The 68,986-nt window shown below is 42.6% G+C and overlaps 4 protein-coding genes across 6 annotated transcripts in view; 3 read left to right on the forward strand and 1 right to left on the reverse strand.

The window, feature by feature from the left end:
• Positions 1-25,500: 25,500 nt before the first annotated feature.
• On the forward strand, positions 25,501-27,113 carry CD3E (CD3 epsilon subunit of T-cell receptor complex; the record flags this gene model as incomplete). The annotated part of the gene is made up of 3 exons (XM_084251474.1): positions 25,501-25,673; positions 26,187-26,233; positions 27,057-27,113. Exons 1-3 carry the CDS (start codon positions 25,520-25,522, stop codon positions 27,111-27,113), a joined length of 258 nt encoding a protein of 85 aa, XP_084107600.1. The 5' UTR covers positions 25,501-25,519.
• A 7,801-nt stretch (positions 27,114-34,914) lies between these two features.
• Positions 34,915-38,148, reverse strand: CD3D (CD3 delta subunit of T-cell receptor complex; the record flags this gene model as incomplete). The annotated part of the gene is made up of 6 exons (XM_084249840.1): positions 34,915-34,980; positions 35,183-35,226; positions 35,547-35,678; positions 36,034-36,246; positions 36,639-36,736; positions 38,117-38,148. 6 exons carry the CDS (start codon positions 38,146-38,148, stop codon positions 34,915-34,917), a joined length of 585 nt encoding a protein of 194 aa, XP_084105966.1.
• Positions 38,149-38,763: 615 nt separating this feature from the next.
• On the forward strand, positions 38,764-45,123 carry CD3G (CD3 gamma subunit of T-cell receptor complex; the record flags this gene model as incomplete). The annotated part of the gene is made up of 6 exons (XM_084249841.1): positions 38,764-38,901; positions 42,892-42,915; positions 43,394-43,606; positions 44,129-44,260; positions 44,627-44,670; positions 45,058-45,123. Exons 1-6 carry the CDS (start codon positions 38,844-38,846, stop codon positions 45,121-45,123), a joined length of 537 nt encoding a protein of 178 aa, XP_084105967.1. The 5' UTR covers positions 38,764-38,843.
• Positions 45,124-55,510: 10,387 nt separating this feature from the next.
• The window catches only part of UBE4A (ubiquitination factor E4A), a gene marked incomplete at its 5' end in the record, with an annotated part of 26,210 nt that continues 12,734 nt past the window's right edge, over positions 55,511-68,986 (forward strand). For 2 of the 3 annotated variants that reach the window (XM_084251476.1, XM_084251477.1), the window contains 10 exons: positions 55,511-55,631; positions 59,884-60,057; positions 60,931-61,043; positions 62,665-62,817; positions 63,306-63,465; positions 63,710-63,912; positions 64,111-64,302; positions 65,232-65,565; positions 66,600-66,720; positions 68,766-68,986. The exon at positions 68,766-68,986 is cut by the window's right edge and continues 84 nt beyond it. In XM_084251476.1, coding sequence (XP_084107602.1) covers positions 55,511-55,631; positions 59,884-60,057; positions 60,931-61,043; positions 62,665-62,817; positions 63,306-63,465; positions 63,710-63,912; positions 64,111-64,302; positions 65,232-65,565; positions 66,600-66,720; positions 68,766-68,986 — 1,792 coding nt within the window. Of the gene's footprint in view, positions 55,632-59,883; positions 60,058-60,930; positions 61,044-62,664; positions 62,818-63,305; positions 63,487-63,709; positions 63,913-64,110; positions 64,303-65,231; positions 65,566-66,599; positions 66,721-68,765 lie in introns of all 3 variants that reach the window. The other variant, XM_084251475.1, reaches the window with a different exon arrangement.

The raw sequence follows: 68,986 nt of genomic DNA on the forward strand, positions 1-68,986 counted from the left end.
ACTCTGTCTCTGGTCTATTCTCTCGCCTTCCCGTGCCTCTGGCCTGCACCCCAGTGTTTGTATAAATAAATAAATCTTAAAAAAAAAATTCAGAGCATTCCTATCACCTCAAAGATCCTGCCACATTTTTTTTGAAAGAAACAAAACATGTGGATTTTTGGTAAAATAACCCTCTCTATAAATGTTGACAATGAACTTAAAACCCTATGAATAGGGCCTCCCTGGTGGTGCAAGGGGTTAAGCAATGCACTATGAAGCAATCCACAGCCTCTGCAGCACAAGTTCGATCCCTGGCCAGCCAGGGAGAAACCCACATGGTGAGGCAGACCTCTCCTGTCTCGCCTGCTGCTCCCCTCAGCAGTGTATTTCAGGCAGTCTGCCTGTTCTGTTCCCCACTCTGTCTCTGGTGGATCCTCTCACCCCCTGCATCTCTGGCCTGTACCCCAGCTCTTGTATGCATAAATAAATAAATCTTTAAAAAAAAAAAAACCTATGAATAGTCACTGTAAACTTTCATGTATATTGAGTTCAACAACTGGCAAAATTAATCTATGGTGGTAAAAAGTAGACCAGTGGTCACCTTTGGGGTGAGGACAGTGGCTAGAAGGGTACTTGAGGGGTGACTCCTAGGGTTCTTGAACTGCTGTTTCTCCTTTTTTCCTTTTTTTTTTTTTTTTGGCATGACAAGGAGTTTTTACTTCTAAATGATTGTGATTACACCAAGTAATAACATGTAACAAGTTCTTGAGTTCTATCTTCTAGTGATTTTTGATTAAGAGAAACCAGAAGCAGCCATAATAATTATACCAGTTTCATTTTTTTAAGGCTTAACCAGCAGAGGTTATTGTAAGGTTGACTGGTGCTTCACACAGGTTACAAATAACAATTCACTACTTTTTCAAAGATAAAGCTCCTGACCTTTAAGGAAACATTAGGGAAAATAATATTTAATCCCTTTCTTTCTTTAAAACAAAATTTGCCTAATCTAGTTTGTTTCTTTAGTATTTTTATAGGACTCATTTGTGATAATTTATTTGTAACAATTAAGGAGAATTTAATCATAGTACTAGTAATAAAAAAAAACCTCTAAATTCACCAAGATTTAAAATTTTGTTTATTACTCTAAATTTTGTTTATTACTATATTATCTTGAGAAGAAAAAACTCTAAAAGAAATGTAATTTAGCAATAGAACCTCGCTGAAAAAGGTCTCACAAACGAATTTCATTCTTATTTTCTACTCTCTGCCTCTACAGTTTCTTTCCTCTGACATTCCTTCCTCATGCTCTCCTCCTATTGATAATCTTTCTCTCCTCTTAAGGCAGGAAGTATGGGCCCATAGAGTTTATCTGCCAAACTGGAAAACTTTCAGTGACTGAAATAAAAGTTTCCGTGAGAATTTATTTGTTTGTTTGTGTAGAAGGACTGGGGTGTAGGCCAGAGATGCAGCGGGGTAAGAGGATTCACCAGAGACAGTGTGGGGAGCAGAACAGGCGGATCCACTGAAATACACTGCTGAGGGCAACAGCAGACAAGACAGGAGAGGTCTGCTATGCCCTATGTGGGTTAGCTCCCTGGCCGGGGATAGAAATCAGGCTGTAGAGGTGATAGTGCTGAGACTAGGCCACCAGGGAGGCCCTCAAAGTGAGAATTTGAACCTGGGAAATAGCTGGACAGATTTTTCTCTATGAGGACCACTTTGGCAATCACAAATTTGAGTTTAGTTTATATACCTAGTTACAGAGTCCTATACATGCAAAAGAAGAAATAAACTGTGAATTATTGGCATCAATAATGTAATTATTCTTGACAGGAGATTTCTTGTTCTTGTCTATAGGGTTAGATCTCTCGATTTCCTAAGTTATTGCCATCTAGAGAAAAGTCCATGCCTGGATATTTGGTGGTGGGCATGGTGAGATACATACAGTTGCTGAGATGAGAAGAGGTGAACCCCAGGCAGTGTTGTAAACCAATGTTACCTCATTAAAAAGAAATATCAGTGCTGTCTCTGTGCTGGGGCTTAATCACTTCCCTGACTGCTAAAGAAGGCATTTAGTACATGTTGTTTGAATCTAAACTGACTTGTAGTCATCAGAGGGTAAAAGGATGGCTTTTCCATAGGCACCAGATTTGTCACGGCTACTCTGACTTAAAGTCTATGCAGATGGCTTTGCCTTTTTGCCTGCTGGACAAAGGAGGGAGGTCTCCAAAATGTTCACACTTTTGAGAGTGTAAGTGTCATTATTGCTTCACACTGGAAAAACAATCCTAGAAGAGGGCCTCCCCGGTGGCGCAGCGGTTGAGCGCTGAGTTGCGAAGCTGCCCGCAGCCTCTGCGGCGCCGGTTCGATCCCCGGCTGCTCCCCAGCCACCGGAGGAGGGTCCCACATGGCGCGCAGACCTCTCCTGCCGCCCGCTGCTCCCCTCAGCAGTGTACTTCATCAGTCTGCCTGCTCTGCTCCCCGCTCTGGCTCTGGTGAATTCTCTCACCCTCCCGCGCTTCTGACTGTACCCAGTGCATGTATAAACACAAACAAACAAATAAATAAATAAACAAACATGCCTCTATTAAAAAAAAAAAAAAAAACAATCCTAGAAGAGAGCTGTCCTGAGGACGCTGAGCCCGTAGGATCACCCTGTTTTAACTCTTGGGCTCTCAGTTTCCACATTTATAAAATGAGGACTGGACCAACTGATTTTAAGGCTCCTTCCAGACTTTTATATTCTGAGTCAACTGCTTCATCCTTCAAATTCAACCTTCCTCAGAAACCCTCCAGATCCACAGGCCTCAGGACCACTATTTCCTGTCATAGGTCTGTTGAATGCCGAGAAGCAAAAATGCTGAGTTAGCTAAGGCAATTCAGCCTCTCTGCCTTTGCATCTGTTTCCCATTGAGGGCTGATGACTTCAAGGGAACAAGCAGGTTGAACTTGTCTGCTCAGAGCTTTTCTGGGTGGAAAGGGCAGCCAGCCACTTATCCGGGCAAACAGGATGTGTCTTCTCAGATGAGTCAGAGCAGGACAGGAAAAGTATTCCAGCCCATATCAGAGGGGGTCCATATCCAGCTTCAGAGTGGGGATACCTCAGAGAAAAGTCTCACAGCATTGCTGTCTCCTCCAGACTGTTTCAGGGCTGTAGATGCTCTCTGTGTTAATGTCCGCTGAGCAACACAAGCAATTACCAGGAGGACATGAGGTTTTTTTAAAGAAAGAGAAAAATCATCATTTAAAGTTGTCACCTTGAGGGCCTCCCTGGTGGCACAAGGGGTTAAGACTCAACTGCAGCCACTGCAGCACGAGTTCAATCCCCAGCCAGGGAGTTACCCACATGGCGCAGCAGACCTCTCCTGTCTCGCCTGTTACTCCCCTCAGCAGTGTACTTCAGTCAATCTGTTCTGTTCCCCACGCTGTCTCTGGTGAATCCTCTCATCCCCCACACCTCTAGCCTGTACCCCAGTTCTTGTATGCATAAATAAATAAATCTTTAAAAAAACACACAATAAAGTTGTCACTTTTATTTTAATGATATTGACCTTCTTGTAAACAATCTAAAATGACACTTGGAATTGAACCACAATTTATTTGCAGTGCTTAATGATGGCAAATCTTCATGCTTTTAGAGTGTTTGATTTTTGGATCATTAAAAAGTCACATACTGGCAGCTTTCCTGTCCACCTGTGTCTATGCAGTTGTCTCTTTTTCCTTTTTCTCTTTTCCTTAATAAACTTGCTGGTAACGATGACCAAAAAAAAAGATAAAATGAAAGTCACATGTATACCTGAAATTAATAGAATATTATATATCAATTATATCTCAAATAAATAAATATATACATACAAAAATAAATAAATGTCGCATAGATCAAGTCCGAAGTGAGAAAGTAAATGCTGAAACTAGTATAAAATCACAAGAACGATGGTTTTGTGGCATGTGTAAATGATTCCTAAGGATCCTTTAAAAAATACAAAACTTAAAACAACAAAAAAGTTATTTTGTGCATAACTATGTTTAGGGTAAAATTCTTCATAGAGTTTACTATAAGATCTCATAGAGTTGCTGAGTTGGGGTTACACATTAAGTGACTCTTCTTTCTTTATGGATTAAGACCTTCCATGATCTGACTCCTTTAACTATCCAGCCCCTGTGCCCCTTGTCCGGGCTCCTTGAATCTCACTCTTAGCCATGCCAAACTAATCGCATGCTTGTTCTTATATCCACACATGTATTTGTACAAACTATTCTATTTTGCCCACCTGATGAACCCGTAATTAAGCTCACATTCTATGTAGATTTCCCTGATCCCTGGAGCCAGAGTTAATAGTTCCCTCACACCTGTGACACCTTTATTATAGCCCTTGCTGCACTATGCCACATGTAATTATGATCCCTTGGCTGATTCCATGCGAGAGTGAGCCCCTAGAGGGCAGGGTCCAAGTCTCCTTCACCTCTGTACCTTCAGCACCTAAAACTGCTAGGTATATAGTAGAGGCTCAGTACACATTTGCTATATCAGTGAATGCATACTGATTTACTGAATTGGTATGAGGCGCCCTCTGGTGGAACCCAACGAAGCTCCAAGAATAAAGATCTGAAACTCAATCCCTGCTTTAATTTTGCTTGTTTATGTCTCAAAGAAGGTCACTCTGTGATGGAAATATGTACACTACACAAGAATTTCCCACCTTCTACTATTTTCAGCCTATGAGCAATCGTGAAATGAGGGGATTCTATTTAAGGCTATGAAATGTAATATATTAAATAAGAATTGTCATAACATGTCTCCTTTCATTCATTTATTGTGTGTTAATTATTGAATGATCAAGACCCCTAAAACTTAGGGATCTGGAACCTAGAATTTGAAATATACCCATTCACTCCTTCATTTAATAAATCATGATTAATCAAATAAGAAAGCTGAAGCTAAACATTTACCAAACACCTGTTAAATGCCCAATTCACGTTGAAAAATGTTAGAAAATACCATATTCTACTTCAAAGAACTCACAGTCAGTGTATGTTAAAATCTTTTCAAAGTACTTCAACACTCTGCGTCATTTAATTCTCACTACTCTACTTTACAGATGAAGAGAATGAGAATGATAGATATAAAGAAATTTACACACTTACTCAGTTTGTAACTGATGTTAAATGGTTAAATTGTTTTCAGACCTAGAGCATAAAAGAAAAAAACATTTATCTTTCTCTTTGAGATTTGTATTCACAGATGCATTCCATTTGCATATGACCCAGACTGAGTAAGCAGAAGTGACTAACCTTGAGCTGAACTCCAAGCTCCAAACTTGGTTGAAATTGGGAGATAAAATGCAGGGGAGGGGGCTACCCAGAGCTGAGGCACCTACCATCAGAAATTCAAAACTGCAGTTATCTGGGGGAAAAATATTTATCTTTCATGTATGAGCTGTCCTCTAACTAGCCAATGAACTTCAGCCAACTTCTTATTTTTTTGCTCCTTAGCCAAGAAAATTTAATAGCTTTGTTCTCATCCCTGGTGCCCAAAACCTATATAACCTCATTCTCTTTCTTAATCAGGGAGGCAGATTTAAGTTTGTCTCCTACCTCCTTACCAACCAATTTAAAATAAAGCTTCTTGGGCCTCTCTGGTGGCATAGGGGTTAAGTTTTCGCACTATCATGCAATGACCACTGTGGCCTGAGTTTGATCCCTGGACAGGGAGCTACCCACATGGTATAGCAGACCTCTCCTGTCTTGCCCGCTCCTCCGCTCAGCAGTGTATTTCAGTGGATCTGCCTGTTCTGCTCCCCACTCTGTCTCTGGGAAATCCTCTCAGCACCTCTGGCCTACACCCCAATTCTTCTATGCATAAGTAAATAAATCTTTAAAAAATAATAAAATAATAAAAATAATACAGCTTCTTGGTAGAGACTTAGTACTGGGCTTTGTAGATTTTTTTTCTCCTCTCTCCTGGCCCAAGGCCTCTCCCACAACCAGATCCTCTGTCCGATGTCCTAGCTTGATCCCACCACCACCACCTTTGTAGTCATCAGAGCTGGAGGAATTGGAGCAGCACTACATGTCATGTGTCACATTGTTACATCCAGATGTCAGTTGGGACAGAGAGAATAACCAGAACCCTGGGACAAACTGGGTTCCGATATTCAGTGCAATATTCAGTGAATGCAGATGACAGCAAAACAAAGAAGGGCCAGACTTCTAAGCAAAACAGTTCACTAGAGAGCTGCTTAAAATGAGGGTCTTCCAAAAGCCACCCACACAATTTTCCACTTAACCAGGAAATACTTCTCCTCTAGATGCACGAAATCATGTTGATATATGATGTTGGGGTTTACACTGAAATGTAAATAAATAAAGCTTCTTTCTTTGTTCCAAACCTGGTGCCCTGGTATATTGCCCCCAAATGCAGGCTAAGTACAGAGCCCATTGCTCAGTGACAAGCTTACTTCCACCACAAAATGATAGGCAGGACTCAATTCAGGGATTCTGTTTCTAAATCCAAAGCTCTTCCCATGGAAACCCCACAAAGTCAAAAGCAATTTTTTAGCTTTTTCCATGGAAAATTTCGAACATACATAAAATAGCACAATGAACTCTAGGCCATCGTCAATTTTTCCATTTATGCCTTAACCCACCACCTAATATTATTTTTAACAAATTCGGGTCCAAATAAGGTTCAAATTTTGCAACTGGTTCTGTTTCCTAGTCTCTCTTCATCTCTAAATTCCCCCTCATCTTTTTTCATTTTGTTGCAATTTACATTTGAAGAAACTGGGTCATTTGTCTGGTAGTTTGCCACAGCCTGGACTGTGTGCTCGTATCACCATCATGGTGTTTAATTTGTTTTTCCTTTAACTTCACGCTGTATTCAAGCAGTGGTCTCCATCTCTAGCGGGCATCAGAATCATCTATGTTCTCTCAGTCTAATTGTAACCCTTGGAAAGACTTTGCCCATGCATTTAAAGCCTTCACCCATGGGTTTTGATATCAAACACAGGGACTCCTATAACAAGGAGGCCTGGAAGCTTCTCCACCCCAAGACCATTGTACCCATTCTTGTGCTTTATAAATCTTCATTAGGTCCACAGCAAGGGCTTGATCCAAGGGACCAAGGACCATGGTCCTTTTGTCAATTTTATTTTTTTATTTTTGCATAGAAGAACTGGGGTGTAGGCCAGAGGTGGTGGAGATAGGGGGAGTGAGAGAATTCACCAGAAAAGAATGGTTTGCAGAACAGGCAGTTTCACTGAAATACACTGCTAAGGGGAGCAGCGGGCGAGACAGGAGAGGTCTGCTATGCCATGTGGGTTAGCTCCCTGGCTGGGAATCAAACTCAGGCCCCAGTGGTGATAGCACTGAGATAGCCAGAGAGGCCCCTTTTGTCAATTTTAATTCTGATGAATCTGCTTGACCATTACCCCAGGTGATTGTTGGTCAGTTCTTTCATAGCAGTTGCTACCTTTAAAAAAAAAAAAAAAAGATTTATTTATTTGTGCATACAAGAACTGGGACGTAGGTGGGGGAGAGGGGAGGATTCACCAGAGAGAATGCGGAGCAGAACAGGCAGATCTATTGAAATACACTGCTGAGGGGAGCAGCAGGAAGACAGGAAAGGTCTGCTGCGCCATATGGGTTGCTCCCTGTCCAGCTGGTGATAGCTTGATAGCGCTGTCTTTAACACCTGCGCCACCAGGGAGGCCCAATCTCTACCTTTTGACTTTTCAATTTCTCCAGATTTGGGTAAATAGAGCAGACTTGTTTGGGGTCCTTTAATGATGGGGAACCAGCAGAGGGCCCCTTTTGTCCACCCAAACTTTGATAGTACAGAATTATAACCTTTGTTTTAATCCCATCAGTGTCTGGGTTTTGGGTTGTTTTTTTTTTTTCTTCATTCCATTTCGTATAGCCTCTGAAAGATTTCCACCCTTCTGGAACCACCTTCTGGGACAAGTCCCTTGACTCACCCCTTTCTGATTCATCTCTGTGTTTGTTTCTATCATATTCATTTTATTCACCTTATATCTTTTTTTTTTTTTTTTTTTTTTTTTTTTTGGTGGGATCCTCGCCAGCGGCCAGGGAACGAACCGGCACTGCAGAGGCTGCAGGCAGCCTAGCAACCCTGCGCTCAACCGCTGCGCCACCAGGGGAGGCCCTTATTCACCTTATATCTTAATAGCCATCTAAAAATGTCCTTGTTGGGAAGTCTCCTGACTCTCCCCTCCTCAGCCTCTTCCCATTCTCTTCTTAATTGACCTACTGTGCTTCTTAGCATCTGCAAGACACAGGAAGGGAAGCTGAGACAGCAAATTCATAAGGCTTCCTGGACTGATTTTTGTTTGTTTTTATTTTTATTAATAAGAATATTCACAGTGACCAAGTGAAAGTGGTCCCTTTAATCCCAGCTCTTACTCTGACTTGAATAACAAGAATGTTCAGTGAGCGAATAGTTTGGTCACCATAAAGACAGCCCAGCATGGTTGCATCTGTAGCCTACCAGTTGCTTCATCTAGGCTGTTCCACTTGGCATTCACAGGGGATTACAACAGGCCTCATGTCAGAGAAAACAGACCTTACAGTGGATTTTATCAAGTTCACCTGGATGACAGTTCCCTCTGGAAAAATCTGCTTTGTGTCTTGATCATATATAGCCATCTGTGAGTGTTCAATAGCGAGCTGCGGGTTTTGTAGCAACCCAGTCACGCTCTTCCACTCTGCAGCATCCAAAACACAAAAACACAGCTCCTAAATTAGTTATACTCAATCCACTTAGTAAATATTACTTGGGAAGCTGATGATATTAGTCCACAAAATAAAATAACATGTTCACATTATACACCCTGGTCTCAATAGTTTCTTGGTTTTGTCCTCCCCTGACAACCTGCTTGGTGACAACCAGTCTTAGAGGTACTTTGTGTTTTTCCTGCACAGTTTTCCCTTTCCAGGCAGCTTTGAGGCTAGTGGCCAGAGTCCAGAGTCACTGAAAACTGTCTGGTTAGCATCAGTCTGCCCAACATTGACTTTTAGTTTAACTATTACAGATAATAACAAAGGATTCGATTTTTTCCATTCTTAGTAGGCTACATTTTCTTATGCATTGACCCAAATCCTCAAGAGGTGGATTCATCTCTAAATTATATTTAGTAAATGATTGCAGCACAGCTTCTGCTCAGTCCCCTGGGGAACCACGTGGCCACCCAGCAATCAAAGCTTCATCATCCCTCACCCTTTTGTCATTTCTCTTATCAAACCACATATTTCATAAACCAGAACCATTATAGCAAATTCCACTTCTCTGATGCGAATTGAGATTCTGATCGCCAAATTCCAACATGCGTATGGTTTCTGTGTCTGTGTCTATGTGGAGGGGAGGGAGAGGGTCTCACTACCAAGTAAATCTCTGACACCAGCTGAGTGTCCCACATTTCAACTCAATTCTGACACTTCCTGGAGATAATGTCAGATCTCACAGGCTAAGGGCTCAGTCCTAGAAGACTTTCCATGTCCATTCCCCACTTCAGACACTAATCGCAAGTCTATAACTGAATTCAGTGGGTCTGTTCTCTTGGTGGATGTCTGGGCTGAATAAAAGACACTGGCAGTAGGAGTGTACAAAGAACAAGTATTCATGTCCTGTGATAAGGAAAGGAAAGAGCAAAACTAACATTTTTGATGTAAAGGGGTCAGTGAGGTAGTTATATGTCATTGTTTAGTGTGGGAGGGGAACTTGAGGAATGTCTTCGTTCCCAGTGCTGATCACTCCTTTCAACTAACCTCCTTCTCAATCATTCCTTATTTTTAGTCAGAAGGCCTTCAGAAAAATATACCTTCAGGGAAATATGAAAGTTTGTCATGTACATTTTTTTTAAGATTTATTTATTTATGCAAGAACCGGGGTACAGGCCAGATGTGCGGGTGGGTGAGAGGATTCACCAGAGACAGAGTGGGGAACAGAACAGGCAGACTGACTGAAATACACTGCTGAGAGGAGCAGCGGGCGAGACAGGAGAGGTCTGCCACGCCATGTGGGATCCTTGCCGAGTGGCCGGGATCGAACCGGCGCTGCAGAGGTTGTGGACAACTTCACAGCATGGCATTCAACCGCCTGCGCCACCAGGGGAGGCCCTGTCATGTACATTTTTATCTCATCTAGGTTTTATTTATGGGCAGGAAGCTAGTGCACAAAGTGACTGATGCCTGGTGACCTCAGCCAACAGGGAAAATTCCTTAATTCTTACTAACCCTGTGCTCACAAAATCCTAAACGGAACAGCAAATTGAATCCAACTGAAACCTAGCAATGGCTGACTGCTTGACATGTGTAGAAAACAATCACCATGGTAACTTTTGAGGGGAGAAGGAGTTTATTTTATTGTGAGGCAAGACTCAAATCTGTTTCCCCGATATGGGGGCTAAGATTGGTTTTATATCAATACAGGATGAAGTGGGGGGAGAGGAGTTAGGGATGTAAAGAGCATGGGTTTGGCAAAGATTGGTTAGTTACAAATCCACCCACTTGTGGGAAGGGTTTCCAGATTCTTGGAATTTTTGTTGATGGACACTTCACTTCTAAATGTGGTCTGGGCGGCTGCTGATGGACCCCTCCCTTTTAACAGTATGATTTGTCCCTTCTTTCTCTTTTCTTGGTTTGGTGTCAGTTGTGTCTCAGTTCCGGCCAGTTTGGAATTTAGAATAAGGTCAATTGCTTCTGTGCCTGCTGAGGTTATATGACTCACAGAGAAGTGCCTCACTCTGTTGCTGCTGCAAAAGCAAACCCAAAAGGTAGTTAAATATATAGAATTTTTCCAGGGGATCAGTCATAAGTTCACAACCAGGAAAGAAAGGAAGGAAAGAGAGAGGAAGAAAGTACATCACTACCAAATAGGATTGATTCAATTATACAACAAAATAGAAATATACATATATTATACATATAGTTGAAATGGGGGACACTGAGCTGGTGTCAGAGATTTGCTTGGTAGTAAGACTCCCTCCCCTCCACATATATAATATATACATATATATAAAAATATATGAATATACATATATATTGGATATAGAAATATGCATATATTATATATTTATAAATATGTATATAAATATACATATATCATACATATATTAGAAAAGATCTTGTCATCTGCACATATGGATGGAGACCTTGGGGGCATTATGCTAAGTGAAATTAGGGCACAGCTGCCACAATTGGGGCTACCACTTAGTTAAGTTTGCAGAGGTGCGCTCTCATTCATGAGGATTCCTTGCTTTTTGCAACGGCTACACTAGAGAATTAAATGCGGATATGAAAGGACTGCCAGCTTGCATCCTTTAGTCTTTCAGTCACACTAATCTCTACCATTTCCTTTTTTAAAAAAGCTGAATAATACTTATTTTTATTTTTTCCTCTACCATTTCCATTAATGTGCAATATTTATTTTTATTCATGATCTTGTTTGAGAGTCATAGAAAGTTTCAAGGACTTCCACTGACGTTTCCTAATACTATAGGTCTAACAAGTCAAGAAACAGAGGTGAGAGTTCTGCCAACTGCTATGTCCATATATGCCCCTTGGGCCTTTTGAAGGTCATGTGGGATGTAGGACAATGGTGTTTCGCTCACCTGTTATGTGCATTGCAAGATGTCAGCATTTGGCTGGCCACTATATGGCACTAACATTCCATGAAACAACCCTACCCATTTCCAAAATCCACTGTAGGGAACTACCTTCACAACTGAGAATCACTGTTCTAGAGCTTTCCTCTGGGACTAGTCTCACACAGAACCTAGTTTCCAGTTCCTCTCAAAATGAACAGAAGTAGGCAACAATATTTAGGAAATCAGCATATGGGCACATAAGTCCTTGGTGTGAGGTGTCAGTCTCTACTTCTCTGAACCCTACTTTCACTCAACCTATACTACAGCCATTAGGCCAGCCTGAGAGTCTACTTATATATATTCTACCTTCTGATTTCTCAAATGCTCCCATTTTCTCTCAGATTTTAACAAACTTGCAGTGCCCACGCAGTGGCTCTATTTTTTTTTGTTGTTGGGTATTATTTTTTTTTAATTGTGGCAAAATATGTATATTTGTCTCTCTGACTTATTTTACTTAGCATAATGCCCTCAAGGTCTCCATCCATGTTGTTGCAGATCACAAGATCTTTTCTAATATGTAATATATGTAGATTGGCTTAATTTATTGGTCAGGGACCTGGGAGGATTAGATTAAGGACATGGAAGTATGGAGGAAAGGACCTACGGAAGTCATTTTGAAGTGTGAAGATCTTCGTGTCACATGTCAACATCCATCAGAGACCAACCATCATGAAAGACAAAGTAGAATAAAATGACTCGGCCAAGTAACGTCAACTACCTATGTCCTCAACCATCCCAGTGCCGGAACACTGGGGCACTTATGTTGTAGTTATGGTGGCAGTGGTGTTGTGCTATACCTGGGATCAACCCTGGAGGAAACCAAGTCATCACTTCTTGCCAAGTTGGTGACATTGGATCCCTTACAAACCAAACCTGCACAGGGTAAAATTTTACTTGCTAGGATTGATAGTATCCTGGGCATGGGGTTGATATTCTTACCTGCAATGCCTCAACTAGCCAACCTCAACTAGCCACATACCTCCTGATCCATCAGCATTGGATATTGATTGCATAGCATCAGACCATGGGACCCACTTTATAACAAAGGTATACAGACATATAACCACAGTAGCCTCTGCTCTTATATCACACCATCCTGAAGCTGGCAGCTGACTGAGCAGTGGAATAGCCTTTCAAAGACCCACTAAGGTATCAACTTAGAGATGACACCGGCAGCCTGGGGCACTATCCTTCAGGATGTAGTGTACATTCTTGAATTAATGACTATTATATGGCACTATGTCCCCAAGAGGTAGAATACATGCATCCAGGAAATAAGGGGTGGAAGTGTGAGTGTAAGGGCAGGAATGGACACAGGGTAGGTTTTCTAGGATCCCATGCAGAACCGGGTAAAGGAGGAGTCAGAGTCCTCAGTGGTTTTGCAGGTTTTTATTGGAATCACCAGGTACACGGCGGGCAGGGGCGCTGGGAGGCGGGTAGGCTGGAAGGCCTCCCAGCCCCCAGCATGTCTTCACTCTATCTGGGCTTTCTGGTGTTCTCTCTGCTTCTCTCGTGCTTCTGCTTCTGCTTCTCTGCTGCTTCTTCTCTCAGTTTCTGCTAGCGTCCCCGTGACGCCGCCCTTATAAGCCCAGTCTTAGCCCAAGTGAATCCCATCTACATATGCCCACACCCTACTCCAGGTACCCGCCATCAGGCATGCATTCGGGACCACAGTGTCCCATCATCTATCCTAATGGCGGGAGGGAAGAAAAGCCTGATACTTTTTACCTTACCCTACACCATTACTCCCAGTGAACCATATAGGAAATGTGTACTTCCTGTCCTCGTAACCCTAGACTCTGAGTTTCTAGAAACCATGATTTCTGGAGACAGGATACTTTCACCAAGTTACACAGCAAGAGTCCTACTCAAGTAAGCTACACCTACTGCCTACAATTGCCAAGAGACCAATAGACAAAAAATTATTCACTTTTTTGTGAATCTCTCCTTACTACCAAGAGGAGAGACCCAAGGGTTCACAGCCTGGAAAGTTCATACAGACCTGGGCCTAAGATCCTCAAGCTAAGTCAGCAGAAGTGCTAGCTGAGGCTGGGAACAAATCTAAATAGGTTAAAAAAAAAAAAAAGGAAAGAGGAGACTATCCACAAGGGGCCCTTAGAGCAGCTGTGTAGCTGGAACTTTATTTCTCCCACTAACTTTCCTTTTAGAAGTTTCTCCAGGAGAAGAGATCAACCAGAATCCTGCACAGGTTATTAAAGAATGGAGTGAAACTATTTCACAAGTGAGTCCATGGATGCTGCGTGATGCCACGCAGGTGTCCACTTGAGGACTGCGCGCACACACACACACACATACACACCCCACCACCACCCCACCCCACCCCCTGCTGCTGGGTTTGTGCCTTCTGAGGATTCGCAGCTGAATCCTTTCCTAGAATTGCCCTCACCAGAAGCAACTGCCTCGCCCAAGGCCACACCCCCCTCTCAAGACCAGATGAAGTGCCTGTTGCCTCAATGGTCATCCCAGCCTGAGAACCGCCCCTCCTCCCCCATCAACTCCTGTTACCTGTTGCAGCTCACCTTCTTCCATGCCCAGCCCTGTTTTCCTCCCTCCCTAAGGTGCTGTTCCTGCCTCCCTCTCTGACCCACCTGCACACAAATTGTCATCTCAAACTTTGTTTCCCAAGGAACCCCAAATGATGACAATGCATATTTAGAGATAAGAAGGTAACCACCAAAAGAAAACAGTTTTAAAAAGTTACAAATGGTTTTCTCTAGGGAAAGGAACAGGGGCAAGGCAAGGTAGGGCAAGGGACTATCCTTACATTGCTTTTTGCTGTTCATTGTTTTTTAACAAGTGCATATATTATGTCCACAATTAAAACTCATCTAAACATTTTTTAAAGAATCTGATACTGTTAGCCCCATTTGAAATTCTTCAATTGTTTGCCATAGATCCTAGAATAATCCTTAAGAATTCTTAACCTAAGAAGACACACAAGTGACCAACAGACACATGGAAAGACACTATACATCTCTTTTTTTTTTTAAGATTTATTTATTTTTATACAAGAACCGGGGTACAGGCCAGATGTGCAGGAGGGTGAGAGGAGTCACCAGAGACAGAGTGGGGAACAGAACAGGCAGACTGACAGAAGTACACTGCTGAGGGGAGCAGCGGGTGAGACAGGAGAGGTCTGCTACACCATGTGGGATTCTCACCAGCTGGCCAGGATCAAACCCAGCACTGCAGAGGCTGCCGACAGCTTCACAGCACGGTGCTAAACTGCCTGCACCACCAGGGAGGCCAGACACTCTACATCTCTTATCAGAAAGGATATGCAAACCAAAAACACAATGAGATTTGCTTCACATTGGTTAGAATGGCTATTACATGAAAGTCAAGAAACAGTAAGTTGTTAGTGAGGATGTGAAGAGAAAAGGATCCTCGTCATGTTGGTGGGAATGTTTAATTGGTGTGGCCACTATGGAAAATAGTATGGAGGCATCTCAAAAAAATCAAAATAGACTGCCATATGATCCAGTAATCCCACTTCTAGATATTTATCCAAAGAATATGAAAACACTGATTTGAAAAGTTATCTGTACCCTTATGTTTATTGCAGCATTATTCACAATAACCAAGATATGGAAACAACCCACATGCCTGATGAACAGATAGAGACGATGTGGGATATACACACCATGGAATACTATTCAACCATTAAAAAGGTGCTATTCTGCATTTGTGATAACATGGATGCACTTTGAGGGGATTATGCTAGTAAATATATCAGAGGGAGAAAGACAAGTACATAGGGTTTTGTTCATTTGTGAAATATAAATGGGAAAAAAACTAATCAACAACAACAACAAAAACCTCTTAAACTTTCACAGCAGAATGGTGCTTACCAAAGGGGAAGGAGTCAGAAGGAATGTGTAGAGGGGTCCCCTTTGTTGGTGGATGGTGACTGGATATTGGGTGGTGGGTGTGGTGAGATTATGCAGTTGCTGAAGTGAGAAAATGTACTTCTGGAATTTATGGTGTTGTTAGCTAACATCACAAAAATAAGAATAAGGGAAAATGAAAAAAAAATTGAAGATCTGTGATTGTCTTTACTCAATAAAGAGAAACCCATATGCAAAAAAAAAAAAAAAATTCCTAATGAGGTGTGTAAATCCCACCCCATCTGACCCTAGAGGTTTCCCATCTCATTTCGTATTATTCCTTCTCACTTTCTCAGCTACCTGGCCTTTTGGATTTCCAGTTTCTTGAGTGTGACTCTCTTCCTCTTCTCTGGACTTTGAACAAGCTGTTCCCTCTGTCTGGAATATTTTGCTTGCCCTCTCCCACCTGGCTCACTCTTGTTCATTCATGATTTCAGCTACTTTCTCAGAGATCTCTGCCCTCTCACTGTATTAGGTCCCCTTTTCTCACTCTCACAGCACCTGTAGTTTATGTTTAATTGTCCACATTTCCTGTCTTCCTCCATGAGGATGTGTGTCTTATTATTGCCATATTGCTAGGAGCCAGCACGTGACAGCAGAGTAAACTTTCAATCTCTACTAAGGGAATTCTGCCAAAACGTTTTCCAGACTTCCAGCTCTGATCTTTGACGAGTTACATAGACTGCCGGAGCCTCCGTTTGCTCAAGTATAAAATGGGGGCAAAAAGAATACTCACCTTGGCCTCCCTGGTGGCGCAAGGAGTTAAGCACTGCACTATGAGGCAGTCCACAAGCTCTGCAGCACGAGTTCGAGCCCCGGCCGGCCAGGGAGAAACCCACATGGCGAGCAGACCTCTCCCCTCAGCAGTGTGTTTTAGTCAATCTGCCTGTTCTGTTCCCCGCTCTGTCTCTGGTGGATCCTCTCACCCCCCCACTCCCCCACCCCCACCCCAGCCCTGCATCTCTGGCCTGTACCCCAGCTCTTGTGTGCATAAATAAATAAATCTTTAAAAAATAATAAATAATAAAAACTAAAAAAAAAAAATTAGTCACCTCAGTTATTTTGAGGATTTAATAAGCAGTAAAACTCTGAGCACTGTGCCCAGTATCTAGTAAGCACTTGACAAATCATGCTTAAAACTAAAGAGTGTGTTAGTTTACATTCAGATCAGTAAATTCTGAGACTGTCATTTTTACCCTTTCCAACAGTGAATAGTGTTTTTAAATATTTTTGCAAATATTGTAGGCCCAGAAATATGGAATCTCATGTTTTTTAGCCAATATGTATTTTCAAGCCAACAGCTAACAGCTTTTGTTAATAAAGATGGCTGCACCTCGCTGCTTCATGCCAGGTACACGATAAAGAAAGCAAATCTTCAGTGCTCCTCACTCTTCCTGTCACAGCTTGTTTAGGGTGGAGGGTTGGGTGTGCATTGTGCAAAGCCCCAGCAACTAAATTGCCTGTATTTGCCACCACACCATCAGATTTCGCCAGAGTCCTTTTGCTGGTCTTTCTGGGAAGATCAGAGAGCCAGCTCTCCACCAGCCCACCCAGGTGGCTGCCTCTGCCCTGAACGTTTCCAAGTGACGTAGAAACCTGCAAGCCCAGAGGCCCCTCCACACTTCCTGTGTAGGGTTCAGAAACCCGCCTCCCCTCCCAGCTTCAGGTGCCTGCTTCGGAAAATGGTAAGTCTCCCTCTCACAAAGTCCATTTTTCATCCTAGCATTGGAAGCAATGGTCCCAGGGACCTCATCTCCGGCGAGGATTTTGAAAAAGTCCTCTGTTTTCTTTTTCAGAAGTAAGAAGCCAATTGGCTTCCGCCATCTTAGCTAGAGTAAGTGTCTAGTGAGAGAAGGATGCAGTCGGGAAATCACTGGAGAGTGCTGGGATTGTGCCTCTTAGCAGGTAAGATGGAATGAGAAGGCGTTTCTTCAGACCATGGAAAGGGTCACAGCCTCGCCTGATGCTGCCCAGTGTTACTGACAAGCCTTGTTTACTGGACAATGTAAGAAACTGTGCTACCTCAGAGTAGGGAATTGGAGAGGCCCAGGAGCCTATTCCAGATCAGGCCCTAAAAAAGCCTTTGAGATGATCATGTCCATTGAAAGAAAAAAGGCCTTTCTGCCTCCAAAAATTAGCTTGTTCTGTTAGTGAACTTTAAGAACGATCACAAAAGAAATTGGCAGAACTCACCAATCTTCATTTGTTGTGAGAAGACCAGACTTGAACGCAATTTCTGCCCAGGTTAAAACCCACTTAGCATCTGAGACAATAAAACATCTCATCATTTTCAATATTTTTCAATTGACCCCAAAGCTTTCAATTAGTTTAGTCCTTTTTGAAGCAAGGTGAATTATAAATTGATAAATAACCAAGAGCAATTCCTTACCTCATAGGTGATGAAAGCTTTTTTAAGGTTGCCAGTTATCCAGTGCCACAAACCATGTAAAGAAAAATTCCTTATGTGTATTACTAATTTAATCTTTGAAAAGTAGACATTATGTGTCCTATTTTACAGATGAAAAAGTGGATACCGAAAGAAGTTAAGTATCTTTTTTTTAAAAACCACAGTTAGGAAGTGCTAAAACTGATCTGGGAAATCAGGACTGTATCTTCCAGGCTTGTGTTCCTAATGGCTCATTACATGAGACAAAACAGCTCATGATGGCTTTATTTTAGGGCCCTAAAAAATACTCTGACAGCCAGGCCTCCTATCTCAGAGCCACAGCCATGATGTCCCCCCACTTCCTGCTTCTTCATAGGTTTCTAAGCTTGAATATGCACACAGATCGCCTGGAGAGGTTATTAAACTGCAGCTTCTGCTTCAGGAGTTCTGAATTTTTAATTTCAGATTCTGCATTTCTAATAATTTCTTGGGCTTATTAGTCTGCTGCTAGTCCAACGAACATATTTTGACTCAGGGCAGGTACATTTCCTGCGGAAGTAGTCAAGTATTTTCTTAGAGGCCTGTAGTAGAAATTATGCCTTTCCAAGAGACAGGGAATATCAAATATTCAAGCACCCCTAAATTTGGCCTCATAAGAATGTGCCTGGTCTGCTCTGGGTATGGGATGGGGTGGAGGTGTCTCATCCAATGTAGAATATGTAAAAGCTTCTGGTTAATAGAGAATTCCAGGATTATCAAAAACTTTCAGGGCCTCCCCGGTGGCGCAGCGGTTGAGCGCTGGGTTGCGAAGCTACCTGCGGGCTCTGCGGCACCGGTTCGATCCCCGGCTGCTCTCCGGCCACCGGAGGAGGGTCCCACATGGTGTGCAGACCTCTCCTGCCGCCCGCTGCTCCCCTCAGCAGTGTACTTCGGTCCTTCTGCCTGCTCTGCTCCCTGCTCTGGCTCTGGTGAATTCTCTCACCCTCCCGTGCTTCTGACTGTGCCCAGTGCATGTATGGACCAAACAAACAAACAAATAATAAATAAATAAGACATGCCTCTAGAAAATTAAAAAAAAAAAAAAAAAAACTTTCAGGCAATGCCAGGGAAGATGGTCATGGTAGTGTGAATTCAAGTTCTTACTGAGTGAGGGGACCCTGGAAGGGCCCACGGAAATGTGATCAGCTCTTCTATACAGACTCAAGTTGATGAGTAGTCAGAGTTTCAAATATTTCCATCTGTGTCTCAAGCAGAAAACAAACGGAAAGATTGAACCCTCAGACTAGGAGGAGTCAGAGATGGAACGCGGATGACAACATTTGTACCTACCCAAGAGCTTGCTTTTCTTCCACAGTCAGAGACCAAGTTTCAAAAGGGAGGCTTGGCTGCAAAATTCTTTGGCTGTGTCTCAATATCCCAAAAATCAGCCCCAACTTTTTCTAATTTCTGTTGGTCAAATATAGAGTTAGATGCTTATTTCTCTGTTTTACCCCAAACTGACCAGGAACCCCTGGTCAATACCCAGCAGTACATGCTGCTCCCCTCGGGTATAGGAATGGCTGTGATCCAGTCGTAGTTGGGAAGGATTTTAGATGTTCATAAATGGCCAGGCTAACCCACAGCACTTTTTCTGCTTGGAATTATAGACACTTACAATGTTTATTAACTCATTATTATCATTTATTTTCTAGTTGGCGCTTGGGCACAAGAGGGTAAGATATGTTTTCTTTCCTTATTATGAAATCGGCCCAGGATTGATTGTATTTATAAGTGGAACATTCTCCCAGCCGCTACAGAGCTCTTACAGAGACAAATAGAGAAGGTTTCTACCATCTTCTCCTTTGTGTTTTCCTCCTAAGTCTAAAGAAAGTTCTAGCCAACAAGAGGGAAGCAACAGAGATCACAGGAAATCATGAATCCTAGCTATTCAAAAGAAAAAAATTGAGACAACTAAATTAGGTTGAAAGCACCAACAGTTTACATTTATTTACATTTCATATTTGATGTAAATTCTTGTAGGTGTGGCAGGAACACTTGCACAGGATGTACTTGTACAGACATGGAGGCAGTATTGACTATCCGTTCAGAATCACACGTCTGAACCCTCCGAATGTGTGTGTGCATGTGCGCTCATGGGTGCACATGCATATGTGTCTGGCTTGGACTTTTCTCAATCATAGCAGTAGTGTCAGGAGTGTACCAATATCAGAAGCTTTTCTATTCAACTGGCTCCTCCAAACTGAGTGAATAGATTTTTTGTTTAAAGGCAACCACTGTGCCAATCTCCATGTCTTTGCGCTGCCTGTTAATGTCCTTAGGATCCTTCATTTTTCTTTTTGCTATGCAGCATGATTTAACATTACATTATTGATAGAGATGTCAAAAGCACTAATATGCTTTAGGATAACATATCTCTGCATGCATTTAGAGTTTTTTTTTTCAATGACTTAATTTATGCCAAATATAGATTTTCCCCCCAGCTATAATAACTTGTAATTGACACATAAAATTGTGTAAGTTTGAAGTGTACAATATAATGACTTGCTATGTGCATGTACTACAAAATGATTACTTAAGACCTATTTTTGTAAATAGTCATGGGTTGTTTATTGCAGGACATAGGACTCAACATAACTTTTCAAATACAGCCATGGGAAATTTGAAGATACATTGTTTACTAAAGGTTAAGGGAAGAATCCTAACCCATGGGTAGGGTCTGATCTTTGTAAGTAATAAGCATATTGCTAAAGGTTTCTTATCATTTCTCTTTCAGGAAATGACAATGATGGTAAGAGGATTTTCATTCTACGCAACCTCTTTTCAAATGTAGAGCAAAGAGAACAATCACAATAATAAATACTGCAAACTACAATTATTAAAGGGAAAACAATTATCTTTTAGTGGGAACTATAGGACATATGTGTGTTTCTTTCTAAGTGTCATGTAGGCTGAGATGATATGTACCTGGAGCATATGTTCAAGAAAAAATACGCACGCGGACGTGGGTTGGAGCCCCCACTATTTTTGTGTAAATCATGAGTTCATTGAAGACAGAGACAGACTCTTATTTACCTGGCCTAGTGCCTGGCACATAGTAGGTGCTCAATGAATATTTATTAAAAGATTTATTTATACAAGAACTGGGGTAGAGGCCAGAGGTGCGGGAGGGTGAGAAGATCCACCAGAGATAGAGTGGGAAGCAGAATAGGTAGACGGACCGAAAACACTGCTGAGGGGAGCAGCAGGTGAGACAGGAGAGATCTGCTGCTCCATGTGGGTATCTCCCTGGCCGGCCAGGAATTGAACCCGCTCTGCAGAGGCTATGGGCCACTTCCCAGCGCTGCACTCAACCCCTTGCGCCACCCGGGAGGCCCTCAATGAATATTTTTGAAATGAATAATTGATCATATACATGAATGCATCACTAATTTCCTCTTCTCAAGAAGCTGATGGTCTTGTGGGAGAAACAAAAAATTGAAATTATACTGTGTTGCATGCTATGATATGGATAGATACAGACTAAACAAAGAATGGAGAAGTGAGTGATCAATCTACAGAGGATAGTTGGGGAAGGCTCCCAAGAGGAGGTTCATTCTTGAGCTAAGTTTTAAAGCATAAGCTTGTATTTCAGGGAAGAAGAGTATATTAGCAGAGGAGATAAGACTGCCGTGTGAGGTTAAGAGCATAACTCTGAAACTAGATGCCATATTTTAACTAGTTCAACTCCTTACTTGCAAGGTGTCTAAATGATTCACTTAGCTTCCCTGTGCCATAGTATCATCATGTGCAAAATGGAAATCATCAAGGTACCTAGCTTGCATGGCCGTGATGAAGATTGAATGAATAATTCTTAGATTATTATCTGACCTATAGAATGAATTTTGACTTCAGGGGAATTTTAGCTGTAGGAAGCCGATAGACTAGATAATAAACATTCAAGTTTATTCTAGGGATACCCCTAAACATTTTACCTAATTTTCCTCATTTAATTCTCCTAACATCTTTATTCTACAGATAAGAAAACCTAGATTTATCATAATCAAAAACATTTGTTATTTTTAATAACATTTAATCTAAAATAATTAAATAGCTCATAATAATTAATTAATTAATGTGAGCATAGAGATAAGTACAAATTCAGATTTAGCTGATACCGACACTCATTTTCTTTTTATTTTTGGGGTGTAAGCCAGAGGTGCGGGAGGTGAGCGGATTCACCAGAAGCAGAGTGGGGAGCAGAACAGGCAAATCTCCTGAAATACACTGCTTAGGGGAGCAGCAGGAGAGACAGGAGAGGTCTGCTGCACCGTATGTGAGTTAGCTCCATGGCTGGGCATGGAACTCAGGCCTTAGTACCACTGAGACTTAACCCCCAGACTATCCGAGAGGACCCCTCATTTTCTTAATTATTATGAAATATTGTGTCTGGATGTCTATTAAATCTTGGGAGAACACCTGTTCCTGAGCATAGGCATCAAGGCCTTTGGTGGGCATGTGTAAATCTGAGCTCTGCTGCTGAATTTGTGCAATGAAAGTTGTGAGCCATCTTCTTCACCCTTCTTTTTCTAACAAATGTACCAGAGTGAAACATCTTTCTTTTTAAATTATTTTATTATGATTTCTAGTTGATTTTTAATATTTCTAAGAAATATCAGTGTGAGAAAATTATTTCTAAGTCAAAATAACATCAACTAGGGCCTCCCCTGGTGGCACAGTGGTTGAGCACTGGGCTGCGAAGCTGCCTGCAGCCTCTGCAGTGCCAGTTCGATCCCCAGCCGCTGGCGAGGGTCCCACTTGGTGAGCAGACCTCTCCTGCCACCTGCTGCTCCCCTCAGCAGTGTACTTCGTCAGTCTGCCTGTTCTGTTCCCCGTTCTGTCTCTGGTGAATTCTCTCACCCTCCCGCATTTCTGACTATACCCAGTGCTTGTATAAATAAATAAATAAATCTTTTTTTAAAAAAAAAAAAAGAATAACATCAACTATATTATCACTATACTCAACTCCCAATATTACCAGACACATCTGGACAATGACTTGTTTGCTTTCAGGAATCTCAGCCAGGGAACTGTCTGATCAGCTGGGTCAGAACTCAGCTCTGTTCTCCTTTGGTGCGGGACCCCAAGGAGGAAAAAAGGAAAAGAATTAGCATTTTTTTCTGAGTTATGTGCTATCATTTTCAACTTCATAATCCATTCCATTCTCACAAATACCTTTAATTCTCTTTAACAGAGAAAGGCCTGTCTCTGAGCACCACTGACTCACCCCTCTCCTAGCTGTCTAGTCAGGCTCCAGCATAGCTTGCCCTGCTGTAAGGAAGTAGCTGGATTTCAGTCATCCACACCAGTGGTCCCTCCTTCTAACAAAACTGATTGAGAGCTGATTGCACTAAGAGGTCATTTAAAATAAATCCTTTTTATTTATTAGAAGAACCATTCCCTTAAAATATCTAGAGTGTTCTACATAATTTAAGGACAACAAAAGAAAAGTGGTATAGAATAAAAAAGATGTTTGATCTCTATTGTGAGGGATTGTGTTAGTTATGAAAAAGAACTTTTGGGCTTCCCTTGTGGTGCAAGGGGTTAAGTCTCAACACTATGAAGCTATCGACAGCCACTGCAGCACAAGCTTGATCCTGGCCAGTTTGCTGACACATATGGCGCAGCAGACCTCTCCTGTCTCCCCCGCTGCTCCCCTCAGCAGTGTATTTCAGTCAATCTGCCTGTTCTGCTCCCCACTCTGTCTCTGGTGAATCCGCTCATCCTCCTGCATCTCTGGCCTATACGCCAGCTCTTGTATGCACAAATAAATGAATCTTTTTTTAAAAAAAAAAAAGAACTTCTGAATACTAAAAAAAAATAGGTGAACACAAGAATTAATGATTCAGAGGTGGGAAGGTCTTTATCGCTAAGAAGCCCTCTCCTATCTCTGTGAAATGTGGTTCTTGTTAATGCAAGAAGATAATCATGAAGACTTCAGTTTTAGAATTTTAACTTTCTGAGCTTTCATGGTTTTATATGTAGGAGCACATGCTGGTACACTATCAATTTCATGTATCTGAGTTGTCTCTATGAGCATGCCTCATTGGCTAGGTATGTCACTTGCCTTTAAGATTTAGGGCACCCTAAAGGAGGGGCCCACAGGGAATTCTTTTTATTTATTTATTTATACAAGTACTGGGTACAGTCAGAAGCACGGGGAGGGTGAGAGAATTCACCAGAGCCAGAGCAGGAAGCAGAACAGGCAGAAGGACCGAAGTACACTGCTAAGAGGAGCAGCGGGTGGCAGGAGAGGTCTGCGCGCCATGTGGGACCCTCGCCCAGCGGCCGGGGATCGAACAGGCACTGCAGAGGCTGCGGGCAGCTTCGCAACCCAGTGCTCAACTGCTGCACCACCAGGGGAGGCCACCACTGGGAATTCTTGAGGATAATCTAGTCCACTTGGAAAATGTTACCTATAATTTAAACTTATTTTCTTATCATTCTTTCCTTTTCATTTTCAGGGAAACCACCGGACTCTTCTTTACCTCCACGTAAGTTTATCAGTCTAAGAGTGCCAGTAAGTGCAGAGGAGAGAAGGAACTGAATGAGAGAGATTATCTCCATGCACTGGTCCTCCCAACACTTCCTTTTCATCCCCATCTTAGAAACATGGAAGGTTTTTCTTTCTCTCCATCACCCTTTCCCATGTCCCAATGTCCGGACCTTAACTCTGAGGTTACCTTCAAAAAGAGTCTCTATTCCCTCTTTACATATTCCATCTTTCATGCCCTCTGGTTTAGCCCTGTAATTTTTCTTTCTCCCTTTCTCCAGAATATGAAATCTTCATCTCTGGAACCACAGTAAAGCTGAAATGCCCTTATGAGGAAAATGAAAGAAAATGGAATGTGAAAGGAAACGATTTAGAAACAAAAGTAGAAACCTTTGAGGTGGAAAATTTTTCAGAAGTGAAAGACAGTGGTACTTATTGGTGTGATAAAGATAAAAAACATGGTGTCTACCTGAAGGCAAGAGGTAATATAGTGGATAGTCTAGTCACAAGCCCTACTAGACTCTTTCTATCATGTCCAAAATTATGACACACTGATGGGACTTTATCTGATCCTTTATTCAGAAAAATAAGTCCTTCAGGAGGATTTGTAAAGGAGACTCAAGACCACCATACTAAAATGTCACAAATTAAGGCATAATAATAAATAATGATAGCTAACATTTGCCGGGTGCTTAGTAAGTTTCAAGCACTAGAACAAGCACTTGCCAGCAATATTTTAGTGTAAACTTCTCAAAAATCATGTTAAATACTATTTTTATTCCCATTTTATAAATGAGAAAACAGAGGCTTGGTGAGTTGAAGCACATTTCACAACTCTCAGTCAGTAAGTAAGGGAACTGGGACTTGAATCTGGGACTGCCTGACTGCAGAGCTTCTGTTCACAATCACCACACATTGCTCGTTGTAAACGAGTTGGTCAAGGCAAGCATGTGAGCACTGAGGTGACCTTCTTTGTGCCTTCCTCATCTCCTGTGTCCTGTATCTTCCTTTCTTCTTACCCCCCACCCCCACCCCCACAGTGTGTGAGAACTGCATGGAGGTGAATGTGATGGCGGTGGCCGTAATCATCATAGTGGACGTCTGCATTACTCTGGGCCTGCTGTTTGTGGTATATTACTGGAGCAAGAACAGAAAGGCCAAGGCCAAGCCTGTGACGAGGGCGACGGGTACCGGTGGCAGGCCCAGGGGTAAGAAATATGGAGAGTAGGTGAGATTCCCGCCAAGGGGGGATAGCGGCCAGGACCATCGTGGGCAAGAAGTCCTATAGCTTCTATAGCACATTTCCTGTAGTGTCAAAATCTCCACAGAGTGTTTTACATCTCAGGTCATTTCACCCTTTCCCATTCTAAGAGAGTACAAAAATGTTTATTAACAGGATGGACTTTCTCACATGCCTATCAGTGTCCTGAAATAATCACATTCCATGTCCAAGCTGTAGGAAGAGGAACCTTCAGACATTAGTTCCTGCCTTTTCCTCTCTCTTTCCCCATGGAAAGACAGTGGAAGGATCTTGTGTTAAGGGGGACCACAAAGCAATGAGCAGTGCGGGTGTCATTAGAGGTGGGATGAAAGAAGGAAAAAGAGTAAGGAAGACTGAGATGGAATAAGGGAGAAGTTGAGGGGCTCCTTGAGCTGGGTCTCATTGCATGAAATTGGTGTTTTCTCATGAAAATGAGTGTTTCCTCCTTCCTTCTCTGCAGGGCAAAACAAGGAGCGGCCACCACCAGTTCCCAACCCAGACTATGAGGTAACAGGGGATCGAGTGGAGAGAGTGGTCCTTCTAAGGGACAAGGGAATAGATGGGACTATCTGTCTGGCCTCCCAGAATAGTCCACCATGTGCCTGCCTCTGCCTCCTTCAGAGTCCAACACGGCCGCCATCCCAATGGCTGCATGACTTCATCATGACCCGCATGATCACTGAGCAGTGGGGCTGGGCTGGGCACTCCCCTTTCTCTGATTTATTCATTAGCTAGGATATGGCCATGGGGAATACCAATATGCACATTCTAACATGATAAACTGAAGACTGATGTTCCACTCGCAGAGACCAGTACAGTCATACCAGTTATTAAAATGCTTCATCACTGGCAAATAACCCCACACTCCCACCCCAACCCCCAGCATGTACCCTGCCAAACATCACAGCCTCTCCCCTGTTAGACTGCCTCTTGATTTGGCAGCTAAAGAGTTAATACCTGGCATAGCAAAGGACCACTGGGATTATCCTGATCAGTTGGTGTGTGCATTACTGATTATTAAGTATTTTGAACATCACACCAGGACAGGCTCAGCAGATATTTATTAGGTACCAGCCACTTACGTAGCATTCGCTTTTGACTTCATTTAATCCTGACAGATGCCCTTAGAGGTGGGTCTGCAGATCGCCATGTTTGAGATTGGAAAGTTGAGGTTCACAGAAAGAGGGGCTGGTTCAGGTCTATTACCAGTCACTGCCAAGTTAAAATTCCAACCTGCCTCCATTTCACTGAAGCTAGATTTTCAGAAGCCCTTCTTTTTTAGGCACTGCTTCCTTCCACCCTGCTCACAACCCCCCTCTCTCCCTCTTAGCCCATCCGGAAAGGCCAGCGGGACTTGTATGCGGGTCTGAACCACAGAGGCGTCTGACAGCTCCTGAGGACACTGCCTCCCCCTGGCCCAGGTCTGGCTCTTCTCCAGGCTCTCTGCTACTCCCTGTCCCAGAAGAGTTTTGCACCCGCAGGAGAATTGTCCCTGTGTTAGGGGGAAAAGGATGTCCTAAAATCGGGGCTGCCCTAAAACACCTGTGCTTCTGTGGAACTCACACCCTACAGCTTTGTCCCCAGATGCCTCCGTCCTGCTGCCTTTGCTGGCTCCCTGTTCTAGGATCTTGCTGCTTCATTGTCCTTTGAAACAACATGACTGCCCATTGCCTCACAGCTGGCCTGGCCCTATGTCAGGATATTTATTCTGATTATTCACCCACCCACCCCCAGTTAACCTGCTTCCCTGGTGGACATTACTTCTTCCTCTAGTTCTTTCTTTTTCCTGCATAGTTGCCCTCACCCCTAATTATTTCATTTAATTGTCCATTTTTCCAGTTGTCTCTTAGGCAACCCTCTGAGGGAACGGCGAAAATGCTGGTGGAGATTCTGCCTCTTCCCCATTCACAGACCCAGCCAAGACCCAGCCCTACAGGCTCCTCACCCCACTGCTGCCCACCTTCCAGCACCCCCCCCACCACGGCCCCCTCAAGGGTCTTTTGCAACTTCATGAATATGCTAAGCTCCTTGTCAGCTGAAAGATAAAAGAAATAAAGTGTATTTGACAGAAAAGTTACTGACTGTCCCTCCTTATTGGGAGATCCTGAGAGGCTGCCTGATTTCCTGAGATGACTCAGATCCCCCTACCTTTGGTTAATTCCCAGCGATGATCCCAAATGCACTTTCTACCTGTTTCCACAGCTGGTAGGGGGGTTCACCGAAGTTCTCTTTGGAGAGGGCATCCAAAGAGAGAGAAAATATGAGAGCGAGAGAGAGATTGAGAAAGAGAGAAAGAAAGAGAGAGAGAACAGTCATTTGACTAACTTCGAGGACAACACCAAGGGCGCAGAGTGCAAGTGATGCTCCCTGAGGGAGAGAGCAGCTCAGAAAATGGGCAAGACAGAAAAACAGTCCCAAAGGCCCAGGAAGACCATAAGTGTGAAGGGTGGGGGTGTAAAGGGCTGGGGGATGGGACACCAGTTTCCACAAGCTGCCTTGAAAAGAAAGCGTCACTGAGCAGGGCTGGGGGAGGTGGAGGAGGGAGGTGCCAGAGGCAGCAGATCTGCAGCCAGAGCAGGTTGCGGTTGAGCAGCCAGGATGTGGGCTGAGCGCTGAATGAGGCAAGAGGCAAGGCAGCCACTAGAGGCCTGTATGGGAGGCTCCCATGCTCAGCTTGCACAGAGAAAGCCGGAGCAATGAGTATCTGGCCTAGTCCAGCTCAAGCCAGCAGGTCCTCTTCTCCCCCTCACTGCATGAGGTCACCTCCCTGGTGACCACAGAGCTATTTTTGTGTGTGGCCACGTCTGAAAAAGCCATTCGCGGTGAGCAACCCTCCACCTACTGTACTCGGTTAGCCCTGGGCTGGTGGCCGCAGTTGCTGAGTATGGGTCCCTGTGGAAGAGCTGCTGCTTTCCCACTAAGTGCTCAGCTCTTACGTTTAAAGGAGGTTCCATGCCATTAGCCCTCTAGCTGCAGATCAAGGGGCTGCGGAGGAAGGGGGTGGGCCCAGAGGTGGCAGGTGTATTTGATGACACCCAGACAGAGGAGGTGTGGCTCAGTGTAGTAAACACAAAACAGGCATTGAGTGAACATTACAGCAGGTCCTCAAATAATGGCATTTTATTCAACATCATTTATTAGCGTGCTGATGAGAAAGGAAATCCATTCCCTGCTTGGGCCAGTCCATGTGAGTTTGCACATTCTTGTCATGTCTGCATGGATTGTCTGTGGGTACTTTGGTTTCCTCCCACATCCCATTGGTTTCTCTCAGTTGTCCCTGTCTGAGTGAGTGTGAGTGTGAGTGTGCCCTGAGAAGGGAGGGCTTCCTGTCCAGGGCTGAGCGTTCTGACCTGCCAGGATAAGCACCAGAGAGCCTAGACTGGAATAAACACGTTAGAGATGAATGCATGCATGTATGCAAAGTATTATATAGTATTAGGAGTAATTGGGGTCTTTATTTAGAAGTTTGGTGATGTTTTTGTGACCAGAAACATGTTGTGGGAACTGAACTCATTTATATCAATTGGCCTAAGGTCAAGTCCCAGTTTCAAAGAAGCTATCAATAACATTGAGGACTTACTGTGCTATGCTCTAGAAATTGTACTTGGCACTTGGTGTGCATTATCTCATTAATGCTCACAACTAGATAAGGTAGGTGGTGGTGTCCTCATTTTATAGGTGAGGTTATAGAGACTTAAAGAAGTTAAGTCATTTCCCCTTGTTGCACAGTTATGAGGGGCAGAGCTGGAATTAGCAGCTAGGACTGTCCAGCTCTCTTGTCTGAACGGCCATCGCTACTGACTGTGATCATAAAGAATTCTCTCCATCTTCCTGCCTGTATAGCTCTGTATTTAATTGCTTAGGTGTTCCTTCAATAAGTGCTTTTCTTTTTTTCTTTTTTTTTCTTTTTTTTTGTGGGACCCTTGCCGGCGGCCCGGGAATGAACAAGCTCAACAAGCTGACACAGCGCTCAACCGCTGTGTCACCAGGGGAGGCCCATCAATAAGTGCTTTTCTAATCACTCATGTGGCAGAACAACACTGTGCTAAATGTTAAAGGAATACAAATAAACAGTTCCTGTCTTCAAGGAGATTATAATTCATTAAGAATGGACTTTAGGGTCCTCCCTGATGGCGCAAGGGTTAAATTGCAGCATTATGACGCTATCCACAGCCACTGGAGCACTAGTTCAATCCTCGGCCAGGGAGCTAACCCACATGGCGCATCAGACCTCTCCTGTCTTGCCCACTGCTCCCCTCAGCAGTGTATTTCAGTCAATCCACCTGTTCTGCTCCCTGCTCTGTGTCTGATGAATCTTCTCAACTCCCCCCCCCCACCCGGCACCGCTGGCCTGTACCACAGTTCTTGTAAGCATAAATAAATAAATCTTTGAAAAAAAAAAGAAGAATGGCCTTTAGATCTCTGCCCTTCTCTACTAAGCTTCCCGAAAGAGACATCTACACTAGCTACGTCAACTTGCTCATTTCCCCCAAACCCCTGCCTCCTGGCTTCTCTACAGCCACTCCCAAAACTCTTGTAGAAGCCAGTGGCAGTGCCCTCCCTTTTCCAATTCCAAGAGGCCTGCCTTTCAAAACAGACTCCTCACAGGTACAACAAAGGTTGACTGCTCATTTCCTTGGCTTCCATGATGCCTACAACTCTTCCCCTTCTCGATTCCTTCGAACTCCTCACTCCACCTTATGGACTCCTAATTAGGAAACAGATCTGATTACCTGATATCTTCCCCTTCTCTTATCCTGTGACTAGATGCAATGACAAAAAACATTTCCCAACTTTTCCCAATGAGCCTTGATCTCTTTGACCCTGAGCACTCTTTTTATTCAGGAATTTCTTAAAGTAGAAGGATTGGAGGAGATGCTAAGAAACCAGAAAGACCTTCACTTTCCTGATAACTCAGAAACCAAAGACAATTCCAGCATCATAGAATACCTGTCACTACATAACCACACCCTATTCACTCATTAGGGTGTGGACCCAGAGGTCCTGTTTACTCCAATCTCCTATCCCCACTCTCAGACTTAAAACTGAGAACAACAGCTCTCTTAATTTCTCTTTTATCCTGACCTTGAGCATGTGTTTTACTTGTGAAGTCCGACCACAGGTACCCACTGGTTTCCGATACTGACTGGCATCAGGGTCAAAGGTCTCCTATCAAAATGAAATGTAGATGAGAGGATTGAAAGTGGACTTGAAATTCTGAGCAGGTTTCCTAATTGTGTGGCAAAAGCAGAGTAATACAGGGTAAAGGTGAATGCTGAGTGAGGAAGATAAGAGGGACTTAGGAGGCAGATTATATAGAGAAGGTAGAGGCTAAGAGAAATGAACAGCTTATGAGTACCCTGCAGTTGCCATAGGATACAGCACATGGATGGAACACAGTGAAGAAAGGAGTATAAAATAAAGGAAAAGTCAAGAATGTAAATGAGGGCCTCCCTGGTGGGGCATAGGGTTAAGCACCCCACTGTGAAGCAATCTGCAACCTCTGCAGCACGAGTTCGATCCCCCGGTCGGCCAGGGAGCTGCCCACATGGCACAGCAGACCTCTCCTGTCTCACATGCTGCTCCCCTCAGCAGTGTATTTCAGTTGGTCTGCCTGTTCTGTTCTCCACTATGTCTCTGGTGAATCCTCTCACCCCCCCCCTCGCCCCCTGCATCTCTAGCCTGTACCCCAGCTCTTGTATGCATAAATAAATAAATCTTTAAAAAAATATATAAAAGAAAAAGATAAATTTCTTCCTCTGGCCAAAGTGAAGTAACAGGGATTGGGTTTACCCTTCTGCCTGGAACAACTAAAACTTGAGATAAAATGAAGATATTTTGAATATTGACACTGGATACCAGGCAACCATGGATATTGATCTCTGAGAGATGAAAAACAAACAAGGAGATCTCTAGGATTTCTCTACTTCCTATCTAGACAAGAAGGCTGTGGAACAGAATGGCAGAACCAAGCAGAGCCTAGAAAGCTCTGACCCCTCTTCTCCAGTCTTTAGCTGGGTACTGATCAGAGTATGCAAGTCAGGAAACTATGAGAGCAAAAAAAGAATTATTTGAAAAATTGGAAACTGAAGCTTTTTTTTGTTTGTTTTGTTTTGTTTTTTTTAATTTTTTTTAATAGAGGCATGTTTTTTATTTATTTATTTGTTTGTTTGTTTTGTTTAAACATGCAATGGGTACAGTCAGAAGCGCGGGGGGGTGAGAGAATTCACCAGAGCCAGAGCAGGGAGCAGAGCAGGCAGACCAACGAAATACACTGCTGAGGGGAGCAGCGGGCTGCAGGGGAGGTCTGCGCGCCATGCGGGACCCTCCTCTGGTGGCCAGGGAGCAGCCGGGGATCGAACTGGCGCTGCAGAGGCCGCAGGCAGCTTCGCAACCCAGCGCTCAACCGCTGCGCCATCGGGGAGGCCCGGAAACTGAAGCTTTTTAAAATGCAAAAGCATCAAAACATGAACTATAAAATACTTAGGGATAAATCTGGCAAAAGACTCATTCATAGACTCAAACACTCAATATTGTTATCAATTCCCCCAAATGGATCTACACTTCCAACACAATTTTGATGACAATCTCAGTAAGAATGTTGTAATAATGGAGAAGTCAATTATAGGCGAGTACAAAGGACCTAGAAGAATTAAACCACTTTCTTTAAAGTTGTATCCCAGCCATTCCACTCCTGAGTGTTTATTCAATAACAATAAAAGCAAGTGAGCTCACAATAACTTTTACATGAATGTTCATAGGAGCTTTATTTGAATAGCACAACCAAGAAACTACCCAAAAAGACTATCAACAGGTGAATATATAAACAAGGCATGGTATATACATATAATGGAATATTACTGAATAATAAAAAGGAAATAATTGTTGATACATACAACAGGATACACGAATCTCAAAATAATTATGCTAAGGAAAGAGTGGATTTTAAAAGGATACATATTATAGTATGTAATATTATGTTAGTAATATTACATGTTATCTCATGGATACAAAATTCTATAGAAATTAAATCTATAGTGACTAAGCAGGTCAGCAGTTGCCTGGAGGGCTGGGGTGAAAGTTGGAAAGGAGGGGAAGAGAGGAGAGCCACCTGCAAAGGAACACAAGGAAACTGTTCAGGGTGTTGACTTGTTCATTACCTTGATTATGGTGATGTTTCTCAAGAATACACATATGCCAAAACTTATATCTTAAATATATAATTTACCCATGTTTGTAAAATTTGTTTTTTAAAAGCACAAAAAGAGAGTGAGATGGAAGGGACATAAGATTCCCAAAGGGCTCAGGTGGAGGACTGTGTGTCACATTGGTATCGCCCTGCAGAGTTTTTAAAGTCTTGATTCCCTAGGTCAGTAAAACCAGAATTTCTGAGGGTGCTTCACAGGCTTCAGTACTTGTAAAGTTCTCCAGGAGACTCCAGCACGCAGCCAATGCCGAGAACTGTCGAGTGGTATGAAGGACAGAAGAGCACAGAGGAGGTGTGCAGGACGTGGGAAGGATGTAGAGTGTTGTAATATCAGCTCTGGAAGGAGTGGAGGGATCAAATGTGGAAGTAGGATCTGGGGTTAGGAGGCCCACAGTAAGAGAGTTTAAGGGTAGGAATCCACCATAACCATCAAGGAAGCGTATGTGTATTGGAAGTTCTGACTCTAACAAAAGTAAGTTCTCTGTATATCTTGAGGAGAGAGTGAGCAGAATCTTCCAGGTCTCTGGGAATGTGATTGCTAATTTGTTTCTCCTTTGGCTATAGTGATCTGGGGAACTTCCACTCATTAAACTGTCCTAACATTCATTAAATTACTCTTACTCAGAGAAGTAAGTAGAAAGCTGGGAACTAGGTACCATAGGTACCATAGGTGGGAACTCTCCCCTTACAAAAGGAGGGATTCCCAGCTATAGCAGACAGAAATGGGCATAAATAGCACAAGAGAGTAAGTGGCTTCAATTCTTTCTCTAACCTAGACACTCTGAACTGGGGCTGCTTCAGAATCACCTGGGGACTACATACCTCGAATGGAGCCCATATTTTTTTTTTTAAGATTTATTTATTTATTTATTTATTTATTTATTTATTTATTTATTTATACAAACACTGGGTACAGTCAGAAGCACAGGAGAGTGAGAGAATTCACCAGAGCCAGAGCGGGGAGCAGAGCAGGCAGACTGAAGTACACTGCTGAGGGGAGCAGCGGGCGGCAGGAGAGGTCTGCGAGCCATGTGGGACCCTCGCCGGCAGCTGGGAATCAAACCGGCACCGCAGAAGCTACAGGCAGCTTCGCAGCCCAGCGCTCAACTGCTGCGCCACCAGGGGAGGCCCAGGAGCCCATATTTTTAATAAATCCTTCAGCCTCCCGATTTTTCAGGATCACCACTTACCCAGTGGCTGAAGATGACAGACATTGAAAATATCTCAAGCCCCCACCAAGTCTCAAACTCCAGCTTTCCAAGCAGGTGGAGAAAAATAATGTGTTTTCATTAACAAAGGGTTTCTCATGCCAATTTATTATGCAGAAGACAAGGGCAGAGCAGGGACAGACTGTGGGGAAAGAGACAGACAGACACATGCATATATACATAAAATGGAAACTTCCATTCAGGAAAAAAGGGACTCTAGGGGTCTAGGCTGAGACCTCCTCACACTCCACAGGGGTCACGAGGTCAAGGCCACGCCCTTAGCAAAAGTGTCACATACACACTCCATCTCCTGATAAGAGTGCACAGTCCTTGATGTCTTTCCACCTCCACTCATGATGTCATGGAAACTGCTGTGGGGCTGGGCCGCTGAGTGCAGCAGCCTCCCCTCAGCTGTGGTGAGGAAGCCAAACCCCTGGGAAGGATGTGTTAGGGGACTCAAGGCAGCAAGTAGCCAAGGGAGGGAAGTGGAGCGGATCTTGCACCCCTACAGCCCATTAGGTCAGAAGCACCAGAGGACCAGGACTTGGTGGAGACTGCCCATCACACTGTCCACATGAGGCAGAGGGAGGAAAGTGATGAAAATGGCACACAGGTGGGCAGGGAGGGCGAGGGTGCAGCCAAGACAGGACCTTGCCCAAGGAACTTTGAAAAGTCCACGGGCCTGCCGAGTGTAAGAGATCATCTTTATTGGCTGAGCGGGGAGAGGAGGGATGGTCAATAACTGATGCTCCTGCACACAACCAGTCTCAGGTTCACTTGTTCCGATGCCAGTTTTCCCCAAGACTACTGTACTGGTCATTGTTCCGCTCTCGGAGGGGCTAAGATGAAGAGGGGGAAAAAGGCAGGGTCAGAACTCTCCCAGGGAGGGCCCCAGATGTAGGTGCTCATGGCTGACCCTTCCAGACCCCACAGTAATGAATTCCCCACTAGGATCCTCCACATCTACACAGAACACCTATTGTCAGCCTCTCCCTGCCTGCTCAATCCACCCAGTCTCACTTCATTGCCCCCAGGACTCACCTGATAGAGCTGGTCATTTCTCATCAAAACTTGAGTGTCAGCAGCTGGAAAAAGCATGGAAAAAGAGTCATCCAGGGCATTAGAGGATGGGACAGTGACACTCCAAGCATCTAACAGGGGTGCTGCTTGCACCCTCAGAAGTCTTGGCAAGCAACATGGGCACACAAGTTCTCTCAATAGCCAGTTGTAGGAGTCCTTATGAGATTGTAAGAGGAACTGTTGGGTGAGGACAAACCTGCTGTCCCCTTCCTTATCAAATACACACTCACACCCACACCTACAGCAAGTGTGTGCATGTACACACGTGCACACACAAACACACACATACGCACACACAAACACACATATAGGCTCTGTCCCTTACCCTCAGAGAGCCTTCCAGTCTCATGTCCAGCAAAACAGTAAATTCCCAAAGCAAGGAGCAAAGTGGCTATGATGTCAGAGACCACGATGCCACTCAAAGTGCCTGAGTCCAGCTCCAAACAGTTCTGGCACACTGTGGAGGAAGAGAGCCAAGAACAAAGATGGAGAGTTTTCTAAATCAGGAAACCATCTTGGCCTCATAAGGCAACCCCTGCGGAGAACTGAGAAGCAGTTTCAGCTTTGTGAGAACTTAAACAAGGCATTTTAGGTCGAACCAATCTCCCAACCAAGCCATTACTGCTTGAGTCACAAGGTCCCTATTGTTCCTTCTCATTTAGTTAAGCTTTCTCCCTCTGAGGACCCCAAAGTCTGGTTCATCCCATTGTAGAGTGATTCCTATTTGTTTAGAGAACAGACTAGTCCACCACAACCTTCTCATAAGCAGATGCCCCATCAATTCCAACCCAAAGACTCCAGAAGGTACATACTTCTATAATGTATTTGCAGAGTATCTTTTTTAGTGTCATTTTTGCATTCATATAATCCACGTGGGTCCAGCATACGTTTTCCTAAGTGTACAGCATAATTATTCACTAATGTCCTCTCTGTTCCAATTATCTTTTCAATGGTGCTATTGGTGTTATTGCAAATCAAAAATACAATCTCCTCAATTTCCTTCACCTCCATCGCTGAGGAGCTCACTAAGAAAGAAAAAAACAAAAACAAAATTGGAGCCAGTTGTTTGGTCCGCACCAGATCCCTGGTCCTGGGAAGGTTCGTACCTAAGAAGGAGCACATTGCAAGTCTAGGACAGTTTATGTTTCTAATGAGAGAGACAGACGTATTAAGAAAAGACTCAGAGACTCCCCAACAAAATGCAGGGCCCAGGAAGAACCCAAGAATGCACTGCAAGCAGAGGACAGGCCCTGAGGAGCACAGAGTATCTACATTCTACAAAAATAGAATCTACATGCTCCTGAGCTTGGTACTCAGTTACCAATTTGGGTACCTCAGCTTCCTCTAGAAAACCCCGAAAAAGCTACTTCTTATGCCTCTGAGTATATGCATCTATAGTCATGGAGAGATGCTTTACATCCTCCAGTCATGTCTTCCTTGGAGATCTGTTTCCAGTGGAAATCCTGGATGTCCCGAAGCAGCTGCCTACTGAGGTCTTCGTTAATTCCAGTGTGCCTGGAATTGAGAGGGTTTCTGGGACATAAACCAGCAAGCCAGGATGAGTTGATCATCCTACTACCCCAAATCGTCCCTCCCTCCTACTAAATTTTTCTCTTAAAGCCGTCCTCTGAGCACCGGGGCATGGCCCTAGGGGTGATGACCAAGTGACCAAGAGTCTTGGATCCCAGAGGCCATCTGCCCTAGATGGAAAAGCTCCCCCATTTCCAGCGTTAGCCATAGCCATGCGCACATCGCAATCCTACAGATCTCTGGCCTAAGACCTTCAGGCAAAGACTCCCCCCAACTGGAGTCAGTCCCAGCCAAGAGGCTCTTTCCCATACCCTGTGCTACATCTCAATCCTCCCCTTCTTGACGACCCAGTTTGGTGAACCGAAGCTAGTATTGAGAAGGATTTTTAGTAGACCGCACTCAAGATAGTAATATCCTCCCATGTCCCTTCTCCAAGATGCCCTCACCAACCTGGAGAAGTCTTACCTTGGAAGAGGAAGGCGGCCAACACCAGGCCACTTAGAAACCCGCTGTGTTCCATCTTCCAGCAGAATTTATCCAGTTGATAGACCCAGACCACAGAACTCTCAGCCAGGGAGAGAACTGCCCTCCCCCAACTGACTCACTGGTACCGGAAAAAGCAAAGGGTGGGGGAGGAACTACATGACACCCATTTTTCTGTTGTCTACCGTTGATGATGGGAGACTCTCGGGGTAGAGGGAGACTGGGGGTGGGGGAAAAAGGAAGCAGGTGCAAATTGCCCTTTCTCTGAACAGGGAGCGTGGGTGGGGCAAAGGGAGAGCAAAGAAGATGGAAAGGCTGCCTAGACTCCCAGAAAGTAAAAGATTTAGGAGGGCTTTCCTCCATCACTGATGAAAAACAGTAACTTCAGGGCCTGTCAGCAACATAACTGTGTTAACTCACCACCTAAAAACTGCCACCTCTGAGAACGCTTGAGAAAAGCTGTCGGCCCAATCACATGAGCAAGACCTACTAGCCCTTGCCATTCCTGGTCTCGCTCGGGGCCTTTCCGTGGGCAGGCTGGGCTACCAGACTAAGCTGCTTCTTACCAATGGGAGCCTGGGATTTAGAGTCCTCCCCCAGCTAGAGATTTGAATCTTTACTCCAATACTTCCTCCCAGCTGGGTTAGCACCAATCATGGAATTTTTCAGAGCCAGTTCCCTCAGTATCATGATAAGGATTCCAATAAAATGCTTGCATGGGGTCTGACACATCATTTGTGCTCAATAAGAGATAGTTATTAGTTATAATATTATTGACTCACAGGCAGGATTCAGTGTCCCCTGGGAAAAATGGATTTTCTTCCCCTATGATATAAGGGAACCCAAAACTCTCAACATAACGGCAGATGAACTGTAATTTACCTGAGGGCAGAGTACACGTATGGCTGGATCATTTCTGTGTCTCCAATACCTGGCTTGTGCTTGGCACATAACCAGAATTCTGTATGTTTGTTGATGACTTACTGACCGAAGGAAGCAAGGGCCTGAGACCCTGGAAACAGAGCCCAGGCCTCTGGCCCCTGGAAAGTATTACCTGTCTTCTTGGAATTGTACCCACTATTTCCTTCTTGCAGGTACCTTTTTGATGATCTTATCTCAAAAGAATAGTGACAAACTTCTGAATGAGGGCCTGAGCTAAGGTGCTTTTCAATCAGAGTTCTAGCCCCAAGCACACAAGAGTTCCTATCTAAATCCACTGATACTCCCAATAAGCAACAAATGGCTGAGATCCTATCAACAAGTGGTAGCAGAGACATTTATCTCCCTCATGAAAAACGGAGCCAAGGCATCTTCTGCCCAGTCCCGGAAGTTGTTCTCTGTGCAAGCCAAATCTCTGGCTGGCAATCCATCACTCTGCCCCTCTGCATCTCCAACATCTCCCACCCTCCACTCCTTAAAGAAAAAACAAGAGACATCTGCACCTGCAGCCCTGCTGAGGCCCCTACTGCCCACATTCGGAGCACAGGGTTCTTGCCTTCTCGAAGGTGCCCCAACCCAAAGGATGTGGGGCGGGGTCAGGCTTGCTGCTGAGCAGGCTAGCTGGCTGCTCCGAGCTCCTCAGTGCATCTGCCGAAGAACAGAGATTGACATGGCGCAGGAGAAGGGCCTGGTTGGCCTTTTCTTGGCTATCATTCTTCTTCTTCAAGGTAAGGACCTACTAGGGTCTGGAGAAGGGCTCAAGGGAAGAGGTTATTACCAGGGGAAAAGATATTGGCATTCCTAACCTCAAGCCTGCCTCAGCTGTCACCCTAGAGTTCAGAGAAGAAAGGGCAAAAATGAAGGCTTTGACTGTTTTCTGCTAGAGAGAAACAATGTCCCAAGGAAGAGATGATATCCTTGTCTCTTAACAAATCAAAACAGAGGATTTAACTGGGTAGGGAGAACACCCGCCTGCCGCCATCTTAGGTTCAATTAAAACAGTAAAGGGCATAGGGAAGGAACCTAAAAAGAAATGTTTCCTTAGCTCACAGCTGAGGGTGAGTGTAGACTGATGAAGCGTTCCCTTCACTCCCTCATATGGTCAGCTGGTGAACAAATAGGAGTGAGATCCTATTATGCAGCAGGTTGAAACATAAAAATGAATGAAAACCTTCTGCCCTAAGAAGTTCATAGTCGAAATGGAGAGTCACATTTCAATATTGCCAGGCTAGTATAAGGTGCAATTCACGGTGCCTGTACTAATATTAAAATATTCAGTTAGAAATAACCATCAGAAAGCGAATGAACCAGGTCTATTCCAGGTGCCTGGATTAGAGATAATTTTCCACACACTGGGGAAGGGAAGGAAACTCAAGTTGTGGAAGTTGCTGAAATCACACATGTGGTACGTGAGGAAAAAGCTAAGAATGGAACTGTAAGGATTCTGACTTTTAAGGGACAGTTAGAAAAACCATCTCAGTAAAGAGATAAGGCAATAATCTAAGAGTTTAAATAATCAGATGAGTTCAATACTCTGGAACCAAGGAGGTAGAGAACTTCCAGAAGGAGAGATTAGCTAAGAGTATGACATGTTAAAGAGAGAGCTACTAATAGAAGAATATATTTAAAAGTTTAAATCTGTGGGACTTTTCAAGAATTAAGATTATAGATAATTTAGTGGGTTGGGGTACGACAAGTAGAAACCAAATGGAAATGAGTAAAAGTGAAGGGGAGCTGATGAAGCGCAGCAAGTGTAGACTATTTTTTAAAGAAATTTAGTGAGAAGGGAGGAGAAATAGAGTGGTAGGTAGAGGGGAAAGTGAGGTCTAAGAAGAATTTTTTTAATTAATATTTTATTTTATATAATTCTTACATCATTTTTCATTTTTGCACAATGTATGCATTTTCATTTTGGTTATATTCCCCACACAATTGTAGCCCCCCCTTATTTTGACCCTAGTCCTTCCTCTCCCCTCCCTTCCATGCCCCCCCCCTTGTGTGTCTCTGGTTTATAGTTACTTGTTGATTTTGATTTTTACTTTGTATTAATTAGTCTTTTTCCTGGTCCCTTATTTAGGTTTTCTAAATTCCTGCTATGAGTGAGATCATCCGGTATTTTTCCTTTTCTTTAAGAAGAAATTTTTTTGAGTGTGAAAGAATCTTGAGCACATTTCTAGGTTAAAGTAGAAAATAGTGAGTAGAGAGAAGTCGGGTTGCTACTGAAATGATGGAGTCAAAAGTAGGATTAGGGGGCCTCCCCTGGTGGCTCAGCGGTTGAGCGCTGGGCTGCGAAGCGCAGGGTCCCACATGCGCGCCTGTCTCTCCCGCCTCTCCTGTCTCTCCCGCCTCTCCTGCCTCTCCTGCCTCTCCTCCTGTGCCCGCTGCTCCCCTCAGCAGTGTATTTCGTCAGTCTGCCTGTTCTCTTCCCAGCTCTGGCTCTGGTGAATTCTCTCACCCTCCCAAGCTTCTAACTGTACCCAGTGCTTGTATAAATAAATAAATAAATCTTAAAAAAAAAAAAGTAGGATTAGGAACACAAAGGAGAGGAGATACCCATAGCCTCTGAGAGTAGGAGAAAAGAAGCTAGATAACTTCTGTTGTAAACAGGCTTGTTGTGGATGCCCTTACAGCATCTGCATTCTCAACAAACACAGTGGGCGCCAGTACCCCCAGAAATAATGGGAATGGTCAGGTGGCTGGACTTAAAAAGGACAGAGAGTTTAGAATTACTTCTGAGGGGGATGGGAGGGGGATGGGTGGAAGAACCTGCTAGAGACAACTTGGGTCGAAAGGCTAAAAGGCAGAGTGAGACAACTAGATAGAGCAAAAGAGCACTTGACTAAGCCAGAGCCCAAAGTCCAGCTCAGCCACCCAAGGAGCCTTAAGGACGAGGACACTGCCTCTTTCCTCCGGACTCAGTTCTTTTGCCAGTCAACCTAGGAAACTTGGCTGCAAGAGCTCTCAAGTGCTAAAAGGAACTAGGACTCAAATAAGCAAAATTACATGTCATCAGTTAGACTCTGCATGGAATCTAAGCTAGGAAGAGGGAACTGTTTGTTCCAGGTAACCAGGCAGAGGGCTAGAGGAAATCTGCTTGTTTGTTCTGTTTTGGGGTTTTTTTGTTTTGTTTTGTTTTGTTTTGTTTGTCTTTTACTCACCCATTTATTTACTCAACAAATATAAAGGTCTTATCATGTTCCAGACACTGTGCTGGGTACTAATGTAAACAATCCAGCTCTGCATGGAGTTCTAGGATGGTTGACTCTTTCCAACTATTTCCATCATACTTTGAGTCATGTCCTACCTCTCCCTATCACACACTCTATCTCTGGCTACACTACTTCTCTTTTCCTATTCCAAGTCCATATTTTTGCTCAGTTCTTTCTCCCCAAAATGTCTTTCTCTGCCTGGTGAATTCCTACCCATTCTTCAAAGCCCAGCGAATTGTCAGCTTCTTTGTTGAACTTTCCCTGTCCCTTGTCCTTGGGCAAAATCAATAGTTCTACCACCTTCCATGTCATGCCAAAATGAATAGTTTTATCTTTCATACGAATGCATGAATACTAAACGGTAAGTTATATTACATGTGTGTTTATTTTATCGATTTTGTTGTAAATTCTTTGGAAACAGCAACTAGTTCTTACCATCCTTTTCTTTCACACTGCTGTATCATGTCAGGTACCTGATGGAGTTCAGTAAATATCTACACTAAATCCAATTGAATTGATTTTCCCTCCCAAGGCTCAAAGTCCAAATTCTCTAATTACTTGGGTGTCCAATCCATCCAGAGTCATCACACTAACATAAATTAACATGTGGTCCAGGAGCCCACCAAGAATAACAAAGACTTTCATTTTACTCATGAAATTCCAAGGATTTAGAAACTCCCTCCCAGGAAACCAAGACAAAGACCAGACAAAAACACCCAAAATTCAGTTTGGTGATTTAGGTGACAGCCCAGGGAAGTAGGAACAGATGCTGTCACTCCATCTTGACCTCAAATGACCATAGAAATGATACAGTTAAAGAGAAAAATTCACACAACTAAATTTAGAGATCTAATTGGCTCTATCAAAACATTCATGATTCGGGTGATACCCCCTCTAGCAAACAGAAAATCTCTGCAAGCACCTGGACAAAATGGAAGGCTTTTAATCATCAGGAAAAGAATGAGACAAGGTTGTTAGCAAAAGAAAGAAAGATTAGTTCAGGTAAAGCCACCCTCCCTCAGGGGAGAGGATGGTCTTATGCAAATTACCTCACTATTGCTAACCAAGAAACTCCAGATGAATTGGTTTAGAATCCCACTTTTGGGAGAAGCTAAAACTGCAATTAGAGTAGGCATTAGGACTTGGCTGTGTTGGCATGACTCCATTTTAGGTCTGTTGTCATTTTTTCTTAACAATACCTAAGGTATTGGGCCTCCCTGGTGTCCGCAGCCTCTGCAGCAACGGTTCAATTCCCTGCCCGCCAGGGAGAACCCCACATGGCGCAGCAGACCTCTTCTGCCTCGTCTGCTGCTCCCCTCAGCAGTGTCTTCGATCAGTCTGCCTGTTCTGTTCCCCTTCTGGCTCTGGTGAATTCTCTCATCCTCATGCGCTTCTGACCTGTACCCCAGTTCTTGTACGAATAAATAAATCTTTAAAAAAAAACAATACCTAAGGTATTAGCAATACCATACCCAGCTGATCCTCTCCGTCTCTCTTTTGTCTTTACAGGTACTTTGGCCCAGGAGGGAACAGGTAGGGGAAATAGCTTCTTCCTTTCTTCAAATTGAGGAAATATTGCTTCTTATAACTGAAGTCCAATAGGAGTAAGTGAACACTTTAGAAGGGGTGGGATGAAAGGGACAGATAACTGCACCTCCACTGTCAACCAAATCAATGTCCAGTCATGACCTTTCTATGCAACTTCCCTGTAGCTAAGCAATTAATTTTCTGGTTTCCCCAAGAGAAACAGGACCCTAGCAGGTAAGGCACTTTTCGAGTACAATCAAATAATCAACAGCATTGGCATCATTTGGGAGCATGTTACAAATACAGAATCTCAGCTTTCCCTGAACTACTGAATAGAACCTGAAGGTGTAACTACCCTCCCATGTGACTCGTGGGCACATTAAAATTGGAGAAGCACTACTGTAATGGCCTTCTCCTAACTCCCTGAGGCAGGAAAAATTTCAGAAACAAGATCCATAACAGATGTTGGCTTTTCCCTTTTCAGAAAAACTGAAAATAACAGTGGTCGATCAAGATGGCTCAGTACTTCTGAACTGTAGCGGGACAGAGGAAAAGGTCACATTTTATAAAGATGGCATAGAAATACATCCAGATCAAAAGTCCTTGGATCTTGGAAGTAGTATCAACGACCCTCAAGGGACATATTGGTGTCAAAAAGGAGAAAAACATTCACAAAAACTCCAACTGTTTTATAGAAGTATGTCATTCCTTTCGTTTACCTATTGGGAAATTAAGCAGCACTTGCTGTTCTGATGGGCTTCCTGTCAGGGGTAGACTTGCCTCTTTTGAAATTTAACAAGACACAATTCCCCCAACTTCTTAAAAAAAAAGCATAGCCAGTCCTGGGCAGCTTAGCCTACCTTTAGGTAGACCCCAGAGATTGGAGCAGTCAGCAATTTCTATAAAATGATTTGGGGTGGGTAGGGGAGACAATGGAGATTACAAAATGAACAGTAGTAAAATGTAGAGGTCATTGAATTTGGAGTCTGGTTTTCCTTCTATTTCACATCATTCCTGTTAGTAAGAATACAGGGCTTTTCCAGGACTACTGGGAATAGCACAACATCAAGATGCATTTTATTCTTGGTCCAGGCAATTCCCCACCCACAGAGAGAAGGGCCTGTTGCCTTCAAGGGAAGCATTATCACTGGCAGGTAGGAGAAAAAGATTCAGAGCAACTTTCACACCCTAAAGAGACTTGTCCTTCCTTTCCCTACAGTGTGTCAGAACTGCATTGAGCTGAATGCAGCCACCATATCTGGCTTTGTCTTGGCTGAAATCATCAGCATTTTCTTGCTTGGTGTTGGGGTCTACTTAATTGCCGGACAGGATGGAGTTCGCCAGTCAAGAGGTAAAAGAATGTTCTTAGATGAGAGATGAACCTATCTGGTCTTCCTACCAAAATAGATCCAGTAGAAGATATTGAGTTGGCATTTGTCGCTAATGAGCACAAAAGTTGGGTGAGGCAGGCAGGGGAAAAGGACACTTGATGTTTTCACAGAATATTTACCAGTGTCAAGATCCAACTACCTCTAGTCTACCTGCATATGGTGAGCCCTCTTGTGTGTTACTTGTTTTACTTAACAATGTGTTCGCAAGATCTGACTGTTTTATTGTATATAGATGTATTCCACTAATTCTTCTTGCTCTTTAGAACTCTGTAGTGTGACTATAACCCGATTAAATACCCATCCTACCTTGTTTGCTTTTCATGTAGCTTCAGACAAGCAGATTCTGTTGTCCAATGACGAGCTCTACCAGGTAAGGAAAGGGGAATGAGAGCCATGGATGCAATTAATGATTGTTAAAATTTGGGGATTGGCCAGAAGGGGGTGGAGTTATTTGGAAGATCCTATACAGACAAGGAGCTGCTGAAGGCATACTAGGTGATGGAATAGCTCTCCCTTTGGGCACAATGGATGAAAGAAAGAGAAAGGTGGAGAGGGACTGAGTCAGGAAATAGTTAGAAAAAGTTGAACGTGCTGAGAGTATAAATAGAGTCTCCTTGTGCTCTTTCCACCCCGAGAATCACAAGGCACCCACTCCAAAACCTTGCACACTAAAAGCACTCAGTAAATATGCATCAAATTAATCCATAGAGCATGGGGACAGTGGGGGAAGAGTTTATGCTTGTCCCATCCTTTTTAGCCCCTCAAAGAACGGGAGGATGACCAATACAGCCAGCTTCAAGGAAAACAACCGAGGAAGAAATGAGCTCTGGCTGCGAAGTAGGTATGTCCTTCCCCAAAATTCTAAAAAAGTGCCTTTGCATTATTACCTGTCCTCCCAACTGCTGCCCACTCTGTCTTATTTTCCTAAGCAGTTATGAAAATCAGGCTTGATGGTGGGGTTAATTGAGGAGATGCATTTCTGAAAGTACTGGGGCCAGTGCTGATTTTCTTGTCCTAAAAAAATAAAAAAGCTGGGTCTCGCTGGCGTGCAGGGGTTAAAGTCTGAGCACCATCGAGCTATCCCCAGCCACTGTGGCCTCAGTTCCATCCCAAGCCTGGGAGCTGACCCACATGGTGCCACAGACCTTTCCTGTCTAACCTGCTGTTCCCCTCAGCAGTGTATTTCAGTAGATCCGCTTGTTCTGCTCCCCACTCCGTCTCTGGTGAATCCTCTCACTGCCCACACCTCTGGCCTAAACCCCAGTTCTTGTATGCATAAATAAATAAAATAAATCTTAAATAAATATATATATATATAAGCTAAAAAAAAAGTGAAAGAAAACTATCTGTGTTGTCAATCCTCCGAGAACAGAACCTCAAGCAATAGAGATGCTAAACATTAATCGTAATCTATACCAGGGTTTCTCAATATCCACACTATTATCATTTTGGACTAAATAATTATTTCAGGAGGGGAGGCTGTAGTGTGTATTGTAGGTTTTTAGCAGCATCACTGGCCTCTATCTGGATGCCAATAGTAGCCCCCAGTTTTGACAACAAAAAATATCTGCAGTTATTGCAAGAGTTCCCTCAGAAACAAAATCTTCCTTAGTTAAAAACCACTGACCTATATTAACCTTTCAATCAACAATTAATCAATCAGGAGTTCTGAGTCACCCATGAGTTGCAATCAGGAAAACAGGGCCCATGCATTATTTGGTTTTCTGAATCAATTGCCATTTTTCTTTTTTTTTTTAAGATTTATTTATTTATTTATACAAGAACCGGGGTACAGGCCAGATGTGGGAGTGTGAAAGGATTCACCAGAGACAGAGCGGAGAACAGAGCAGGCAGATTGACTGAAATACACTGCTGAGGGGAGCAGTGGGAGAGCAAGGAGAGGTCTGCCGGGTCATGTGGGTTGCTCCGCCATGTGGGTTGTGGGGATCGAACCGGCACTGCAGAGGCTGTGGACAGCTTCACAGAGCTGCACTCAACCGCCTGCGCCACCAGAAAAAACGCCCATTTTTCTTGTTTTCATCCAGGTGTTCTGCCTTCTAACCAGTTCTCAAAAAACAAACCAATACATTTTGGAAACTTCTTAGCAGAGAGATTTTCACTTGTACATTTAGACTCAAAGTTCCCAATGAAGAAGAAAAGCCATCAGTACAAATTTGGGTTTTTCGCAAAATAAAAGTAAAAACGTGTAGTGTTTTAGGAGCGCCACCTATTGGAAGGTAGTTGTACTGTAAGGGAAAAAGGGACAGATAAAATTACCAATTTTTTAATTTTTTTAAAAGATTTATTTTTTATTTATGCGATAGCTGGGGTACAGGCCAGAGGCGCGGGAGGGTGAGAGGATTCACCAGAGACAGAGTGAGGAGCAGAACAGGCAGATGGACCGAAAGCACTGCTGAGGGGAGCAGTGGGCCGGACAGGAGAGCTCTGCAGTGCCGCATGGGAATCTCCCTGGCTGGCCAGGAATCGAACCCGCGCTGCAGAGGCTGCAGACAGTTTTAGAGCACTGCGCTCAACCCTCTGCGCCACCGGGGAGGCCTAATTTTTTTTTAAAAAAGATTTATTTATTTATGCATACAAGAAGTGTGCAGCCAGAGATGTGGTGGGTGAGAGGATTTGCCAGAGACAGAGTGGGGAACGGAACAGGCAGATCGACTGAAATACACTGCTGAGGGGAACAGTGGGCAAGTCAGCAGAGGTCTGTATTGCCATGTGGGTTACCTCCCAGGCTGCAGACAGCTTCAAAGTGCTGCATCTTAACCCCTTGTGCCAGCAGGGATGCCCTACTGGCACAAATTTTTATTCCTTTAAATTTTTATTTCAATTTTGTATAGATCATAATTCACATGGTTCAAATATTAAGTGAAAGATCTCCCTGCACCTGATTGCCCTTTACATAGGCAAACAATATAGTAGTTTCTTATATATCCTTGTAAGATAAAGTATTATATATCAGAGAAATTCTAGGCATACATAAGCAAATTCTTAAGTACGTTCCCTTAAGTATTCTCCCTTCCCCTATTTTTCACACACATGCTACTGTACTGTATAATCTTGCACTTATTTACCTAATAAAACCTAGAGATTAGCTCATACCAGTACATAGAACCTATTCTTTGTTTTTTATGCAACCACATTGTACAGATACACTATCATTTATTTAATTAGTCCTCTATTGACGGACATATTATTTACTATTCCTCTATTAATGGGCACTTAAGTTAGCTCCAACTTTTTGTTCTAACAATGCCACAATTATTAACATATGAATATCATTTTTTTTTTTTTAAGATTTTATTTATTTATTTATACAAGCACTGGGAACAGTCAGAAGCACGGGAGGGTGAGAGAATTCACCAGAGCCAGAGCGGGGAGCAGAGCAGGCAGAAGGACCGAAGTACACTGCTGAGGGGAGCAACGGGCCGCAGGAGAAGTCCACGGCCATGTGGGACCCTCCTCCGGTGGCCGGGGAGCAGCCGGGGATCGAACCGGCGCTGCAGAGGCTGCGGGCAGCTTCACAACCCAGCACTCAACTGCTGCGCCACCGGGGAGGCCCTGAATATAATTTTTAAAAATAATTGCATATTTACATGACCTGATATAGGCCAGGAATACTGCTAAAAACCCTGCAATGCACCCACTTAAGACATTTCACCTATTCTCAGCAATTTTAGCAAACTTACCCATTTTTCTTTTATGGATTGTTTTTGGTGTCATATCTAAGAAATCCCTTTTTTTACTTTCATCACCACAATCCAGTTCAAGAACATTGCCCATCACTCTCTCTCTCTTTTTTTTTAAGATTTATTTATTTATACAAGAACTGGGGTACAGGTCAGAGGCACGGGAGGGTGAGAGAATTCACCAGAGACAGAGCAGAGAACAGAACAGGCAGAGGCCGGGAATTGAACCCGCACTGCACTGGGAGTCGAACCGGAGGCTGCGGACGGCTTCAAAGCACTACGGTCAACCGACTGCACCTCCAGGGAAGCCCTCGCATCACTCCCTTAAGAACCTTTTTGCAGTTTATAACCATTCCTGTTCCCACCCTCAACTCTGAGCAACCCACTAATCTCTTTTCTGTCTCTTTAGATTTGCCTTTTATGGACATTTCATATAAATGGAACCATAGAATATGCTGCTCTGGACATCCCCATGGAAGTCTTCATGTGGACATATGTTTTCATTTGTCTAGGGCATATGTAGGAGTAAAGAATTGCTGAGTTGTATGGTAAATTCATGTTTAACTTTGGAAGAAGCTACAAAATTATTTTCCAAACTGGCTCTGCCATTTTACATTCCCACCAGCAATGGATGAGGATTCCCACTTCTCCAAGCTTTCACAAATATATGTTACTATTTTTTTAATATAGTCTATAGTAAAGTTTTGTTAAACAGTACCTTATTGTAACAAATAAAAGTAATGATATTGGACATCTTTTCATGTGTTTATTAGCCATTCTTATATCTTTAGTGAAATGCTCATTCAAATCTTTTTTTTAATCGGGTTTTTTATCTCATTTTATCTCCTATTGAATTGTAAGTGTTCTTATATACATTTGAGTACAATTCTTTTACTAATTATATGACTTACAAATATATCTACCAATTTGTAGTTTATCTTTTCATTTACCTAATGGTGCCTTTTGAAATGCAAGAATTTTTAATTTTAATGAATTTTATTTTACCCATATTTTTCATTTTATGGATTGTGTTTTTGGTGTCTTGGCTTAACAACTCTTTGCCAAACCCAGCCCTACAAATATTTCTCATATCTTTTTATAGTTTATGAAGTTTTATTGTTTCAGCTATAACAATAATTGTCATTGGAACATGCTTGAGATTATTTGTAACAAATACAAATAAATGGAATTGCTGAACCATGATATATTTGCATTGTGTGACAATGTATTCAGTGACATTAAATACATTCGCAATATTGTACAACTATCACCACTATCCATTTTCAGAACATTTTCATCATCCTAAACAAACTTTGTGTGCATTAAAAAATAACTCACCTTTCCTCCTTCTCACCAGCTCCCCCAGATAACCTCTATTCTACTTCCTGTTTCTATGAATTTGCATGTTTTAGGTACTATATATAAATGGAACCGTATGATAGTAGTTCCTCTGGGTCTGGTTTGTTTCACATAGCAGTGTTTCCAAGGTCCCTCCATATTGTGACATACATCAGAATTTCTTTCCTTTTAAGGTTGAGTAATAGTCAATTACATATATATGTCACATTTCTGTTAATTCAGTCATTCATCTTTAGATGGATTTTTTTGGTTGTTTCCACATTTTGGCTATCATGAATAATGTTGCTATGAACACTCATGTACAAGAATATTTTTGAGTCCTACTGCAATTCTTTTAGGGATAAACCCAAAACTGGAATTGCTGCATCACATGGTAATTCTATCTTCAACTTCTTGAAGAACCACTACGATTCCTATTTCTTCATATCCTTATCAACAATTATTTTTCGGTTGCTTTGGTTTTTTTGTTGTTGTTGTTGTTGTTTGTTTGTTTTTTAAAGATTTATTTATAGAAGATCCGGGATACAGACCAGATGCGCCAGAGGGAGAGAGGGATTCACCGGAGACAGAGAGGGGAACAGAAGAGGCAGACTGACTTCGTCAGAACAGGCAGTTTGACTTTGTCAAACACACTGCTGAGGGGCGCAGCGGGCGAGACAGGAGAGGTCTGCCGCGCCATGTGGGACCCTCACCAGCCCATTGGGATTGAACCCGCGCTGCCGAGGCTGCAGACACTATCACAGCTCGGCGCTCAACCGCCTGCGCCACCAGGGGAGCACCCCCCCCGTTTTGTTTTTGATAATAGCTTTCCTAATGGGTGTGTGGTGGCAGTACCTTGTGGCTGGAACTTACTTTGCATCATTGATTAATTATGTTTAGCATATTTCCTGGGCTCATAAACCATTCATATATCATATCTTACAGAAATGCTTATTCAAGTCCACTGCCCATTTTTAATCGCATTGGGGCTTTTTAAAAATCAATTTGCACAAGCTTTTCATACATAGTGGGTATTAGTCCTTTACCAGCTGTATGATTTACAAATATTTTATCACATTTTATGACATCTTTTCACTTGAAAGTATTTTACTCCCATTACCTTTGTGTACCTCAAAGTAACCTGGTAGGGGGCCTCCCCTGGTGGCGCAGCGGTTGAGCTCTGGGTTGGGAGGCTGCCCACAGCCTCCGCAGCGCCAGTTCGATATCCGGCCACCGGAGAGGGTCCCCAAAAAAAAAAAAAAAAAAAAAATGTAACCTGGTAGGATGTGTATTGTCTCCAAATTACAGGTAAGAAAACAGTGCATTCGTGAAGGAAACTCTATGAGGACTACACCTGAGCACCTGAGGGGGTGGGGGGGAAGCAAATATTGTTTAAAAATGAACAATGATGTAAAAAAATTAAAAAATTAATATAAAAAAGAAAAGAAATCCAATCAGAGATAACGTATTTTTTCATACATATCCAAAAGGGTAAGTTTATTATATTATAAAGGAAGGAAAGAGATGCCTGCATAGACACAGGCGGGCAGGAGAGCTGCCAACTTACTTTCCTCAGTGCTGCTGCCTGGCACTTAACAATATAAAGGGCGCAAAACCTCGTTATTGTTATTACTGTTATTGCTGTTGTCGTTGCTTCATAGATGGTAACACTCTAGAAGAGCAACAGGACCTGGTTCAAAAGGTCTAAGACCGCTTGGGAAAACAGAAAGCAGAAGCCCACAGGGTTTGCTCCCCGCAGAGGCAGGCAGCAACAGGTCTTATCTTACTTTAGGAGACACAGGTTTCCAAGCCCTCCCAGTTCCCTGCGCTCCGCCCCGCCCCCCAGTCCGCCCCGGCCACTTCCGCCCCGCCCCCGGGTAGCAAACGCCGGCGCCGCAGAGGACTTTGCGCGCCTGTTTGGTGCGTCTGGCCCAGTTTCCGGCGCGCAGTTGAGTTTCCACCCGAGTGGCGCCCAGTGCTGATGTCATCTCCGGTTGCCGTGCTGAGTCGGAAGTGGGGACCCTTCGGCCACTGAGACTCTGTCGTGTCGCCGCTGCTGGCCGTTCTGGCTCTGGTAAGAAAGGAGGTAACTCGAGGGGAGGGGATCGTTGACTCTGCAATGGCATTTCTTTCTCCTGGCCGTGGCCTCTGGGTTATTGCCTCCAAATTCCTTCTGTGCTGTCCTGACCACTGACCCTCTCCTTCGTGAACTTCGACCCTGTCGGTTTGGGAACCCCTTACAGTGCGCCAGCTTCTGACCTCACTCCTGCTCTCTGCCGTGCTCTTCTGGAGAAGGCTGGAGTGCCGACCTTGCGTTAGCTTTCCTTTCTCTAGAACGTGCGCGGAGTGGGTGGGTCTCCCTGTTCGCGGCGGATCCCTTATGGAACCTGGAGGGATAAAATTCGAAGAGTAGACAACAGATAGCCAGATGCCAGAGAAGATAAAAATAAGCCCAAGTCGTAGTAATCAAACCAGTTTAATACATATGGGAAACTGTTGACATTGCTTAAGACAAGAGGTTAGTTCACCACTCAACATTCTGTACTCTGTTCCCTCAGCCACTGGTTGTAGAAGACAATTCTAAAATTGAGCAACCATATCAGGTGCTTGTATTTGATGGGCCTTTTCTTTGGGAGCAGTTTTTCCGATCTCAAAATGAGCCTGTGTTTAAAGTCATTGTCATGGTCTATTTTGGTTCTAGGTGTGAGCACTTTTGAGATAAAATCGGACCCAGGAAAGAATGCTGTCTGTTTTTTGTTTGCATGAGATTCTTGTAGCTTGCTGATGTGTTGAAAGACTCTGTCGCCACATTACGGGGGCCTGAAAAGATTAGTGGGTGTAACATGTAACAATGAAAACATTTTTTTCTAAATCCTCTTTTGATTTAATTTATTTATTATCAAGACAGAGACTTTATGGAGTATGACTGAATAGTGTTTGATTTTGACGATCCCAGTTTTGTGAAATATCCCATTATTCCTGTTTAAAATCAATACCAAGCCTTATGCTAAAACATTTGTGTGCTCAAGTCTTCAAGCGCTTCAGGAGCTTCAGTGGCCATTAAGGGATTAGCACTACTTCCCATCAACAAAAGATTTAATCACGGAGAGAATTTTGTAGGGCTAGTGGTAGAGAACTATTATAGATTTAAGGTGAACCAAATGCAAAAATTTCTAAGGGTTGATGGTTGTATCATTTCAAAGGCTGACAACAGAATAGTGTTGTGTCCCTATGACAGTTGTAAATAGAAGACTATATAAATCTTCACTGACGTTGTTGAATGTTAAAGTCAACAAAATATCAAGGTTCCATGTTATCAGCATTTTCTTTTGGAGTGGGTACTATCCAGGTACTCTTTGTACTTATAAGAGCACTGACATCTCCACAAAGATTCCCATCAGTGAGAGAACCTGTAGAACTTCTCTGTAAGTGAGTGTGCACGGTATTAGCCTTCTTTTCTATAAAAATAGCTTGTGCACAGAAGTACATAGGGGAAGATGAATTTAGGTAGATAAGCGAAACACTTTTTTCAAAGACAGACAACAGAGATAAGAATAGATTTATCTCTGATCTATTCTGAAATAGAACTAAAATACCAAAAGGCCACAAGTATCTGGCCCAGTAACTAGATCTTCTACTTCAACCCAAGACAAAGAGTAAAACCCTTACCTTAAAATAGGATTGTGGGTACTTCTATTGATTACAGGAGGTTAAGAGTAATTGCACATATGATTGAATCCTTCAATAAGTATTTATTTGGGATTTCATGATTATAATATATAATGCCAGACAGAAGAAAAATAAATATTTACCCGTACTCAGATTCTTGCCATCTAGTAAGGTAGAAGATATGCGTTAGGAAGACAATGAAGAAAAATTTTAAATCCTTTTAATATTGATAAAGTGTAATGGGAAGCTACTTTATATAACATAAAGTATAGTATTAAGAAAGGAGAAGATAATTCCATTTATAATGATAATTCCTTGCTATCTATCATAATAGTTTTAAGCACCTGCCAGTGTTATGTGTTCTATTTTCCTGGCTTTCAACTTCCTTCCCTCATAGTTGGTACAGGTGATGTGTCTGCTTTGTATTAATCTGAACTCTTAACAGTTGTGTTTTTAAAAATCCTTCCAAACTGACTTATGCAATCTGGGAGAATTTATTGACTTTTATGCCTGAAAAGAGTTTCCGTCTTAACTCTGTTTTCCTATATGTTGACTTAGTTTTAGGCTAGACCATTTCTAGGTGGTGCAAAGATGGCAACTTGGGTTTATATCTTATTAACCTAGCAATCCAAGTAGAAACAAAATTGTTCCCTTTTCGTTATATTCAACTGAAGTTCTGAAACTAGTGTTAAGTGACTCTGAGAGGCCGTGTTAGGATCCTGTACCCACTCCTGAATCAGTTACTGTGGCCAGAGAATGCTGTAATATTTTTGGCCAGGCCAGACCCACATGCCTTTTTCGAGTGGGTGAGATCATCCTCTTCTAAACACATGATTGGGAAGGAGAGGGATCCCAAAGGAATAACATGGGATATCATGTTGAAAAAAAGGATAATATTTCAGAAAGCAACAGAAGCTCAAGACACTCTGGTCCTTAGGGTACCTTAGGCTAGGGTGGTGGAGCTAACAATGAGTCAGTTCATGAGTTAGGGGTAATAAGCTTATGCAGTGGTTAGAGGGGGGAATGTCCTCTCAAGGATTGTTGTTAATTCCAACACTAAATATGCTGTCTTTCTTTTTTCCATTATTAAGCTCAACTAAGTTATATATAACAAAGAGTAAAATATATAGAGCAACATCTAACAGTTCAGTTCCTTGAAGCAATAAAGCCCAGCACCATACTGAGAGGAGACTAGACTGTCTGGCTAAGTCATTGCAACTAATTAGCCATTAGCTCTTATGCAGAAAACACAACAGAGGAGCATGAAGCAACTGGTGGAGATGCCTCAGAATTGTGAAGAAGTGTTATAGTCTCTTCCTCCAAAAACTGAGGGTAACTTTTCCAGCTTACATTAGCTTTTGATGATACGATTATGCAAGGAGTCTGACCTCAATAAAGTAGACCAAATGGTCTGTTTTTCTCTTTCCCATTTTACTCTCCCCCCACTCCTTCTAAGGCCTCTGTCCTTGGTAGCAGTTCTGTATTCTTACTAGGAGAATATTCATACCCTTTGTCTTTTCCCACCCTTTTCAGGGTTGTATTTCTATGTTGTGGCCTTAAAATTCAGAAAGGGGAGAGAGCCTTTCAAAGGGAGCTCTGATCATCCCATTGTGCCACAGAGGCCCCTTGGCACTTCAATGAGGAAATGTAATCAGAAGAGTGCAAATGCAGGCTCAGTCAGCTTCATTAAATACTATTGAGGTACATATCTACTTCGTATTACACTTCAGACCTGAGAAGTGGGATTTGTGTTTCTTTAGTGCTATATAAAGTCAGATAAGTAGCGAAAGTTAAATGTAAAATTAAGCCAAGATCATTTAGTTTCTAATGGAAGAAATATCAGTAGTTGTAAGCCAAGGAATAGAGATAGACTGCTTGATATATATTTAAAACCCACAACATCTTGCTAATCTGGTTTCTGTCCTGATTTACTATTCTATGCCTGAGATAGAGGCTTACATTTAGTTTGCATATAGCTTAGGAATTATCAGCTCCAACCCTAAGTCGTAGAATCCTGAGCAAGCATCACCTTATGCTCACCGTGATGAGAACTAGTTGGCCAGCCTAAATATATATGGGAAATCCACAGTTCTTGCCATATTATGTTTCAGTGCTACATTGTTGTTACAATTAGTAGGTGAATGTCCTCTTTGACCTCAGTAATTCTTTTTACTTAATCTATTTCAAAGAGGTGTAGCAAATGGAAACATAATAACAGATAAGTGAATTCCAGCCAAGCCTTTTTTAAGCTGTTTGGTTTTAACTGTCCCCAAATCAGGCTACCTTGTCCACTTTACCAAAAATGGCTTGAATCTTGAAACAGCTTGAAGAATTGGGAAGTCTTACCCAAAGCCTTCCTAGATATATTGTATTTGAGAAATGGGGAAAGAAACAACTATGGATATATAATATAGCTGTTGTGTTATCTGCCCTTTGCCATTAATACCTGTTCCTTTTGTAGCCCCTCCCCCTAGGCCTGGATGGAGGATACTTTAAAGTGAAATGACAGACCAGGAAAATAACAACAACATCTCAAGTAACCCCTTTGCTGCTCTTTTTGGCTCCCTGGCTGATGCCAAGCAGTTTGCAGCAATCCAAAAAGAGCAGCTGAAGCAGCAATCTGGTAAGTGGAGGAGCTAGTAGCAGCAGACGAGATAACCTGGAATGGGGTCTTCCCAAATTAAGTAATCTTTGGGTCCTTAATTGCAAGTAGAATTAAATTTGGGGCAGAAGTTGTGTTTTGCTTACTTACTTAGGGCAGAAGTTGTTTTTTGTTGTTGTTGTTGTTGTTGTTGTTGTTGTTGTTCATTTGTCTTGGTTTTGTTTTGGGGTCCTCTTTTTCTTATCCACCCCCAATACAAAAAGAGATGAGAGGGCCTCCCCAGTGGCGCAGCGGTTGAGCGCTGGGTTGCGAAGCTGCCCGCGGCCTCTGCGGCGCCGGTTCGATCCCCGGCTGCTCCCCGGCCACCAGAGGAGGGTCCCACATGGCGTGCAGACCTCTCCTGCCGCCCGCTGCTCCCCTCAGCAGTGTACTTCGGTCCTTCTGCCTGCTCTGCTCCCCGCTCTGGCTCTGGTGAGTTCTCTCACCCTCCCGCGCTTCTGACTGTACCCAGTGCATGTATAAACAAAACAAACAAACCAGCAAACAAATAAATAAAGCATGCCTCTATAAAAAAAAAAAAAAAAAGATTTATTTAAAAAAAAAAAAAAAAAAAAAAAAAGAGATGAGATAACGGATGGTTCCATAGTAACAGATGGCAATTGTGATTCCAAAGCTGCCAAGCTGTTTTATTTTTAAAATCACCTAGCAAAAACTACTTAAATCTTTTTCATATAGGAAACTGAGGTTTTAGGTATAGATATAAAAAGCAAGTCACAGGTAGCTGTAGAAAGCAGATGTGCAAAAGGAAAAATTTTAAAAAACTTTTTGACCTATAGACAAATAATAAGATAGTCTTAAACCCAGTATTTCAGAGTCTCTTAAGCAAAATGCTTCTTCCCTTCCACAGAATGACTTCTTTTGTAAATTTACTGCTACAAAAGGACAGACTTCTAGAAATCTTACCTGTAGCCTTAATATGAAAAAAACAAAATCAGACTATCTCACTAATTAGAAAAATAGTTTTCCTCACCTAGGACCAAAATTAAGATCACTCTAGCATCTTTCTATGAGGAGACATATAGACTAGAGGATTAGAACTCTATTTTTCAACCTTAGTCTTCCAAAGCAACTCATAGTCTTTGAAGCCAGAAATTGCTCCCCTTCTCCTCCCTCCAAAGAGAATAATGCTTGTCATTTTTAGGAAAGGAGACATGTTTATATTTTCCCTTTATTTTGTTTATTTCAAAAACAGATGCGTAGTTGACTTGTGGCCTTGCTAACTGACTAGGGTTGAATAAAAAAGTGGTAAGGGCAAGACAATTGACAGGGTGATGGATGAAGCAAGGAGAAGGTAAATGCAAGGTTGACTTTTTAACGTCATAGAAAGAGTAGGTGCTGGGTCTGTCTCTGAAATCTCGCCCAGAATTCTTAACTACAGGCTCCAAATGGGAACCCTTGGGTTAGAAGATTGTAGAAAAGAATGAGAATTAGGAAAAATAAGGCAATGGAGGGCCACCCTGGTGGCGCAGGGGGTTAAGCAACGCACTATGAAGCAATCCGCAGCTTCTGCAGCACGAGTTCAATCCCCAGCCTGCCAGGGAGCAATCCATGTGGCGCAGCAGACTTCTCCTGTCTCACCCGCTGCTCCCCTCAGCAGTGTATTTCGGTCAATCTGCTTGTTCTGTTCCCCACTCTGTCTCTGGGGAAAATATAATTTGTGTGTATATAGTTGAGGAAGATTTTGCTAAATAGATTCTTTGCACCTATCACCCTTGGAATTCAGAAGAAGACTTAACAGTGCAGGAACAGAGTGGCAGGAGGTTTGTCCTGGCTGTAAACTCACAGAAGGCCGGCTATAGTCGGGAGTGTTGCAGGCACCAGGCAGTGGGGACCAATCAGGTACTTGCCCTTCTGTTACTGTTTTGGCCCTCACCCTCTTTGTTTGTCGTGCCATCAGGCCTAACCTGTTTTTCACCAACAGTTAGCACTCCGCCAAAACCTTTGACCTCCTGTATTTAGTGTCACTTTTAATAAACGCACCACACTGAAGCAGCTCTTACTTGCTGAGAGTTGTACTTGGATTTTAAGACTAACCATTCTGTCAGCAGAGAGAATCAGATAGAGTCCTATATGGCTTTAAGTGAACAACACTGCTTTCATAGTTCTTCAGCATGGGAAGCACTATTTAAGTTGCTTTATAAAAAAGTAAAGGGACTCAGTCAATAAGAAAGTAACAAATCAAAGGGGGAAAGCCCAAAAGATATAAACAAGCAATTTATATAGGATAATGAAATTATTAAAAAATCTTGTCTCACTAATATGGAAACGCTATTAAAACAACAAACAGAGTTTGGGTTTTTGTTATTGTTTTGGTTTGATTTTTTTTTTTTCTACATTTTGAAGGGACAGGTTTATTACGAAAGAGAGAAAAAGAATCATCTACATAGTCACACATGGGCAGGAGAGCTGCCACTGCTGCTCTGCAAAGGGAGAGGTTTGTGAAAAGAAACACCTGCATAGTCACAGGCTGGCAGAAGAGCTGCCTATTACATGGGGGGGAGGGGGGTTTGTGGGTTTTTTTTGTTGTTGCTGGTTTTTTAAAAAGATTTATTTCTATTTATACAAGAGCTGGGGTACAGGCCAGAGTGTCGGGAGGGTGAGAGGATTCACCAGAGACAGAGCGAGGAGCAGAACAAGCAGACAACCGAAATACACTGCTGAAGGGAGCAGAGGGGGAGACAGAAGAAGCCTGCTGCTCCATGTGGGATTCTCCCTGGCCAGCCAGAATCAAACCAGCTCTGCAGAGGCTGCAGATGGCTTCACAGTCCGGCGCTCAACCTGCTGCACCACCAGGGAGGCCCCCCACATGGTTTTTTACTTACGAAATTTTGTGAAGATATAAACAGGCGCTATCGTACTGTTGGTGAATTTGTCAATTAGAGCAATCTTTCTGAAGGTGATTTGGTAGTATAAGTTAACTTTTAAATATTGAAGTTCTTTTGACTCAGCAATTTTCTCCTGTGAATTTATCCTACAGAAATATTCATAATAAGTGCACCCAAAAAAAGTGTAACAGGATAAATTACAGTGCACATTGCAGTGCAATACAGGTAGTCCTATAAACAGCCTAACAGAGAAAGGTGTTAGTGCTGATTACATTTCTAAAGCAGGCTAAAAAGCAGCATATAGGGCCTCCCCAGTGGCGCAGCAGATTGAGCACAGCACTGTGAGGCTGTCCACAGCCTCTGCAGCATGGGTTCGATTCCTGGCCGGCCAGGGAGATACCCACATGGTGCGGCAGACCTCTCCTGCCTTGCCCGCTGCTCCCCTCAGCAGTGTATTTCCGTCCGTCTGCCTGTTCTGCTCCCCACTCAGTGTCTGGTGAATCCTCTCACCTCCTGCACCTCTGGCCTGTGCCCCAGATCTTGTATGTGTAAATAAATAAATCTTAAAAAAATTAAAAAGCAGCATATATGGTAATGATCCCATTTTTCAAAACTGAAAACTAAAAATCACAATAGTAAGCATGAGCATCAGCAGAGGAGAAAAAATAATCTGGAGCACTTTTAAATTAAGTAGTTGTCCTTACAGAATTGGTTCAGAGGAGACTTTTTATTATATTTTCTTGTAACATTTAGAATTATTCAAACAAAATGTGTTCTCTTGAAATTAAGAAGTAGCCTTTTAGAAGCATTTTGATCTGTTGGTTAATTTTTTTATCCACTAGGATTCTGTATGGAAGATAATATTACTGTTTTGGGCAGCCTGCGGTATAATTAATAATGAGTAGGAAAAATAAAACTTTCACTTTGTAAAACTCATAGGATTTATACAGGGATTTCAGAATCCTGTACTTAAGATGTCACCTGGGGCCTCCCTTGGTGGCACAGCGGTTGAGCGCTGGGCTGCGAAGCTGCCCGCAGCCTCTGCAGCGCCGGTTCGATCCCCGGCCGCCAGCAAGGGTCCCACATGGCACGCAGACCTCTCCTGCCGCGCCTGCTGCTCCCCTCAGCAGTGTACTTCATTGGTCTGCGTGTTCTGTTCCCCGCTCTGGCTCTGGTGAATTCTCTTACCCTCCTGTGCTTCTGACTGTACCCAGTGCTTGTATAAATAAATAAATCTTTTAAAAAAAAAAAAAAGTGACCTGACTTGAGGTGCTCACTAATGATATAATTCACTTGTTTTTACCTAAAATTATCATCGTCTTGGTTATATCTATTATTTTTGATAGTATACTTAGTTCTCTCTGTTTATGTCTTATGTTCTCTGGCAGATGAACTCCCAGCTAGCCCAGATGACTCAGATAACAGTGTGTCAGAGAGCCTGGATGAATTTGATTACTCTGTGGCTGAGATTAGTCGCTCATTTCGTTCACAGCAGGAAATATGTGAGCAACTCAACATCAATCACATGATCCAAAGGATCTTCCTCATTACTCTGGACAACAGTGAGTTACAGACTCGGAGCCACTCTATTCATTACTCTGCCTGGGTTAGGGACTTGCTCTTAGAAACCTGTTGTTATCTCGTGGTTATAAAAATCCTCCACACTCCCTAGAACACAGGGTTTAGATTTCAGTGAAACTCTGGTGTGAACTAAAATAGTATTTAGACACTAATACAATTTTCATTCCCATTTTGATAGTGACTAGGCCATATAGCTACCTCCTTTACTACCTTAAAGAGGAAATGGAGGGCCTCCCTGGTGGCACAAGCAGTTAAGATGCAACCTAGGAAGCTGTCTACAGCCTCTGCAGCACGAATTCGATCCCCCAGCCAGCCAGGGAGCAACCCACATGACGCAGCAGACCTCTCCTGACTCGCCCGCTGCTCCCCTTAGCAGTGTACTTCAGTCAGTCTGCCTGTGCTGTTCTCCACTCTGTGTCTGGTGAATCCTCTGGTGAGAGGATTCCCCACACCTCTGGCCTTTACCCCAGCTCTTGTATACATAAATAAATAAAATCTTAAAAAAAAAAAAAAAAGGGAATGGTAACCAACCCATTTTCTTCTCCAAGGAGATCTGAATATTCAGAAAAAAGCCCCAAGAAGCATCCATATTTTTCCTTTGTGCCCTGTCTCTTGTTAAACCCAAAGTTAATACTGGTGTCTGGGGTTCACTCTTTAAAAGTCATATAAACTGTATAACAAAGCCCACGCCCTTTGACTAGCAGGTAAAAAAGTTTAAATCTTTAGATACTATGCATTGTGTCAGGATCACTACTGTTTCTGAGTCAAACTTCAAGAGAAATGCTGTCAAAAATGAGTTGTCTGTATAATGTAGAAGCAGTATCCATACCCTAACTGATTAAAATCATTTCCAGGTGATCCAAGTTTGAAAAGTGGGAATGGCATCCCCAGTCGTTGTGTGTATTTAGAAGAAATGGCAGTAGACCTGGAAGATCAAGACTGGCTTGATATGAACAATGTTGAGCAGGTAACATTCTTCTGTTCCTTACCTGCGCCCTCAGCAAAATTAGCCATACAGTGTAACTCTGCTCCTCTTCTAACAGCTGTGACTTTGCTTACCTCCCTCTCTCACTTTGTAGTCTTCCTCTTTTGGAGTTGTCTCACCTACCATGACCATATGTCCAAATCTACCCATCCTTTAACATCCAGTTGAAATTCCATCTTATTCATAAGGCCTTGTCAGGTAGAAGTTAGTCTCTCCTCTGAGTTCCTAGAGTAATCTATCTGTGCATCTCTTGTGAGAACATCCCTTTCTCCCCCAAAGTGTGGCTTTTTAGAGGGTTTTAATTTATTAATCCTCTCTTAAAAAATCTGCACAATCACCATAGGTATAATCATTGCAGAATCTTTATGCCTTTTTTCTGCCAGCAGCTACACTGGCTTTTACACTCCCCTGACTTTCTTCATTCTGTTCTCACATTCCTTTCACTGTTTTCTTAAGGTCTTTTTCGTCTCATACAAGCCAAGTCTTGCGTGTCTGTGTTTGGGTTTATTTTTCTTTGCATAATCCAAGGAATCATAAATCATGCCAATGCTTGTTGTCATGCCACCTCCAGAATGGATTCTGCATCCAGATACAAAGATGACATTGGGGATGGCCTTGTACATTCTAGTTAGTTTTTCCTGAAATTCTGTCTTAGTTACTGTTGCCTTCCCAGGGTGAAGGATGTCAGTAGCCATTTGTTTCCACCAAAGCGGTCAATTGGTCATGAACTGCCTGGTCCTGATGATTACTAAGTCGTTCAGGATGGTGGTGGCTCTTCAGGAAGCCAGGGAGAAGCTCATGTAGTGACTTTTTTAATGTTCCTGTCTGTCTCCCCTGTTAGACTCTTAAGTTCTCAAGGGCAAGCGCCATCCCTTCCTTCTTTATGTTTTTTCCTAAATTAAACAGTGCATTTTGGGGCCTCTCTGGTGGTGCAGGGGTTAAAGTCTCAGCCACTCCGGCCTGAGTTTGATCCCTGGCCAGGGATCAAACCCACATGGCTCAGCAGACTTCTCCTGTCTTTACCCGCTGTTCCCCTCAGCAGTGTATTTCAGTAGATCTGCCTGTTCTGCTCCCCATTCTGTCTCTGGTGAATCCTATCACCCCTCCAGCCCCCTTGAACCTCTGGTTTTTATATGCATAAATAAATAAAAATAATTTTTTTTTTTAAAGTGCATTTCACCTTATAGGTTTCTCATTAACATTAGAGAAATGAAAGCTTGGTAAGGAAGACCCTTGACAACTACAGTTTAATTGGATACATTTAACTTATCTTTATATAAGACTGTATAAGGTCAGCAGTCACACAGAGTAATAGTTTTCAAATATGTGTATAATTGTTGCTTCTCAACACCAATTCAACAAATATTCTTTTAATGCTTACTTTGTGTTCAAGGCTGTAATAGACACTTGATCTTGATTTATGGTAACTACATGTATGCAGTTATTTTCTAATATTATCTAAAGTTACAATACACTGGGTTCTTTTTTCCCCTTTGCTCTGCATCCTGTGATTCTCATAATAACCTGTCAAAATGACCTTTTACATCTTGGTTTTCTAAGGTTAAATACAAATGTTTAGCATTTTCATTGTTTCTCTTACTAGGCCATCTTTGCTCGCTTATTACTTCAAGATCCAGGCAACCACTTGATTAACATGACTTCTTCTACAACATTGAATCTCTCTGCTGATCGAGATGCAGGGGAGAGGCATATTTTTTGTTACCTTTATTCCTGCTTCCAAAGAGCCAAGGAAGAGGTAAGGAATAATCCCCACTAAGTACTACATTTTCCTCTTGTATATGACTTTAACATAAAAGCCAGAGTTGGGTCATTGTCTTTTATATCAGTTTCTATATATCATTGTATATCTGGAACAGTATATCAGAGCACTTTTATTTGTCTTCTAAACTTTCAGTCTTCTTTCTGTGACTTGGGGTCCACTTCCTGAACCAGTGTCCCTTATTTTCTCTATTACTCTCAAAAAAATCACACCCTAAAAAAAAAATGATACATTCATTTCCACTGAGATATAAATAGAAAAGGCTAAGCTTGATCGTTTCCAGGACTGTAATTTTAAGAGATTATTGGTTCCTTAAATCAAAAAATGAACTCATGAATTTTCAGGCATCTTCAGGAGAACAGTATTGTTTTGGGACATAGTGTCTTTCTCATTCTGTTTGCTGTGTCCACCCTTGTTACAGGTCATAAAGCTAGACTCTTCCCTCTTCTTCATGCTGTTTACAGATTACCAAAGTTCCAGAGAACCTGCTACCCTTTGCAGTGCAGTGCAGAAATCTCACTGTGTCCAATACCCGAACAGTTCTCCTTACCCCAGAGATCTATGTTGACCAAAACATCCATGAACAACTGGTAGATCTGATGTTGGAAGCCATCCAAGGAGCCCGTGAGTACATAAGCAAGATCTATAAGATTCTGCATTTTTATTTCTGAAATTTAAATCTCTAATTGCACTAGAAAGACTTAGAACCACTGTGGTTCTGGTGGAAATTGAGAAAGAAGGCACTCGTCTCAACCTTCAGGGTTGAACACCAGTAGCATTAGGAATAGTCTCAGAAGAGTGAAGAGCTAGTATATAAAAGCACATAAAAATTCATGTGGCCTTCCCTCTACTATTTGTCTTTTGTAAGATTTTGAAGATGTGGCTGAGTTCCTGGAAGAAGTCATTGAAGCCTTGATTTTGGATGAGGAAGTTCGAACATTTCCGGAAGTCATGATTCCAGTGTTTGATATTTTATTGGGCCGCATAAAAGATCTAGAGCTCTGCCAGATCCTATTGTATGCTTATCTGGATATTCTTCTCTATTTCACCAGACAAAAGGATATGGCAAAGGTAGGTCTAAAAGATGGCATCTATTCAGTTGCGCTGGGGATTTAATACTTAGTGTTTCCCTATCCTGAGGGCACTATAATATCTATTGAATAAAAGAAAGATACATTGGTTGTTGTATAGACAATTCTTTGAGTCTCTCTCACCCCATCACCTTTATCTCATTAAGCATGAATAAATAGAACTTGTCTTCTCTTGCAGGTTTTCGTAGAATATATTCAACCCAAGGACCTTAGCAATGGGCAGATGTACCAGAAGACCTTGCTGGGAGTGATCTTGAATATATCCTGCTTATTAAAGACTCCTGGTGTGGTAGAAAATCACGGCTATTTCCTGAATCCATCTCGTTCCAGTCCCCAAGAAATCAAAGTACAGGAGGCCAACATCCATCAGGTGGAACTGTTTACTGGGATATCTTAGCCCCCTGATCTTAGATTAAGTATAGTTTTCTCAAGATGCAGATGCAGATGAGGCTATTTGAGCCTCTTTGGGAAAGCAGATTGATCTGATTGGCTTTCTCCCATAATCATGTGAAGGAATTGCCCTCTCTTTAGCATGCACTAAGAGGAGAGGGTAAGCCCTGTGTGTTTGAGAATAAGCTGCCGCTATCCTTTGCCCAGCACTGTAATACTGCCACTTCCTCTCAGCTGTCCTTTTCTCACCAAGTTATTTCTTATAGCCTCAGTTCCTAAAATCTTCTGAACGAACTCCAGCTTACAAACCAGTTTTGTTCCTTTACTTTATTCCATCTATGTCCTCTCTGTTTGGGCTTCTTAGAATAAATCATAGTAGGGGTCTGGTCAACATGAGTGGGAATATGTGGTTGTATTGGGATAATGTAAGTCCCCCATCTTCACAGCTCACTGAAGTGGGGGTTGACAAATTATAGCAGTGGCCAAATCCTGCCTGCCACCTGTTTTTATAAATAGTTTTATTGAACACAGCCATGTGTGTTCATATGTGTATTGTTTTTGGCTTGACTTCATGCCTCAGTGACAGAGTTGAATAGTTGCTTACAAAAACCATATGGTATGCAAAGCCAGGATTTTTATCATCTGCCCCTTTGCAGAGTTTACCGACCTCTACTCTAAAGCTATGTAATGCTATCTGCAGTTTGGCAGCTCATCAGGAAATGTCTCATAAATGTCTCCACCCAATTTTTTTTTTCTTAATCAGAACTAGGGGATAAGACACAGGGAGAGTGAGGAAGAAGATTAGGGTTAGCATACTTCTGGAAATTGCCAGTGGCTAAGGTTTGGGAGTAACTAATATTAGGATTTTGAAACTGGAATGTTCTGTGGTTGTGTTTTCTGGCTAAACAGTTCATGGCTCAGTTCCATGAAAAGATCTACCAGATGCTGAAGAACTTACTCCAGCTCTCTCCAGAAACCAAACACTGTATCTTGTCCTGGCTTGGAAACTGTTTGCATGCAAATGCAGGCCGCACCAAGATTTGGGCCAATCAGATGCCTGAAATCTTCTTCCAAATGTATGCCTCGGATGCCTTCTTTCTGAATCTGGGTGCTGCTCTCCTGAAGTTATGCCAGCCATTTTGCAAACCCAGATCCTCTCGGCTCCTCACCTTTAATCCCACTTACTGTGCCCTGAAGGAGTTGAATGATGAAGAACGAAAAATAAAAAATGTACACATGAGAGGTAGGGGGGATTTGGGCTTCTCAAAAACTGAGTGTGTGTGTGTGTGTGTGTGTGTGTGTGTGTGTGAGAGAGAGAGAGAGAGAGAGACAGAGACAGAGAGAGATGTGCAAGGCATCCACTCTTCACAAAGGTGCCTTTTTTCCTCAAAGATGAGGCAGAAAGAAAAGCTATTTTAACCTTTAAAAAGATAACTTTTTAAAAAATCTGGTCTTTTTTATATGTTGTGATTTAATAAAACCTTCTCCCTGAATTTGGCAACCTTGGATAGTCATTCAAAAAAATGAATAAAGTATAGTCCCTGTTCTTTTGAACTCAAAGGCTCTGGAAGAAGGCAGAGATATTAACAGATAACCATAAAATGTGGGGTAGGGTTAAGCTGTGAGAATACAGAGAAGGGAATAAATAATATTCTGTAAAAGTTGAGATCTTCCTAGCTGAGTCTTGATAGCTGAGTTGGGTTCATCAGGCAAATAAACCAAAGGTATATAATGATTCAAAAATATAGAAAAGTTTGATGTGACTAGAAGAAAGAAGATGGGACATGGCAGGAAATGAGAGTAGGAAGGAAGACTGGGCTCAAGTTGGAGAAAACTCAATACAGAAAAGTGCGAAGAAAATCATTCATTGTTCTATCAAAAAGAATCACTTGATTTTGGTTTTTTTCCCTCCCAGTTTTATAACTCTCCTAATTATAAAAGTAATATATGCTCAAAGGCAAATAATCTTAAATACAAACACATAATAGATAGCAAGTTATCTATTGTCTATGACTTGGAAAAATCTATGGTGTTGTCATTCCTTTTAACTTTTGGTGATTTCATGGTCAAGCTGAAGAATTTTAACTGCTTTTCATAGAAAGAAGCAAAAAGAAAGTATTAATTTGATGAGATTTGTTTTTAAGAAGATACTACTCAAAAAATAAAAAGAAGGTATCACTAGTAGCGGTATGGAAGTTGAACTTGAGTGGAGGGATTTTGGAAATCATGATAGATGTCTTTGGCAAGCCATTTACTCTTCCTTTTAACTTCTTTGAGGTTTGGACAAAGAAACCTGTTTGATCCCAGCTGTACAGGAACCAGAGTTTCCCCAGAACTACAACCTTGTAACAGAGAACCTTGTTCTGACAGAATACACTTTGTACTTGGGATTTCACAGGTAACTCCTCTGATGGCATTAGGAAAGAAGTATTAGTTGTGTTGATAACCAAAAGGTGAAAGAGAGTCTTACAGTCTCATTCTTAAGGCTCACATAGGAAAAGGGCAGTAGATGCATTCATTTATGTTTACATTAATCAGCTTTGACAGATAACTTGAATGTTTCTTAAGTTTTTGATCTGTTAAATTTTTTAAACTAAAGATATGCTAGAATTTTTCTCTCACTTACAAATTTTTAACTTACTGCCTTCTATTGTAATCTGGAAATTGGAGTTGTTTTCATATGACATTTATATTTTTGCTCTTGGATGAGAAAAGACAGCTCTATCTAATAGTTTAGAGCCAAAGTTGGCAAAATTAAGGAAATATTTAGAAGGAATTCCAGTCAGATCAGTAGACTCACAGAAGACAGATCTATCAAAAGATAAATTCTAAAAAGATAGATTCCAGATATGTGAAATTTGAAAACAAGAATGTATGGCTCCCAGAAATGGTTCTGGCTAAACATATGTCATTCTATGATTTTCTCCCCTCGGATTTAGCTAAGGGGAGAAAATAGTTACTCAGGGGCCTCCCTGGTGGTGCAAGGGGTTAAGCACGGCGCTGTGAAGCTGTCCACAGCCTCTGCTGCACAAGGTCGATCCCCGGCCAGGGAGCCACCCACATGGCGCAGCAGACCTCTCCTGTCTGGCCCGCTGCTCCCCTCAGCAGTATATTTCAGTCAGTCTGCCTGTTCTGCTCCCCACTCTGTCTCTGGTGAATCTCTCACCTCCCATATCTCTGGCCTGTACCCCAATTCTTGTATCCATAAATAAATAAATCTTAAAAAAAAAAAAAAGAAAATACTATAGTCTATAGGGAGGGGTATTAAAGATAGGAATTTTAATGCCTTTTCAGGATACTTAAATTGACACAGAGCATTTTTCAAAACTCAGCATATTCCTGGAAAAATGAAATTATGTCTGTCTTAGTGAGTTTTCTATGCCTGTCATTGACATTTTAGGTGAGACAACAGATAATTCAGGATATGCTGAACCTGTTCAACCACTTAGATTCAAATACAAAAATGAATGTTATCTAGTTCTCCAGTATGAGCTAGCTGACCCTTAGACATTATCTACCGGGCCAAAGGAGATGCCTATAAATCATAGTAGGCAGATTCCATAACATTGAATTATAGGTCTTCCTCTCATTAGAGAACATTTGGCTCTGTGAAAAATAATTTTATATTGAACAATAAAGGACTGGGAGTGGCTCTTAGGTTGCATCCCAAGTGGCTGATAGTTTATATGCGGTCGTTATTAATCTAGAGTACCCTTTTTTTAAGATTTATTTATTTATGCATACAAGAAGTGGGGTATAGGCCAGAGGTGCAGGGGGTGAGAGGATGCACCAGAGACAGAGTGGGGAGCAGAACAGGCAGATTGACTGAAATACACTGCTAAGTGGAGCAGTGGGCTAGACAGGAGAGGTCTGCTGTACCATGTGGGCTAGCTCCCTGGTCTGGAATCTAACTTGTGCTCTAGTGGCTGCGGATAGCTTCACAGTGCTGTGACTTAACCCCTTGCACCACCAGGGAGGGTCCCTTGGAGTCCCTTTTTATAAGCTTTAGTTCTCTATTAACTATAGTTAGGATTAGTCTAATTACTCTAATAATTCTATGAAATTACCAGCATTGTACTTGCAGAGTGTCTTAACCCTGCTGGGCTTCTTAGCATAATAGTCATTTTACATAACTGCCCAGTCTACACCCTGCACAACCCAGGTACTGTTCTTTGGGTGCTGCTTTTCAGCTGAAGGCTGCTATTTGTAATTATGTTCAGTTATGTTGAGTACTTAGTAATATTTTCCCAGTGCTCTGCCCCCTGCCTCTGTCATGTCAATAACTTTTGTGAATGCCTTCTGTGTCATTACAATTGCAGCTCCCTATATTCTAAAATAGAATAATAGACTAAGTAAATAAGGATTTTTTTTTTCTGAAACAGTCTACATGAACGCCCCCTTGTGAGCCTCCCTTACCCAGTCTTTTCTGTTTTCCTGCGGCAGGTTGCATGATCAGATGGTAAAAATAAACCAAAATCTGCATCGGCTTCAGGTTGCCTGGCGGGATGCTCAGCAAAGTTCTAGTCCTGCTGCTGACAATCTCCGGGAGCAGTTTGAGCGACTGATGACCATCTATCTCTCTACCAAGACAGCCATGACCGAGCCACAGATGCTACAAAACTGCCTCAATTTGCAGGTGTCCATGGCTGTTCTGTTAGTTCAAC

This window comes from Talpa europaea, assembly GCF_964194135.1.
Source record: "Talpa europaea genome assembly, chromosome: 12".
Taxonomy (NCBI): domain Eukaryota; kingdom Metazoa; phylum Chordata; class Mammalia; order Eulipotyphla; family Talpidae; genus Talpa; species Talpa europaea.